At 42.1% G+C, this 63,201-nt stretch overlaps 1 protein-coding gene across 1 annotated transcript; it reads right to left on the bottom strand.

The window, feature by feature from the left end:
• Positions 1–560: 560 nt before the first annotated feature.
• Positions 561–57,110, bottom strand: LOC100728285 (liprin-alpha-3-like). Its single transcript, XM_063235138.1, has 21 exons — positions 56,824–57,110; positions 55,650–55,907; positions 43,531–43,632; positions 42,979–43,143; positions 42,499–42,573; positions 42,081–42,176; positions 34,518–34,669; positions 33,311–33,483; positions 32,856–32,931; positions 31,695–31,959; positions 23,736–23,854; positions 13,698–13,779; positions 13,397–13,597; positions 11,029–11,091; positions 10,508–10,530; positions 6,225–6,404; positions 6,044–6,141; positions 3,386–3,561; positions 3,023–3,091; positions 2,159–2,324; positions 561–1,730 (listed from the first exon to the last, which is right to left on the bottom strand). The coding sequence occupies exons 1-21, from the start codon at positions 56,869–56,871 to the stop codon at positions 1,627–1,629; spliced, it is 2,691 nt and encodes an 896-aa protein (XP_063091208.1). The 5' UTR covers positions 56,872–57,110; the 3' UTR covers positions 561–1,626.
• Between the last annotated feature and the right edge of the window lie 6,091 nt (positions 57,111–63,201).

Here is a 63,201-nt window from a genome sequence, read left to right on the forward strand (position 1 = left end):
AACTGGGTAAAGAGCTTGCAACATCTTCTGCAGATATTTACACTCCCAGTTGTACAGTGTTTTGTTTTCCTGCAAGTATACCAGGAATACTTCTTAGCAACATCTTGCCATAGCTCTAGAAAAGACAGATAGCTGGCCGTGTTGGTAAGACTGGGCAGTCATTGTAAACCTTCATTCTAAAGTCTAGGAGACATGCTGTAATTTATCTTATACTCTCCACCTCGCAAGTCATTTGTAACAGTCCACCTTCTTACCAATGTGGCATAGACATCTTCTATGTAATTTACCCTGACAACTTTTTCTATTCAATCCATTTAAATTTAGTGTTACACAGTTTGCCTGCACATGCCTGTAATCCTAGCACTCTGGGAGGTTGAGGCAGGAAAACTCCAAGTTCAAACCAGGCCTGGACAATTTAACAAGACCCTTTCTGGATAATAAAAGAAGGGGTGATGTGTAGTACAGGTAGAAGGCTCCCTCCCCAGTACCACCCCAAACCCCAAAACAACAACCACAACCACAAAAATGCCTCCAAAAAAACAAATCAACAACAAACAGACTCATTAATACTACCCTTTATTTTTGTTTTGTTTTGTTGAAACAAGGTCTCCCTGTGTAGTTCACACTGGCCCTACAATCCCTGTGAATTCGAGGCTGGTACTGAGCTCTCAGCAACCTTCCTGCCTTAGCTTCCCCAGTGCCGGGATTACAGGTGATCTCCACACCCAGCTATGTTAATATTGCTTGCAATGTTCAGAGAGAAAATGTGATTCTTATAGTGAAACAGAAATTGAAGGTACAGGGAAAACAACAGAGTACTCATTTAGACTATTTAGTAAGCCAATGGAAATTAAGCTCAAGGCCCGTCACAGCTTACTTACTTATCTATTTTATTTATGATACAAGGTCTTCCTATGAAGCTCAGTATAGCCTTAACCTGGATTTATGATTCACATACATCTCAGATTCATGATTTTCCTGCCTGAGCCTCCCAAGTACTGGAATTACAGGCATGCACTTCCATGCCTTGCCAACATTTGTAAGACACCTTGAGGGAGAAAGTGTTAATTCTTAAGAACTTACTAGTTAAAAGACACACTGGAAAGTGTTCAGCTTTAAAAAGTTTATATAAATGTATTTTTCTCTGATTTTCATACAGGCAAGAAAGAGAAAAAAGGAAAACTACCTACACAGGGGGCTAACAACAGGAAACTTGTAACAACCCCACTGGTACAGTTTATACAGCACAACCATGTACATCAGGAATGAGAAGGAATGAAGTCTCCACCTAACACTGAGATTGTCAGCAATGCACGAGGCTCAGGACTCCATCAGCTTCACCCACATGACACATTGAAGCATCAAAATCACATTACTATGATGCCCAAGTTACAGATATGGAAACTGAGGCACAGCACAGCTGCATGACTTGCTCAAGGTCATGTCCCTGCTACCACAAGAGCTGGATGTGGATGTGGGCTCTCTCAGGACCCTATCAGTGCCTTTTACTAGGTGGGCAGGACTGTCAGGGACTCAAGGTCTCCTCTCAGCCAACTGCACTCTTCAGTCAGCAGTTACATAAGGGCCATCCCGACTGCACTGGAAAGGTCAATGCCTTGCCATCTCTCACTGAGAAGGCAGCAGGGCTGCCCTAGCGGTCTCCACAAGGCTTCTGCCTTCTTCCCTGTCCCTCTTCAGGTGGCACAAGGTAAGTATATGGAAAGATAACACTGGAGGGAAGGGAAAAGGAAAGACAGAGTTGGCAGAAGCTGGAAGTTGTGAGCTAAAGTTTACTCTGCCATCTCTTCTAGTGTGGAGAGAAGTCCCAAGTGTCACACTGCAATTTTCCTGGCAAGCCAGTGCTGCCTGCCACACACTGCACCCCACAGGTGCATCAGCCTCAGCCCTGAGAGCACAGATGGGTGCTCCACTTTATTAGTTGGGCAAGGATGCTAAGGTTCAACCAGACAGATTTTTTAAAAATTCTATTATTGTTGTTAACCATTTTCCAACAAATGTTAGGGCTAATCCTGAACCATTGACACCTGGGCATGCAACCAAACTCAGATGCTTTGTAACACATACAATGGCCACTCTAGGTAATTATTAGCGCGCACATGCTCCCAGCCAGTGTTGCATTACATGGCCCACCACATACCATCCATCTGGATCTCATTGGGCTGCACAGAGTGGGAAGACTTGGAAGAAGAGACTCGGAAGTTTGCAGGGAGTGTCTCTGATGACCCAGTTGCCACGCCATGAATGGCCTTTTCTCTAACCTTCTCTCTCCATGAAGGTGCTCTCCTAAAGTGTTTGTCATGCTCCTGGCAAATGAAAACACAGAACAGGCACACTCTAATAAAGATAACTGTCCTTCAGAAGGACTCCTAAGCCCCTGACTGTTTTGCTTTACTTAGCCTTTCCTGGTGACCTTCCAATGTGCTGCACACACTGGAACTTCAGTGTGAGAGGAAACATGATTACATTCCTGCTGGGCCCCAACTGGAGAAACGAGGGCAGTCCTGGGCACCAGGGATGTGATTTTCTCACCCATCAGAATATTTTATTTCTTACTGTGGACAAGCTCTTGCCTGCTATATAATGTACTTTTATTTATTTTCAAAATATTCTGGCTACAAATAATCCAACAAATGCTTTGCTTCCAGATTCAGCTTCCATCTTCTTTGTGAAAATCAAGTACTCTTGGAGCTCACTGAAGACAATCGTAATGTATGGCAACAGGTTAGTTATGATTTAGCATGAGGGGAAATTTAATATACTTTTGAAAGAAACCTTCCAAACAGAAGAACTGGGGCAGGACAGTCAGCTGTCACCAAAACACAACTTAAGACTTTGATCGCAGGCTGCAATCTGTTTGACAATATAGAAATAATTTTTGAAGGTTGCCAAAAATTAAGTAGTGGACCAAGAGCAAGGATCAGTAGTAGAGCACTCAACTGGCATATGTGAAGCCCTGAGGTTGATTCCTAGCAGTGAGAGGAGAAAAAAGCTGAAAACTTACAACATCAAAACGTCTGACAGTCCCAAGGACCAAAAGGTCGGCAAATTCTTTGTCCAAGACATTTCGAGCCTGAAGTAACAAAACAACAACTAAATATATCTGAAGGATGTTACACATTACAATTTTTTAAAACAAAGACTTCAAAGACTCACATGCTTGCAACACAAACTGGAAAGAAAAGATAGTGAAAAATCAAGCATTTGCTTATTTTGAACTACCATATTATAGATTAGTTATGGAAAGTGATTACTAGTTGTCTAGAGTTAAATTTTCTCTCCATTCAAATGAAAAATAAGTATTCTAGAACCACAGAAAAACCGAACACTGTGGCTAAGCAGACAGAGGCACAGACTCCGTTGTCACCTTTCTGTTCTCTGTCGGGATCTGTAACAACAGGGCCAATGTGTTGTAATCGAAGGCTTCATCTAAGGCCAGCTGTGCGCCATGAACCCCACTCTCTATGAGGTTGTTTGCATATTCTTTAAGGCCAATGGATATGACCCAGCGAATCACTCGATCATTGCTCCAAACAAGCACATCTGTGAAAGAACAAAACAACTGTAAATGTGGCTTCAGAAAACCTCTTCATCATACATGTCCTGCAATGCAGGGGAAAGATTCCTAGCATGGATCTTGATCCCTCAGCTCCTGAAAATGGACTCCACACTCACAAATACTGACAGACACACACCTAGACACAGCTGTTTTGGTTCTGCCTCATTCTAATAAAAACTTTCCCTTTAGAAGCCTCCCCTAGTGCACTCAGGTGTCACAGTAAGATTGTGGATAGGATATATTCAGGGAACAATACAGCATGATTGGCTGAGGATGTAGCTTGGTGGCAGATCACTTGCCTAGTATGTACAAGGCCTGGGGTTCAATCCTAAGACTGCAAAAACATCAGGCTGAGGGTCAGAGTCAGACCTAGCACGTATAAGCATGTTTCCTACACAGACCCCAGAGTCTCCTGAAATGCTTCTCCATCATGAAAGGGGCAGATACCATGACAGTTCAGATACCTTGCTGAGTTCAACACAAACTCTTTGCTTCTGACCTTCTGACCTTCGTTTTCTTTTACTTTTTCTTGTTGTTGTACTGGGAATCAAACTCAGAGCCTTGTGCTTACCAGGTAGGTGCTAAGCCACTGAGCCATACCCCAGCCCCTGTGCTTCTGAAGCTTTGGTCATATCAACATCTTAATATATTACAAAGAAAGAATTTTAAAGACATTCCAGCATATTAGATTTTGGCAATCGTATATCATACAAAGATAATTATTAAATGTATTCTATTACAGATCAAAAAATTGCCACTCTGTAAAAATATATCTGACCACCAATCTTTTCAAAGACTGCTTTTGCCAACTGACAAAATATGGAGAGGGGATATAGAAAACAAATTAAATGGATTAATACATTTCATGTCTGATTTTTTTTCTCAACTTTGTTTTGGTACCAGGGATCAAACTCATGACCTTGCACTTGCCAGGCAGCCGCTCTGTTGTTGAGCTATATCCCCGGCCATGACTTTCTTTTCTAAATAGACCTCAACGTATTCTTTGTTTTAAAAGAATTAAAACCCAGGCCTTGCACAGACTAGGCAAGTGTCCTACCACAGGGCTACATCCCTGGCCAATAGATAATCCTTTATTTTATTTAGAAAAAGACATCAGAATGAGGATGAAAATAACAGAACCACGATGCAGCCTGAATGAATCAACTATGGAAGACTTGACACAGTGCTTGATCATTATTCAGTAAGTCTCATTTCTTCTCATCACTGCAGTGCTATTAGTAACTACCGAGAATTCTGAGAGACTCTCGTGAGCATGACATTCAGTGTTGTCTTCAGAGAAAATGCCTGTCCCTGTCATACTGAGGGGGCTGCCATGCCCTCTCCTACCTCCTGGCCTGTTTCTGACATGTCTTTCCTTTGCCCACAGGACACTCTGTGGTTTCTGTAAGGACTGCAATCCCAGTTAGTATGGGTGCTGTGGCAGGAGGGTCACAGGTGTAATCCCAGACCAGGGTACTTAGTGAAATTCTGTCTCAAAATAAATAAATAAATTACAAAATTATGGGTGCTAGGCTATTGGTTGCCTTGACCTCTCCCTCCCTCTGGGAGCAGAACTGTGTGCCCTGCATGCTGCCACAGGCCTTAGAAAAAGCTCCCAAAGCTGTAGTTTTAACCTCTATCCAGTAAGCAAAAGGCAGTGGCTTGTTTGCCTTGCTCTGATCTAATAGCATAAGGCAGCATCTCTGAGAGAGCGTATACAGTGTACAACAACAAAAGGAAAACTACATGAAAGAATGCCAGCACCAAGAGGGTAGCCTACAGACTGAGATAAGCACACACTGTCTCAGGGCACCCCTTTTCATCCCTCCTCTTGTTATCATGCCAAGCCAGTTGTTTCCACTTAAAAGTCTTCCCTGATTTATTTTTTTGTGGTACTAGAGACAGAAGCCAGAGCCCTGAGCATGCTAGGCAAGTCTTTTTTCACTGAACTACATTCTTAGCACCCCTAATTTTCAAATCTAGTTTTAGTGTTCTGAGACAGGGTCTCACTAAATTGCCAGGTCGGCCCTGAATCTGTGATCTTCCTGCCTTAGTATTCTTAGTAGCTGGAACTGTAATTTGTGTAATTCCCAGATAAATGTATGATTATTTTGTGCTTTTTTTTTTTTTCAGTCCTAGGGATCAAACCCAGGGCAATGCAAGTGGTAAGCAAGTGCCTTATCACTAAGCCCTTGATTTCTTTTTGAGGTACTCAGGAATAAACACAGGGATTTGCACTGAGCTGCATCTCTAGCCCTGTTATACTTTTCATTTTGAGAGAAGGTTTCACGGAGTCCAAGCTGCCTGGGCTAGGCTTGTGACTCTGCTGCTATATCCTCCCAGAGTGCTAGGATTGCAGGTATGTGCCAGCTCAGCTGGCTGCTATACTTTTTCAAACAGGCAATCACCCAGGCTGCCTGGGAGGCAGCAGGCATGTGCTGCATCCATCCGGCATAATGTACTTGCCTTTAACTACATGCTGACTTTCTTCTCTTCTTCTTTCCAGTTCTTTCCGATCATAATTTAACCTTTTCAGGCACATAAGTCCACACTGGAAGCTGTTCCTATTTACAAAATAAGGGGTTATTTTACGGTGGCAATGTGAAGTCTCTTGATCCGTTAGGAAGAACCACTTGCACTGCCTCACCTGTGAAAACTGTCAACCATTTTCAGCCGCCCCCGCAGGTCTTTCCTGGTCAGGTGGTCCAGCATCCGAGCATCCACAAGGCACTCCATGAAATAGCTTCGGTACTGAGGTAGGCCCAGGCTGGGCAGCCACTCATTGCCAATCCACTCGTGGTCCATGTCCCCATATGCAAGTGTCTGATTTCAACAAATGAGTGACATCAGTTCAGATTTTTAATCTAGACACCATTCTTAAAGGCTAAATGAATGACAACATTGCTTTTCATAATTTCTAAATATTTGATCTCCCATTCCTACCTTTTCAAATTCCTAAAGTTTTATCCAACAGAAATCATATTGGCAAAATTTTATGACTCATTTAGGACAATTTACCAAGCTATAGAAAAATCATACCTGTCTATAAATTCCTTTTCTGAATTAGTTTTCAATATAATAATATAGGAATAAAGAATGATCATGACTCATGAACAAGTTTGAAGAATCAATTCAAATCATTCAAATGAGCTCTAGCTGGTTTTGATTTTATTTTTAATACTTTGTCTTCCTAAATGACAAGTGTATTTGAAAATCAGGAAAAGTAAATTTAAAATGATAAATGAACAACTAATGAGACTAAGAACAAAAACAGAAAAATACAATTAAATTTAGAAGACTTCAACACTCCTCTCTTAACAACTGGTTCAATGTGCCAATCAAAAAACCAAAAAGGACTAAGAAAAGGAAAACAATCAGGAAGGCTACGGACAAAAACAATACTGTCAATCAATCTGACCCAGATATAACTTACACTTTTTCCTTTCTTTTTTTTTGGGGGGGGGGTACTGGGAATTGAACTCAGGACCTCATGCTTGCAAGGCAGGTGCTGCACCACTGAGCTAAATCCCCAGCCCCTCCCCACAACCTTTAAAGACAGAGATTCCCATTATATTACCAGGATTGAGTGCAGTGGCTATGCACAAGCACTCCCTATGCAAAGAGATATTGATGCCACTCTTAGTATGATGTCCATCTTAGTTTAATGCCCAATTGTCATAGGACATTATAACAGCCAACTTCTGGGCTCAGTCTCTTGAGTTTTGGCAACTACAGGGGTGCATCATCACATCTGGCTTCAGGACGTACTTTTTTGTGGTGTGGTATGGTGGTGCATGCCTGTAAACCCAGCACTCAGGAGGCTGAGACAAAAGTATTTCGAGTTTGGGACTAGTCTGCACTACACCAAAAATAAGGAATCATGGTAAGTAGGTTTACTGACTCAGGAATAGGTTGGTTCACCAACTGAGGAGGAAAAAAAAAAAATCAATGAAATTTGCCCAATTACGAGATCAGCAAAGAAAGCCATGTCTCATAATACCTTATGTGGCACAAGATCCATCATTCAGTTATGAAACTCAGCATTCTAGGACGAAAGACCCACCGCCTCAATCTATTAAGGGTCATCTACCAAAAGCCTGCAGCTAAAAACCTCACAATGAGGGACCAAATGTCTCCCTGAACGGAAAGAAGCACAAGGGGTGTCCACTGTCACCGTTTATGTTTGGCTGTGCTGGAGACCTGGCCACTGTAATGGCAGGAAAAACATAAAAATGGCATGAGTTGAGAAAGACATAAACCTCTCTTTATTAGTAAATGACACAATTATCATTGTTGAAAAAGTCTATGAAATAGCTATTAGGATTTATACATGAATTTAGCAAAGCTGCTGAATATACAATGAATACACAAAAATTAACATTTCTAAATATACAAAATGAACTGGAAATTGAGATTTTAGAAGTATCTTATATAATGGCACTAAACTGCATAAAACCCTTAGCAACCAATTCAACAGAATATGTCCAAGGTCTGTACAATGAAAAATAGACATGATATACAACCACTTCACAGAGAATGGTTCGTTATGCTCTCCAGCTAAGGAAGATTAAATTACATTCACAGGAATCCTAAGGTACATTGAGGAATCCTTTAAAATAAAAACTATCCATTCCCATCCATCCTCTCCTGGCTTGAACTCAGGGTTTCATACCTGCTAGGCAAGCACTCTAACCTGAGCTACATCCCCAACCCCTTACAACAGGGTCTCACTAGGCCCAGGCTGGTCTCTAAGTTGATATCTTCCAGCCTCAGCCTCCTGAGTTCTGGGATTACAGTCATAAACCACCATGCATGGCCTCCATGTTTGGTTTAGAACAATGGATTCCACTCTAGTATTTTATTTGTTCCAGTCAAGATACAAGGGATGGCTCAGCTAAGAGGAATGTTCCAATTCTAACAGAAAAGATTTCATAACTTTCTTTAAATGATGAGTGACAAATATACCACTATGGTAACCATTAAGATACCTAACAATGTTACCATGATGCAGTCCTTTGAGTCATACTTTCATGGGCCTGGGATTCACAGCCTGAATATTTGATGTTTTCTGGCCTGCTGACTATGCTCTCTTCTAATGAGTAGAAGAAATCTTCCAAATAAAAAGCTGTGCGGAAGCAAACCCTCCATATCTCTGTTTACTACTTTTGCAGTTGCTGATAATGCAGATTCTGACAGCTCAGACTCAGTTTGAGGGAGAGCCTCCTCCTCTCCCTGGCTGCCACCACAGCCTTCTGAAGAAGTGTGCAAAGGGACCTCATGCTCCAAGCATGGACAAGTCACGCTCAGTCTCAAGGTCAGTAAAATGCGAGCTCCATGAGAGTGGGACTGCAGCTGTCCTGCTCATTAATGGCTCCTGGCAGCTGGCACAGCCTTCTTACACAGCCAGTCATATCTTACATCTGATATGCGAACAGTTCTGACCACACTTGAGTGTTCCTTCCAAAGCTCAGTCAGGAGTGAGGCCACCCAGTGCCAGCACAGGCAAAGCACAATGCTTTGTGCTAGCATAGCTCTGTCCTAGCAGCTCTGTCTGGGAAAGGATGGTGGCAAAGTGCACCAAGCTTCTGCAGAACATTGCATGTGGGGTAAATCTGGAATCTTCTGCATGGGCCCCTTTTATATGGTCACTGCAAAAAGCAAATGTTAAGCTTATTCAACTACACTTTATGTCTCTGATGCTATTTCATATTGAAGTGGTGACCATATTCTACTTTGTCTTTTGGAATATATTGAAACTTACGTAATTATGAAATGCACTGCTTAATTCACTGATGGTCATTGTTGGTCCTGTAGAGAGACCTCTAACTAGGTGAATTTAAGTGATTCTAGAGGCAGGGAGTATCTAAACCCAGGGAGGGAAACCCAGTTAGTAGCTATTCTCTTTCTTCTTAGTTTTTGTTTCTAAACTTTTTGTAATTTTGAGACAGGATTTTACTATGTAGTTTAGGCTGACCTTGAACTCACTATGTAGCCTATGCTGGTCTCAAATTTGCAACAAACATGCTTGATCAACCTCCCAAGTCCTGGGATGACCCATATGTGTCACCAAGTTCCACCTCTCTTTTTTTCAAATGAACAAACAAAACAAACAACCAAGTGCTATAACTGAACAACCTTTAGAAATGCAAACAGAAGCAACTGTTTCAAGCATCATCTTGGAATCAGCAAATTCTAATCTTAACTCATTTATACTTGCTTTCAGACATATGCTAACTCTTCTGAGCCCCCGAATACCGTGCCCCTGGGAAAAGCTGAAGAACTACAAGTCCCCTGGTACTGCACTGTGCCCACCAAAGACCCAAGAGGGCAGAGGGATGCTGGGAATTTAACCAAGTCATCTGACTCAGACACTGTAAAACATGGGGCAGAGCTTTCTGTGTAGTGAAGAGTTAGGCAGCTGAAATTCAATCTCTGTGAAGTGATAAGCCTTAATTTCTGAGAACTCCATTACTAAGATCTTTAACTCAACACAGTAGGGCAGTACTTAGTCAAATAACAATATAAAGACATAGAGGGAAAGGCCCCGTGCCAACTTTCAGGTTTAGAAGTGTATTTCATGATTTTTTTCAGCAGTACATTTTAGAACAAAACTAACCCAGCAACGAACTACATGTACATAAACTCAGGAGTTGCCTAAACCAGGGGACTTTGTATAAAAGATTCTATTCATAAATAAAACAACCTTCGTTCAAAGTAATTTCCATGATCCCATATGGGAAATGTTCAAAATTATCCATGAGATGTAATCTTTAATCCTGTGATTTATTTGATTACATTCAAGTCATTAATGATACTATGAATAAATTAAGGTGTGAAAAACACCTACTAAAGCAGGTCACACAAGTTTACATCCTCAATTGCTTTTTGTTGCTACAGAGTGAAGAAATATTATAGAAAGACTCCAACCTTATCCAGCTTCCCTCCTCATCTTCCTGATGTTAGGTTGTTAGGAATGTAAAAGAACATAACTATTAGTATTAGTGAACTTTAGTAGTGTAAGCAAATTAATTCTGCAGGGAACATGCACCTTGACTGAGTGAAAAACATTCAAAATATCAATGCCTCATGCAAAAACTCATGAAAATCCAAGAATTTCAATTTTCCATGCAAGGAGCAGACTTTTTCCATGCCAACTAACCTCATACAGTAGACTGTTGGCGTTAGACAACCACAACGCAGTGCTCAATGGAGGTCTCTCCAAAAGGAGAAGCAAATTACATCTTCTCTAAATGGGGCAAATCTATAAACTAAATTCTTGTAAAAATCTAAAAAATGCAAATACGACTATACGCTATGAGCTAATAACCTAAAAAGAACACATTATATTTGAAACAAATGCAAATTAACTTTTGTTTTCAACAAAAGACAAAGGGCCCTTTGGTCTGGAGTAGGAAACCCACTTTGGAACATGAGCTGCAGGGCTGACTGACCATCTGAGATGTGGCTGCGAGTGTTTCCATCTCTTCATGTGTTAACCAGACATTTCCTGTGGTCTAAGGTGACCCCAGTGCACCAGCCACATCCAGGGCAAGGGAAGCGTGACAGAAAGGAGAAGGACGCACATATGAGCCACAGGCACAGTAAGGAGCCACGAGGCAAAGGTCACTCTTTGCACATTTTCATTTCAGGCACCCACAGAGAAAGCCAGAGATCATTAACACAGGCTCATCCTCTTTTAAACAATAACAGTGTGGTCGGAATATAAGGAGAACAGCACACAATTTCCAGATCACATGCTTAAAAGTATGGATGAGAACATACTTTATATTTCTGAAAAGTTACTTTCCCCAGTAACTGATGATTCAATAGACAGTATTTTCAATAGTCTCACCATGTTGGAGGTATAGCTCATGATAGGGTTTTTGCCTGGCTCTCCCAAAGCACTAGGTTTAAGCCTCAGTACAGCAAAACAAAAGAATAAAACAAAACACACAGAAAGCAGTCTCACCCCAACACAGGCTAACAACAGGATGCTCTGGCCTTGGCTTCCTGTGGCTGCTTTCAGCAGATGATCCAAAGCCAGAGGAAGCCCAGGAGGCCAGGGCACAAGATAGTGAGCACAGGAGAGCCAAACAATGCAAACACCAAAAACAAAGCACTTGTCACCATCTGAGTCAAACCTGAGACTGATGGCCACTCTGCTAGCCCACTGTAAGCTCCCCAAGAACAGCAATTTCTGTGTTTGTAACTGGTGATATGGAGAGTCTTTCTGATGTGAGGTCTAGTCCTTGCCAATAGTTCAACTGAATCGCAGAAGCTCCCTTTTGAAAGAGGGTTCTTAAAAGCTTTGAAAAAGCCATGCAGCATCTTCATTTCTACAAAGCCCACATTAATGTGGAAATAGCTGCAGAACAGACTGATACTGGTTACAAAACATTCCACCAAGGGAAAGTGTTCTTTGGCCATACGTTAAAAAAAAAAAAAAAGGCTTATTGTTCATTTTCATAATTCTCTAACAACAAAATCTTCACACTTTTTTGTGTATAAAGTTACTGTAGGCAGACCTTGCTCTGCTGCTCAGAAGGATGTCTACACAGCTCTAAGAGTTTGTTGAACATCTAAATGAAAAACCCCTGAACTTTGCAACTTAAGAGCTGGCCTGCTCTTCCCTTCTAATAACCACCAATGTTTCATCAGAAGAGTCACCAGGAAGCTCTTTGAGGGCTCTTCACTACTCCCCAAGTGGACAGCATCTTTGTGAGCACAGGCATGGTTGGACAGACACATGCAGCTCCCAAGACCCAGAGCACCTGCTGGTGCCGTGACACACAACCACAGTGCATCTAGGAAACTTGGCATTTTTCCTCCTTTAGTTCTTGTAGGGAAAAAAAGACATCCACAAAGAAGAGAAGCTTAGAACTGTCCAGGAACCAGTGGATTTCTGGGAGGTGACCACCCCTTGTTAGCATGTCAACTGTATGTCAGTGGCACCTCTGGACTGCCACAAATTACAGTTACTCTGTAAGTCCCGCCTATATGTGCAGTGATGCAGATGCACTCACACGCACAAGACTGAAGGAAAGAAGCCACACACAACAAAGTAAGGGCAGCCCAACCTAGTTTATAGCCAAGGGGCCATAGCCAGGTGCTTATTTATGCCCGGGGATTGTATGCAAGGGTTTATACATTCCTGGGCTTATCTGTATATTTTGCTACCTGTATACTTGAAGAAAAACAATATTTTCCGCATATAATTTGCTTAGCAAGTACCTTTATATACCGTACAAGTACTAATTATTGTTTGAACTATGAAATAGAAATCAAAGTTCAAGGATGAAATGCTACTTAAAATGTTAACTTTTCCTTCCTCAAGAGGTCCTTACACTTACTCAGTTTTGATAAATTCATACGTACATTTGTGACAATCAATTTTCTACCTTTCAAAAAGCCTTCTTTCTTAAAGAAGGCCTTTCTAACCAAGTTTTATTCATTTATTTAATTATTTATTTTTTGGTCTTTTCTGAAACGGGATCTCATTACTCAGTTCAAGCTGCTCACACTGTAACCCACTGGCCTAGAACTCACAGTGATCCTCTCACCTCAGCCTTCTGAGTGCTGGAACTACAGGCATGTGCCACCACGCCTGGCTTTAACCACACTTTTACACAAGCAGTTCACACATTTTCTTTGGATCACTCAACCCCTCCAAGTTAGGGGTTGTACTATGCTTTCCTGAAATTTTAAGTTGAAACCACCCTGTATGATTAGGAAGCAGCACGGAAACATTAGCAGGCTACTGCTTTTGTGGGCTCTGCCTTCCTCCTCCACAGAGGGCACACAGAGCCTCTGTGAACATACCTTTTTCAATGTGGGTGGAGCCGAAGGGCTGGTGAGCCACAGGGTTTCCTGGATGGCCAGCCGCAGCTTCAGTCTGTGCAGAGGGTGGCTGATGCCAATCTCTTGCTGGATCTGTCTGTCTGACAGAGCTGACATGATGGCCCCACTTTTCACATTTGCTCTGCAGGCAGCCACATAGCAAGCAGGCATCCCAACCCAGAGCTAGAAAGAAGAATGAAAAGACCAGAACATCAGGTAGAGACAGGAGATGCATGACAAGCTTGTGTCATGTAGCATAGGTCTCTGTAGTAAAGGGATGTACCTCCAGCCATTCAACCACGGTTGGCCCGTCCCACTGTGAAAATGGTAAGCCTTGCCTCTGGGCTTCCTCCAGCAACTCAGGCCTGTGAAAAAGAAGACATTCAAATTAAAGAAGCACTGTTACACATCCAACAAGTTAATGGAACAGTCTCTGAGCATTTTCAAAAGTATAACACATATTCTCAGTTCCTTTTATCTTCTACAGTTTTAATGTTATTAACATCATCCTTGTAATGACAGTCACACACATACTATGGAGAACGCCTGAGTAAATAAAAAATGCTACAGAGTTCTCTTGATTCCCAGTCAAATCACCATTACTTCAGAGAATTGAAGAATTACTACCAACTTATAAAACTCAAGCAGAATTTTCATATCCAAGGTAGTAAGACAATTAGGGGAAAACATGAAACCCTACTTCAACAATGAAGAAACAGTATCTAGGAAGAGGAAACCACACCTCAGTTGAGACATCAGTGCCTAATTTTGTGAGAGACTTTAAAAAACAGTGTTTTGGGGGGGTGGTTGTGGTTTGGGGAATGTTGAGACAAAGTCTTGCTATGTATGTAGTCCAGGTTGGCCTCAAACTCTGTGTAACCAGTCTCCCCCAGTGCTTGGATTATAGATGTGTTTCATACTCCCAGCTGTAATGCAGACTTTTAACCACAAAAAGATTATCGTCTAATACAGCAAACAAGTAACAGAGGACAGTTTCTATTGTACACTGCTCTTTAAGTAAACGGGTACTTGATAAGTCACTGGGTCATTCTGTGGTTTTAACCCATTGATCTCTTCTTTAGCCAGCCATTCAACACCTCCTTCAATGCCGAATGTATCACCAGCACAGAAACTCATGCAATACCAAGGCAGTACTGCAGGGAAGTGGGTAGGTGAGTCTTGCATGCACTCCGTAATGTGATTTGAGGTTTCATATATGCTTTATTTCTAAAGACTCAAGTTACACTTTTACTATACTAACATCTCTAAAAGTGATTTGTGTAACACAGTTATGTGAAACAGTAACATTGTAAGCATGGTAAGTCTGACATTAGAACACAAAGGACAAGTATGTTTCAGATACACAAAAACCCTAGTCAGTCTCAGTCAATCAGTCTCTCTTCCCCTTTTCTTTCTTTTGGAAACTTATGTTCCTAAGTAAAATGTTTCATATACAATTTCAACTAAGAGTTCCTTAAGTTACCGCTAAGCTTACAGGAACAATCACCAGGGAGTAACTGTACCAGAGAAGGCAGCAAATGTGTTATCTCAGATGAAACAAGAAAACAACAAAAAGAAGAAGAAGAACAACAACAACAACAACAATTTTCTAGTTGAAACAAGCAAAGCTATTCACAGAGAAACAGATCAGCAGAAGTGTGCTCCTAAGTACAAGAAGTAGTAGGCTACTGTCATGGTTTATGTCTGTGGCCCCCAGGCCTCATGCATTTTCATTGTGCATTTGTGATGGTTCATTGTCTAGTGCTTGGATTCATGGTGTCAGTGTTACACCCACATAAGAGTGGAGCCAGGATATGATGTAATGGTAGGAAGAAAGTGTATCTTGCTCTTTGCCTGTTCCTACTTGCTGTTTGCAGCCACCATGAACTGTGACCCAGCCATGCCCACCTGCCTTGGAGCCAACTGAGTGTGGACTGAAACCTCCAAAAACTGTAAGAAATAAACTTTTCCTTTCCAAACTTGGGCTTCAGGTATTTTGTCTCAGCAATGAGTAAAAAGTAACTAAGACAGAATTTGGTACCGAAGAATGGGGTTGTTTGCTGTGACTATACCTTACCATGTTTTTCAAGAAATGGCTTTGGAAATGGCTTGTGGGCAGAGTTTGGAAAGGTTTGGATGTGTTGCCTGGATGCATAGAGCTAGAGCAGCTTAGGCAGTTCTGTAGAGGAGATAGTGGTCACAGCTCAGGAGACCAGAAGGCTGATAGGAAGCCTGATGGTAAAGACCAGGCCTGGGAGATTTCTGCTGGGAAGAAGGACTGCAGTGGTTGTTGGACTCCCCATGATGTGAGTTATGGGTTGGCAGAAAGTTGTCTACATTTTGCTCATGTCCAGAGACTTTGCCTGAGACTGAAACAAAGGGCAATGGACTGATTAATCTTGAAAAAGAAATTAAAAAGCAATCAAATGTTGAGTCTGTGGCATGGCTACTGTAGAGGGCTTTTAGCCAGCTTTATGTTGCAAATCAAGAGGAAAGAGCCCAGCGGGATAATTTGCAATACTGTGAGTTTGGCCAGAAAGAATATTTCAGGAAGGCTGTGGATTGTAAAGACAGTGGAGATTCTGATGGCTGAGGGAAAACAGAGAAATAAGAAAGATGGGCCGGGGGCATCCCAGGAAGCAGGTCCCCACCCTGTGCAGCCTCACTGCAAAGGTAAAAGAATTTTTTCAGAGGAGAAAGCTGCAGAGCACCAGGTTCCAGAATGGCGACAGAGACCACATGAGTTTCCAGAATGGTGACAGGCCACATGAGGTTCCAGAATGGTGGCAACATAGAGAAGCTTTTCCTCACAATCAGTTAAACAGAGCCCTGTGATCCAGGCAACTGACCCCTACAGCCAAGAGAGAGAAAAGCCTGAGTACTGCTCTAGCTAGCAGCAAACCTTGGCAACATCCACATGGTGCTGATCTTAGGTGCTAGGAAAATGCACAAATTCTGAGGGTAAGATGGCTTCTACCTCTATTGCAAAGGGCCTGGGAGGCCAAGCTGTGTGCCCCTGAGAGGGCAATTTGTGAAGACATAAAGGTGAAGCTAAAGGTGCAGTGGAGACCCCAAAAGTTTGGAAAAGCCAGAAACATGGATGATCCAAGGAAAGCTCCAAAAAGCAAGCAGAGAGGATTTAAGAGAAAAGCTGCAGGAGGTGAAATCCCTGGAAGTGCCTTGGGGGTGGAATCACACAAGCCTTTTGGAGCTTGTAACCATATTGCTTCAGATGCAGAGCAAGGAACTCTAGGACTTAATGTTCATCCTGCTGGATGTTGGATTTGCTTTGTTTCCAATGCTTTATATTCCCCTGCTTGTAACTTTTGGAATAGTAATGTTTATTTTGTGCCTTTGCATTTGAGAAATGTTTAAACTTGTTTCATTTGTACAAGGGTTACAGTTAAGAGTTTGCCATAGATCATGGAGGAGACATGGGACTTGGACTGTTCAGCAATGCTGAAACTTAAGACTTTGGAAACTCTTGGTGGTGGACTAAATGTCTTTTGTATAAAGGATGTACAAGAGTCCTGGGGGCCAGGGGAGGAATGTCATGGTTTATGTCTGTGGGCCCCCAGGCTTCATGTATTTGTATTGTGCATTTGTGATGGTTTATTGTTAGTGCTTGGATTGATGGTGTCAGTGCTATACCCACAGAGGGGTGGAGCCAGGATGTAATGTAATGGCAGGGAGAAGGTGTGTCTTGCTCTTTGCCTGTTCCTGCTTGCTATTTGCAGCCACCATGAACTGTGGCCCAGCCATGCCCTGGAGCCAACTGAGTGTGTGAAACCTCCAAAAACTGTAAGAAATAAACCTTTCCTTTCCCAACTTGGCCTTTAGGTATTTTGTCTCAGCAATGAGTAAAAAGTAACTAAGACAGCTACCAAACCTGGCTACAGAGCTGCTATGACTCATTTAAGGAAACAAGAAACACACACACACACACACACACACACACACACACACACACACACACAGAAAGAGAGAGTGTGTGACAAACATACAGAGAGACAGACAGACAGACAGACAGACAGACAGACTGACTGACCCCAAGAAGCAGTGTAAATCCATTTCTGGGTAAAGATCTGAAATTCTGTAATATTAAGTGAGGGTCTGTCCTGGATGCTCTGGCCAGGCCAGGGAAGAGGAAGACTACTGCTGTAGGTCAGAAGCACTTCTAGATTATGTGCCTATTCAAATAGACTAAGTAAGAACTATGTCCTCAGTAGTCTAAAAATGATTTTGTTGGTGTTTTCATTATTTTTGATGGTACTGGGGATGGAACCAAGCACTCATTGAACTAAACCGCCAGCCATTTGTACTATACTTTTTATCTTGAGACAGTTTCTTAAGTTGCCTAGAACAATGGTATTGTCATCATAAATGACCCTCCTGCCTGGACCTCCCAGGTAGCTCGGATGATTAAAGGTACATACCACTGCACAGCTGTAATTTGTGAAAGTACATACCAGACATGTACTGCAAACAAGAACAAGGCCCACTACCTGAAGCTTGGTATAAACTGCTGTTGCCTTTACATCCTTCCTCCTCCTTACACCTGCATCCAGATGCAGCAGTGGGAGTGGTGTGAAGGTAGCAGAAGTAGGATGATGCATTCAAAAGTCATGGGACGTTAGGAAATAACACAGAAGACCCTGGCTGGGGAGTTGGCCCAAGTTCCACCTACAGGTAGCTACACCTCCCCTACCAGGTAGTTTGTGGACTACGAGATTGGGCACCTAACCTTGGTTAACACGATAGGTGGGCACATTAGAGTCCAGTTTTCTTGAGAGTTGTTCCCAAAAGTGTACAGAAGGATCCTGTGTTAAGATGCAGAATCTGGAGCCTGCAGACACTTCTGCGCACCTCTACTCTGGCTCTTTGCAATGTTTGGTGATATGCACAACTACCTTCCTTTTACACTGGGTATTGAAACTGGATCTCTTTTGCTTGCTACTGCACATACTTAGTACAGACACCCATTTGTCCAAATCTGTGACCTCCAAGAACTAAATGGCTTCACAGTGTTTACTCACCTACCTGACTATCCACTTAGGTAAGGTTATCCGTCTACCCATATGATTAGTTTGGAATAGGAGAACCACCTATTTCCTCCCCCTCTATTAAAGCTGCAAACATTTAAGCTTTAGCAACATTCATTCTTTTCTTGCTCAACTTCCCAAATAATAACTCTTCCAGCTCTGAGCCCCAAAGCTTCAAGCAAGGTAATCAAGCTGGGTATGGTGGCATCATCTATAATCCAGCATGTGGGAGATGAAGGCAAGAGGATTACCATGAATTCAAGGCTAGTCTGGACTACATAAGGAGCCCCCAGGGGAAAAAAAGGAAAAATTTAAAAAGAGCAAATAAAAACATAGTAACCAGTGGGGGGGGGCATACTCTGCAGAATGTCCATCATCTGTCCACACTGAATAGCCACCAAGGGCATCTGAATAATATGTCAGTAATCCTAGATGTTGATGTGTCATATCCATCAACTCCAGAAGAAAACCCCTTTGGTTTCTTCTGATATTTGCTTGCTCCTGGGCTGTGAGATATCATATCCCAATAGATGTGACAGGCAGGCCAAGCTGGGGCCCTTTGCAGAAGGTGGCTGGGCACTAGATTGCTCTGTTCCTGACATTGTCAGAGCTTCTTTTCTTCAGCTTATAGCTTCTCCCATAGAACCAAACACTAGACACCAGGGTTGATTTTTATAATATCTGCTCTAATGCCAGGATGATGGTACACACCTGTAATCCCAGTACTTTGGAAGCTGAGGCAGGAGAATTGCTATGAGCTGAAAGTCAGCCTGGGTTACATAATGATTTCAAGTCCAACCTGAACAACACAGTGAGACCCTTTTTTAAAAAAAGAAAAGGAGGCCAGGAATTTAGCTCAGCAGCATAGCACCTGCCTGGCAAGTGCAAGGGCATGAGTTTGATCCCCAGTACCAAAAAAGGAAAAGAAACAAAACACACACACACACACACACACACACAAACACAGAGTATCTGCTCTAATGCAAACTGATATGGGAACCTTCCTGCCTTTAAATTAGAGACTGGGGGCTGAGTGTAGCTCATTAGTAAAGCACTTGCCCAGCCTTCACAAGGTGCTATGTTTGATCTGCAGCACCAACATGTATATACATGCATACATACATACATACATACATACATACATACATACATACTGTTGGAGGAGGCAGCTATTTTAGATTCTGTCATACTAATGATGGAGCTCAGGGCTTTAGCATACTAGGAAAGTGTTCTACAGCTATGCTGTATTCTCTTGGACCAAAATACACTAAATTCTCTGGGGAACAAATGCGTAAAATAAAAGTTACGTGAAGGCCAGGGATTTAGCTCAGCAGCTTAAGGGCCTGCCTGGCAAGTGTGAGGTTGTGAGTTTGATCCCTGGTACAAAAAATGTCATGTAATCTATGAATTATGATATATTTTATAATGTAGGCAAAAGCACAATGGTAAAGCTGCCCTTCATTTCAAGAAGCTTGTGCGAGTTTCTGCAGAATAAACATTATCTAAGTGACATATAGCAAGAACTTTAACTCTCCATAGTAAATACATGACTGTATTTCCAAGAGATGGGACACTTTTCAAATTCAGGGGTCTTGCACAAGGGCTAAGGAGACCCTTTCTCATGGCTGCAGCTCAGGCTCACATTTCACATGCTAGTCACACTGTGAGGAAGAGTACTGGGGACCAGTGTGTTGTTTTGACAAGTGAGGAATGGAAGCAACTTTTCTCACCAAACAGAAATATACTCTTGGGAAGTTTAGCAGAGAACCCAAAGCTGGTAACACCAGCACTCCACACTATATGATTCAGAGTACCACTGAGTATGGCTCCATGTGTAACCAACTTCCCACAGCAAATGCACCACAATGCCACACAACCGGAAGGAGAGCACTACAAAGACAAAGGTGAGTTGGAGATCCATGTTTTGAAACTTCACACAGCATTCTATGAGCTGATGAACGGACTCCAGTCTGAGTCATGCTGATAGTTGCATTGACTACTGAGCACCTCAAGTGTCAGCAGAGCATCAAATTCTTCCAGTAATTCTCAGAGAGCATGAGTTCAGCTGGTCAACATGTGCACTGAGTCCTGGGAACCCTCCTTCAGTCAATGTGATAGGCTAGTGGTTCAGCGGCAAGGAGCATGGCCTACAGCCAAGTTAGGGCTCATCACAAGAAGTACTGTATTTCTGAGAAAGTACCAAAGTGTTGAACTGTACTCTGTATTCACAGAACAGTTTTTTATTACATCAAGAATGCTCAAAGTAGCTGGATGTGGTTGTGCATGCCTGTAATTCCAGCACTTGAGAGGCTGAGGCAGGAGGATCATTGTGAGTTTGAGGTCAGCCTGAGCTACAAAGTGAGCTCAAAGCCAGCCTGAACTGCATAGTGAGACCTGTCTCAGAAAAACAAAAACAAACAAACAAAAAAAAAACAAAACAAAAAAACAAAACAAAACAAAACAATAATGCTCAAAGTATTAAACTGTACCCTGTATTCACAAAATACTTTTTTTCTTCAAATCAATTACAATTCAGGTTATCTGACAGATATCACAAAACTGCCCACCATAGTCAGATGACTACTTTAGAATTTTCCCTATGAACTTTCTACTATGGTTGAGAAATCACATATGCATCCCACATAGAACTATAAAGTACAGAGCAAAGACCCATTCTTAGACACCTTGAAACAGCCACAACAGATGTTTGGAGTAAGCAGCATAAACTTGAATCTCCTTGCTACCGAGAAATCTCCCTCCCTACCACCACACACACACACACACACACACACACACACACACACACAAACCTGTAAACATGCATGCCTGGTGTGCAATTTAATCATGTGTTTGGGCAAATAATTCAAAGCCTGTCCTGAGGGTGCACACACACTTCTTGAGAGTTAGAAAGTCAATTTTTACAACAGGGAAACATTTTGGTTTTCTGTTTTTTGCTTTTATTGTGGTACTGGGGATTGAACCTAAGGCCTTAATGCATGCTAAGAGTACTACACTACCGAGCCACATCCCCAGCAAAATAGCCAAACATATTAGGAAAATTATTTCTTCTCTTCCATGAAACATAAACTTCAGAAGGCAATGGGGTGAATGATCAAGCTGTGCTGCTGTTGTTTTTATTACATTGAAATGAGCACGTGAAATAAAAGACACTGGCAAAATCTAGGCAACACTATTTCTTTAGCATGGTTTCGAGAGGGAAAATGACTAGCTTTAATATTAAGCTCCACAAAGCCAACTGCTCATTGCTTAAATTATTATAAAAGACTTTTACACAGTTCAGATTTTGTGGTTAAATGGTACTATAAAATTCTATTTACAGAGCACCAAAGATTGAGTATTTGTATAGAATGTTTCCATAACAGAATTTCACCTGCAATGGCATGTCATCACTGTTGAGCTGCTTAAAACAGTTACTATGGCCAAGTGTGGTAGCACATGCCTGTAATCCCACCACTTGGGCAACTAAATCAGGAGGACTGCTGTGAGTTCAGTCCAGCCTGAATTACAAAGTATGATTCTTGTCTCAAAAAATAAATGAATAAAATAAAAAACAAAAGACTCATTATAATATGAAAAACTTCATATATAAGTTAGCTATGAAATAAAAGACAGACAATAGAAGAAAAAAGTTATTGTAACTCAGCATGGAAAATATATCTAAAGGAATACTTCAACTTAGTACAATTGTGTTCCATCTTTTATATGTGTTTTGGCTTATAGTCTGGTATGTTTGATATATATATATATATATAATATATATTGATATTGATATATATATCTTATATATATATATATATTTCTTTTTAATAGTCTTATTTTTAATCTGTATACATGACAAGGGTTTATAAGAGAAATGCATGAATGGGATTCTGGCAAAATACAAGGATGGTGGAAAATAAAGAATAGAAATGTGTCATGGACATGTATCAACTCCCAAGAACCAACATGATTATTATGTACTGCAAACACATACCAATAGAAGTTTAAAAAAAAAAGGCAGTCATGAATTCAGAGAAGACAACTAAAATGAGTGAGATTTCATAACTTTCCAGCAGAAAGGGTTCCTAGGGATTCGAGTGCAACGCTAGTGTCAGGGCCTTTGCACTCTGAGTTCCACACAGTACTGGCTTCACTGAGAAGTGGACACCTGATGTTTCCCATATACAAATTTATCCAAGAACCCACCAACTTTCACCTTTTCTCAAGACCAGTGTGCCCATCTTACCTTAGGCTTTCAAACTTTCCCTACTGTCAAGTTCAAATTGTACCTCTTAGACATTACATACTGTCTGATTTTGTTGCAGAAAGCTTTTTGATTGATATTTTATTAATCATCTCACTAGGAAAATGTCTCAACCTATCTAGTTCACTTATAACTCTAGTTTTGGGTGTGATCAGCTTACACAACCAATCCTACATCAGAGAAGTGTACATACTTCCCTGATATGTTGGTGCCTGTGCTCCCCTATGCAAAATCATTCGGAACAGTATATATTATTTTCAGAATCTATCTTTATGTGGGCCTAGGGATGGTATGTCAAGCCAGTACGCTCTCACTTATACTCCACTCCTCAGCCCCTTAAGATTTAGTAGAGGATTATAGTTCAATAATACACTGTAAAGTAGAGATCCAATCTCAGATAAAATGTAAAATTATATCACGGTAAATGCTTCTGGAGGACCACTTGTGTAAACAATAGAAGTCACCACAGTGACCTTAATTATAGCTTATTTAGGACTTGTGTCCAAGTTTTAAAACATATACATGCACATATATAATTCTATCAAACTGAGAAAAAGCCACACGATGCATGAACAACTGTAACAGTCATTTGACAGTTGAGAAAACTGAAGCCTAAGCTAAATAACTTTGTCAGACAGCTAACTAGAGAATTAACCAGGATTCAGCAGCCAAAGCTCAAATGGCCAAGCCTAACTATTACCCATTCTATCATCTAGAGAGACAACTCTGCAAAGGAAGACTGAGAATACACATGTGAGTTCAGTCAAAGTTTCCAAATGTCCTCTGTTCTCCAGACATGATGGCTTAAAACAGGCTTTAGGTCAATGGAGGCAAACCTATGGCATGCATGTTGCAGCAAGCTCTTTGTACCACTGAAAGCTCTATCACTGCTTTAGGTTCATCTTTCAAAAGACAATGTATTTACAATAGCTAGAAATTACACTTAAAATCAGCTAAGAATGATAGATAACTCAGAAAACTGTTTCATGAGATGGAGAAATAACAAAAAGCTTACTTTTTTTGAAGTTGATGATTTTTTTCATCCTTTCCTCCCAATTTGCTAAGTTGGAAGGCATCCTGAGATGAGTTTTCCGTTTCAGAAACAACGGCTACAAAAGAGAAGAAAAGCCCCCAAATTTAGAGTAAATTAACAGGGCAAAGTTTCATGTTTCACAAATAGGAAGAAGATTCTGCAGGTAGAGAGCTGAATCATTTCTGAAGTGTAAGCTTCCGAGCAAACACATATAAATGTTCAAGCGTATAAATTAGCATATAAGAGGGTTATTCATTCACGCCAAATGAATGTCCACTGCTCGGCTCTGGTTCACATGTGGGCAGACTGGGCTGTCTGGAGAATGCTCAGCCATGATTCCTTGTGGGCACTGGACACCTGTGACAGGTACATAGGAAAAAGCTCATGCTCTCCCAATCCCAGCAGTTAGGAGAGCTGCCTAAAACCGGCCCACCTTGTCTTGGTGATTCTTTGCCAGTTTGTCCAGGCAGACCCTTTTTCTTTTTGCCAAACAAACGACCAGTGGAGGACTTGATGCTCTTCTTCTTTGGGGCTTTGTGGAGCGCGTCCTGCCTGCTGTCACTGGTACTGGGATTGTTCACAGGACCTTCCTGGGAGCCTGTTGAGCTTCAAAGAAATAAAATGGATTTTTACCACCCTCTTCCCAGCTCCACAGTCCATTCACACGTACAAGAACAGTCTGCATTTTTAATATTCCTACCTTCAACTTCCTAAAAAACGTTTTGAGTCTCTTACACACAGTACAATATGCATTGTGATGCAGGGTCCCAGTAATGCTTCCACAGACCTGTGTCTGGAAAGCCAAGATTCTGATGTGCTCCCTGCTCAGAGCAGGCCTGTACTCTGGCCTGCCTTGTTTGGACACATAAGGGAACACCCTCTGCAGGGGCCTTGCTCAGGCACTGAGGGATGCACTCAGTCAACAGGAAAGAAAACAAGGTTTCAGAAGCCTGACTGTAATTATAACTTATTTAGGAATTGTGTCCATGTTATAAAACATATACATGCACATATATAATTCTATTGAACTGAAAAACAGCCACATGATGTATGAACAACTGTAACTGCCATTTGACAGTTGAGAAAACTGAAGCACAGGATAAGTAACTTTGTCAGAGACACACAGCTAACTAGAGAATTAACCAGGATTCAGCAGCCAGAGCTCAAATGGCCAAGCCTAACTATTACCCATTCTATCATCCTGGGAGAACACTCTGAAAAGGTAGACTGAGAATACGTGTGTGAATTCAGTCAAGATTTCCAAATGTCCTCTGTTCACCAGACATGATGGCTTAAAACAGGCTTTAGGTCAATGGAGGCAAACCTATGGTGTGCATGCTGCAGCAAGCTCTTTGTATCACTGGAAGCTCTATCACTGCTTTAGATTCATCTTTCAAAAGACAATGTATTTACATAGCTAGAAATTACACTTACAATCAGCTAAGAATGACTGTTAACTCAGAAAACTGTTTCATGAGATGGAGAAATAACAAAAAGCTTACTGTTTTTGAAGTTGATGATTTTTTTCATCCTTTCCTCCCAATTTGCTAAGTTGGAAGGCATCCTGAGATGAGTTTTCGGCTTCAGAAACAACAGCTACAAAAAAGAAGAAAATTCCCCAAAGTTAGAGTAAATTAACATGGCAAAGTTATATGTTTCACAAATAGGAAGAAGATTCTGCAGGTAGAGAGCTGAATAATTTCCGAAGGGTAAGCTTCCGAGCAAACACATATAAATGTCCAAGCGTATAAATTAGCATATAAGAGGGTTATTCATTCACGCCAAATGAATGTCCACTGCTCGGCTCTGGTTCACAGGTGGGCAGACTGCGCTGTCTGGAGAATGCTCAGCCATGATTCCTTGTGGGCACTGGACACCTGTGGCAGGTACATAGGAAAAAGCGCATGCTCTCCCAATCCCAGCAGTTAGGACAGCTGCCTAAAACCGGCCCACCTTGTCTTGGTGATTCTTTGCCAGTTTGTCCAGGCGGACCCTTTTCCTTTTTGGCAAACAAACGACCAGTGGAGGACTTGATGCTCTTCTTCTTTAGAGCTTTGTGGAGTGGGTCCTCCCTGCTGTCACTGCTGCTGGGAACGCTCACAGGACCATCCTGGGAGCCTATTGAGCTTGAAGGAAAGAAAATGGACTTTTACCACCCTCTTCACAGCTCCACAGTCCATTCACATGTACAAGAAAGGTGTGCATTTTTAATATTCCTACCTTCAACTTCCTAAAGAATTTTTCAACTCTCTTACACACAATACAATATTCATTGTGATTCAGGGTCCCAGTAATGCTTCCACAGACCAGTGTCTGGAAAGCCAAGATTCTGATGTGCTCCCTGCTCAGAGCAGGCCTGTACTCTAGCCTGCTTGGTTTGGACACATAAGGGAACACCCTCTGCAGGGGCCTTGCTCAGCCAGTGAGGGTTCCACTCAGTCAACAGGAAAGAGAACAAGGTCTCAGAAGCCTGACTATAATTGTAACATATTTAGGACCTGTGTCCATGTTTTAAAACATATACGTGCACATATATAATTCTATTGAACTGAAAAAAAAACACATGATGTATGAACAACTGTAACTGCCATTTGACAGTTTAGAGAACTGAAGCACAAGCTAAGTAACTTTGTCAGAGACACACAGCTAACTAGAGAATTAACCAGGATTCAGCGGCCAGAGCTCAAATGTCTAAGCCTAACTCTTAACCACTCTGTCCACTAGGGAGACAACTCTGCAAAGGGAGACTGAGAATAAATGTGTGAGTTAAGTCAAAATTTCCAAATGTCCTTGGTTCTCCAGACATGATGGCTTAAAACAGCCTTTAGGTCAATGGAGGCAAACCTATGGCGTGCATGCTGCAGCAAGCTCTTTGTATCACTGAAAGCTCTATCACTGCTTTAGATTCATCTTTCAAAAGACAATGTATTTACATAGCTAGAAATTACACTTACAATCAGCTAAGAATGACTGTTAACTCAGAAAAATGTTTCATGAGATGGAGAAATAACAAAAAGCTTACTGTTTTTGAAGTTGATGATTTTTTTCATCCTTTCCTCCCAGTTTGCTAAGTTGGAAGGCATCCTGAGATGAGTTTTCTGTTTCAGAAACAACAGCTACAAAAAAGAAGAAAAGCCCCCAAATTTAGAGTAAATTAACAGGGCAAAGTTATATGTTTCACAAATAGGAAGAAGATTCTGCAGGTAGAGAGCTGAATCATTTCTGAAGGGTAAGCTTCCGAGCAAACACATATAAATCTTCAAGAGTATAAATTAGCACATAAGAGGGTTATTCATTCAAGCCAAATGAATTTCCACTGCTCTGCTTTGTTTCACATGTGGGCAAACTGGGCTGTCAGAAGAACGCTCAGCCATGACTCCTCATGGGCACTGGACACCTGCAGCAGGCACATAGGAAAAATCTCAGGCTCTCCCAATCCCAGCAGTTAGGACAGCTGCCTAAAACCGGCCCACCTTGTCTTGGTGATTCTTTGCCAGTTTGTCCAGGCAGAACCTTGTTCTTTTTGCCAAACAAACGACCAGTGGAGGACTTGATGCTCTTCTTCTTTGGGGCTTTGTGGAGCGCGTCCTGCCTGCTGTCACTGGTACTGGGATTGTTCACAGGACCTTCCTGGGAGCCTGTTGAGCTTTAAAGAAATAAAATGGATTTTTACCACCCTCTTCCCAGCTCCACAGTCCATTCACACGTACAAGAACAGTCTGCATTTTTAATATTCCTACCTTCAACTTCCTAAAAAACGTTTCGAGTCTCTTACACACAGTACAATATGCATTGTGATGCAGGGTCCCAATAATGCTTCCACAGACCTGTGTCTGGAAAGCCAAGATTCTGATGTGCTCCCTGCTCAGAGCAGGCCTGTACTCTAGCCTGCCTTGTTTGGACACATAAGGGAACACCCTCTGCAGGGGCCTTGCTCAGGCACTGAGGGATGCACTCAGTCAACAGGAAAGAAAACAAGGTTTCAGAAGCCTGACTGTAATTGTAACTTATTTAGGAATTGTGTCCATGTTTTAAAACATATACATGCACATATATAATTCTATTGAACTGAAAAACAGCCACATGATGTATGAACAACTGTAACTGCCATTTGACAGTTGAGAAAACTGAAGCACAGGATAAGTAACTTTGTCAGAGACACACAGCTAACTAGAGAATTAACCAGGATTCAGTGGCCAGAGCTCAAATGGCCAAGCCTAACTATTACCCATTCTATTATCCTGGGAGAACACTCTGAAAAGGTAGACTGAGAATACATGTGTGAATTCAGTCAAGACTTCCAAATGTCCTCTGTTCTCCAGACATGATGGCTTAAAACAGGCTTTAGGTCAATGGAGGCAAACCTATGGCATGCATGCTGCAGCAAGCTCTTTGTATCACTGAAAGCTCTATCACTGCTTTAGGTTCATCTTTCAAAAGACAATGTATTTACATAGCTAGAAATTACACTTAAAATCAGCTAAGAATGACTGTTAACTCAGAAAAATGTTTCATGAGATGGAGAAATAACAAAAAGCTTACTGTTTTTGAAGTTGACGATTTTTTTCATCCTTTCCTCCCAATTTGCTAAGTTGGAAGGCATCCTGAGATGAGTTTTCTGTTTCAGAAACAACAGCTACAAAAAAGAAGAAAATTCACCAAATTTAGAGTAAATTAACATGGCAAAGTTATATGTTTCACAAATAGGAAGAAGATTCTGCAGGTAGAGAGCTGAATCATTTCTGAAGTGTAAGCTTCTGAGCAAACACATATAAATGTTCAAGCATATAAATTAGCATATGAGAGGGTTATTCATTCAAGCCAAATGAATGTCCACTGCTCCGCTTTGTTTTACATGTGGGCAAACTGGGCTGTCAGAAGAACGCTCAGCCATGACTCCTCGTGGGCACTGGACACCTGCAGCAGGCACTTAGGAAAAATCTCAGGCTCTCCCAATCCCAGCAGTTAGGACAGCTGCCTAAAACCGGCCCACCTTGTCTTGGTGATTCTTTGCCAGTTTGTCCAGGCAGAACCTTGTTCTTTTTGCCAAACAAACGACCAGTGGAGGACTTGATGCTCTTCTTCTTTCGGGCTTTGTGGAGCGCGTCCTGCCTGCTGTCACTGGTACTGGGATTGTTCACAGGACCTTCCTGGGAGCCTGTTGAGCTTCAAAGAAATAAAATGGATTTTTACCACCCTCTTCCCAGCTCCACAGTCCATTCACACGTACAAGAACAGTCTGCATTTTTAATATTCCTACCTTCAACTTCCTAAAAAACGTTTCGAGTCTCTTACACACAGTACAATATGCATTGTGATGCAGGGTCCCAATAATGCTTCCACAGACCTGTGTCTGGAAAGCCAAGATTCTGATGTGCTCCCTGCTCAGAGCAGGCCTATACTCTAGCCTGCCTGGTTTGGACACATAAGGGAACACCCTCTGCAGGGGCCTTGCTCAGGCACTGAGGGATGCACTCAGTCAACAGGAAAGAAAACAAGGTTTCAGAAGCCTGACTGTAATTGTAACTTATTTAGGAATTGTGTCCATGTTATAAAACATATACATGCACATATATAATTCTATTGAACTGAAAAACAGCCACATGATGTATGAACAACTGTAACTGCCATTTGACAGTTGAGAAAACTGAAGCATAGGATAAGTAACTTTGTCAGAGACACACAGCTAACTAGAGAATTAACCAGGATTCAGCGGCCAGAGCTCAAATGGCCAAGCCTAACTATTACCCATTCTATTATCCTGGGAGAACACTCTGAAAAGGTAGACTGAGAATACATGTGTGAATTCAGTCAAGACTTCCAAATGTCCTCTGTTCTCCAGACATGATGGCTTAAAACAGGCTTTAGGTCAGTGGAGGCAAACCTATGGCGTGCATGCTGCAGCAAGCTCTTTGTATCACTGAAAGCTCTATCACTGCTTTAGGTTCATCTTTCAAAAGACAATGTATTTACATAGCTAGAAATTACACTTAAAATCAGCTAAGAATGACTGTTAACTCAGAAAAATGTTTCATGAGATGGAGAAATAACAAAAAGCTTACTGTTTTTGAAGTTGATGATTTTTTTCATCCTTTCCTCCCAATTTGCTAAGTTGGAAGGCATCCTGAGATGAGTTTTCTGTTTCAGAAACAACAGCTACAAAAAAGAAGAAAATTCACCAAATTTAGAGTAAATTAACATGGCAAAGTTATATGTTTCACAAATAGGAAGAAGATTCTGCAGGTAGAGAGCTGAATCATTTCTGAAGTGTAAGCTTCTGAGCAAACACATATAAATGTTCAAGCATATAAATTAGCATATGAGAGGGTTATTCATTCAAGCCAAATGAATGTCCACTGCTCTGCTTTGTTTCACATGTGGGCAAACTGGGCTGTCAGAAGAACGCTCAGCCATGACTCCTCGTGGGCACTGGACACCTGCAGCAGGCACATAGGAAAAATCTCAGGCTCTCCCAATTCCAGCAGTTAGGACAGCTGCCTAAAACCGGCCCACCTTGTCTTGGTGATTCTTTGCCAGTTTGTCCAGGCAGACCCTTTTTCTTTTTGCCAAACAAACGACCAGTGGAGGACTTGATGCTCTTCTTCTTTGGGGCTTTGTGGAGCGCGTCCTGCCTGCCGTCACTGGTACTGGGATTGTTCACAGGACCTTCCTGGGAGCCTGTTGAGCTTCAAAGAAATAAAATGGATTTTTACCACCCTCTTCCCAGCTCCACAGTCCATTCACACGTACAAGATCAGTCTGCATTTTTAATATTCCTACCTTCAACTTCCTAAAAAACGTTTCGAGTCTCTTACACACAGTACAATATGCATTGTGATTCAGGGTCCCAGTAATGCTTCCACAGACCTGTGTCTGGAAAGCCAAGATTCTGATGTGCTCCCTGCTCAGAGCAGGCCTATACTCTAGCCTGCCTGGTTTGGACACATAAGGGAACACCCTCTGCAGGGGCCTTGCTCAGGCACTGAGGGATGCACTCGGTCAACAGGAAAGAAAACAAGGTCTCAGAAGCCTGACTGTAATTGTAACTTATTTAGGAATTGTGTCCATGTTATAAAACATATACATGCACATATATAATTCTATTGAACTGAAAAACAGCCACATGATGTATGAACAACTGTAACTGCCATTTGACAGTTGAGAAAACTGAAGCACAGGATAAGTAACTTTGTCAGAGACACACAGCTAACTAGAGAATTAACCAGGATTCAGCGGCCAGAGCTCAAATGGCCAAGCCTAACTATTACCCATTCTATCATCCTGGGAGACAACTCTGAAAAGGTAGACTGAGAATACATGTGTGAATTCAGTCAAGATTTCCAAATGTCCTCTGTTCACCAGACATGATGGCTTAAAACAGGCTTTAGGTCAATGGAGGCAAACCTATGGTGTGCATGCTGCAGCAAGCTCTTTGTATCACTGGAAGCTCTATCACTGCTTTAGATTCATCTTTCAAAAGACAATGTATTTACATAGCTAGAAATTACACTTAAAATCAGCTAAGAATGACTGTTAACTCAGAAAAATGTTTCATGAGATGGAGAAATAACAAAAAGCTTACTGTTTTTGAAGTTGATGATTTTTTTCATCCTTTCCTCCCAATTTGCTAAGTTGGAAGGCATCCTGAGATGAGTTTTCTGTTTCAGAAACAACAGCTACAAAAAAGAAGAAAATTCACCAAATTTAGAGTAAATTAACATGGCAAAGTTATATGTTTCACAAATAGGAAGAAGATTCTGCAGGTAGAGAGCTGAATCATTTCTGAAGTGTAAGCTTCCGAGCAAACACATATAAATGTTCAAGCGTATAAATTAGCATATAAGAGGGTTATTCATTCACGCCAAATGAATGTCCACTGCTCTGCTCTGGTTCACATGTGGGCAGACTGGGCTGTCTGGAGAATGCTCAGCCATGATTCCTCATGGGCACTGGACACCTGTGACAGGTACATAGGAAAAAGCTCATCCTCTCCCAATCCCAGCAGTTAGGACAGCTGCCTAAAACCGGCCCACCTTGTCTTGGTGATTCTTTGCCAGTTTGTCCAGGCGGACCCTTTTTCTTTTTGCCAAACAAACGACCAGTGGAGGACTTGATGCTCTTCTTCTTTGGGGCTTTGTGGAGCGCGTCCTGCCTGCTGTCACTGGTACTGGGATTGTTCACAGGACCTTCCTGGGAGCCTGTTGAGCTTCAAAGAAATAAAATGGATTTTTACCACCCTCTTCCCAGCTCCACAGTCCATTCACACGTACAAGAACAGTCTGCATTTTTAATATTCCTACCTTCAACTTCCTAAAAAACGTTTCGAGTCTCTTACACACAGTACAATATTCATTGTGATTCAGGGTCCCAGTAATGCTTCCACAGACCAGTGTCTGGAAAGCCAAGATTCTGATGTGCTCCCTGCTCAGAGCAGGCCTGTACTCTAGCCTGCCTGGTTTGGACACATAAGGGAACACCCTCTGCAGGGGCCTTGCTCAGCCAGTGAGGGTTCCACTCAGTCAACAGGAAAGAGAACAAGATCTCAGAATCCTCACTGTAATTGTAACATATTTAGGACCTGTGTCCATGTTTTAAAACATATACATGCATATATATAATTCTATTGAACTGAAAAAAAACCACATGATGTATGAACAACTGTAACAGTCATTTGACAGTTGAGAAAACTGAAGCACAAGCTAAGTAACTTTGTCAGAGACACACAGCTAACTAGAGAATTAACCAGGATTCAGCGGCCAGAGCTCAAATGGCCAAGCCTAACTATTACCCATTCAATCATCCTGGGAGACAACTCTGAAAAGGTAGACTGAGAATACATGTGTGAGTTCAGTCAAAATTTCCAAATGTCCTCTGTTCTCCAGACATGATGGCTTAAAACAGGCTTTAGGTCAATGGAGGCAAACCTATGGCGTGCATGCTGCAGCAAGCTCTTTGTATCACTGAAAGCTCTATCACTGCTTTAGGTTCATCTTTCAAAAGACCATGTATTTACATAGCTAGAAATTACACTTAAAATCAGCTAAGAATGACTGTTAACTCAGAAACCTGTTTCATGAGATGGAGAAATAACAAAAAGCTTACTTTTTTTGAAATTTTTGATTTTTTTCAGCCTTTCCTCCCAATTTGCTAAGTCGGAACGCATCCTGAGATGAGGTTTCTGTTTCAGAAAGAACAGCTATTAAAAAATCAGAAAAGCCCCCAAATTAACATGGCAAAATTATATGTTTCACAAATAGGTTGAAGGTTCTGCAGGTAGAGAGCTGAATAATTTCTGAAGGGTAAGCTTCCAAGCAAACACATACAAATGTTCAAGAGTGTAAAGTAGCACTTATGAGGGTTATTCATTCACGCCAAATGAATGTCCACTGCTCTGCTTTGGTTCACACATGGGCAGACTGAGAAAGCAGACTGGGCTTTTCTGGAGAACCCTCTGCCATGACTCCACGTGGGCACTGCGCACCTGCGGCAGGCACACAGGACAAAGTTCACGTTCTCCCATTCCCAGCAGTTAGGACAGCTGCCGAAACCCCACCCACCTTGTCCTGGTGATTCTTTGCCAGTTTGTCCAGGCCGACCCTTTTCCTTTTTGCCAAACAAACGACCAATGGAGGACTTGATGCCCTTCTTCTTTGGGGCTTTGTGGGGCGAGTCCTGCCTGCTGTCACTGCTACTGGGATTGCTCACAGGACCATCCTGGGCACTTTTTGATCTTGAAGGAAAGAAAATGGACTTTTACCACATGCCCTCTTTAGAACTCCACAGTCCACTCACATGTACCAAAACAGTCTGCATTTTTAATATTCCTACTTCAACTCCCTGAAGATCCTTTCCAGTCTCTTACCCACAGCACACTATGCATAGCAATGCAGGGTCCCAGTAATGCTTCCACAGACCTATGTCTGGAAAGCCAAGATTCTGATGTTGCTCCCTGCTCAGAGGAGGCCTGTACTCTAGCCTGCCTGGTTTGGACATCTAAGGGAACACCCTCTGCAGGGGCCTTGCTCAGCCAGTGAGGTTTACACTCAGCCCTCAGGAAAGAGAACAAGGTCTCAGAAGCCAGAACTGGAATTCCACCTTCCCTCTCAGCAGCTCCTGCAGGCTGGTTCCTTGGATCCTGCTCTCCTGCAAAGTGAGAGCTGTACTATCTCTCAGGACACTGTGGAGACCAATGTGCCTGCTTGATCATACTGCCTGGTATGGAACAAAAGCTTCTAAGAGGAAGTGTGGAAAACAACAGTCTATAAGTAACCAAGCCTTCATGGCCTCCTGATGGAACATGCTTCCTAAAGGGATAGGGACAATGTGGGACTCTCAAGAGCTTAGAAGACCCAGAGTGTGGGAGGGTACCTGAGAGGCACCGATTGTCCACAGAATAGCACGATCCAGAACCTGCCACATCCGTGTGGCAAATTCTTCACCAGGAATAGAAAGAAAGTTCTTAAAAGAAGTGAGTGTGTGGGATCTGAAGAAATGGAGCTTTTCTCTCAAGTGCTAATTTCAAATAATTCCTATTCTTTCTAAACTTTGCCCAAACAGATGGCCTTTTCCACTGGATGTCACTACAGCCGCAGAACAGGAGAACACATTCTAGGTCTAACGTTTAAATAATCACAACCAAATGAGCTTGCTGAGAATTCTTTAAAAACTTGGTTTTTCTCACAGGAAAAGATTAATAGATGTTCTTAAAAACTAAGACAAGCAGGTTTCTCAGGGGTCTGGTGGCCTACGAGACCTGCTCCTTACTTTTGCATGTCCCTGATGTCCTCGTGGCTGACTATTTGCAACGCCCCTGTGTGCAGCCTGTCTAGCTGAAGGGACTTCGGAGAGGAGAGAGGGGAAGTTCCACATTTTATCGTTGTCTTGTCATCTCGTTCTTCTTCTCTGCAAGCTAGCAACTGAGGAGTGAAAAAACAACATCAGCTAACAGTACATTATAAGAAAACACATCACATAGGCTTTAAATAACATAAACTGACTCAAAACCTATTAGCTAAACTTTCTACCTGTCCTGAGAAGTCTCATTTTAATTGAATGCCAACCTGAAGGCCTGTTTGTCTGGGGGAAATGGACCACATAGCAGAGAGAGAGCAGGGCAGGTTGACCTATAGCCTTCCTTCATGGAAGCCCCGGGAAGCCCAGGGACAGCATCACCCCCCCTTCAAGATTCTGTTCTCCGTACAACCTCAGGTACCTCTGAGGATAGTTACTGAGGGACAGTGAAGTCCTAAACGAAGCCTGTTCACTGCACTTTATCACTTCAGGTTAACAAAGTTACTCTCATTACTGAAGAGCCTGTGACACATATCTTCAGTTACTGATGTCACTCAAAGGAACACTAGTGGGGGCCGAAGCCTCAGGGAAACTGTCAATACTTTTACCTCTAGCAAGAAACAAGACAAGGACAGCATGAGCGAAGACCCAAATATGCATGTGTGTGGCTTCTGTTTCTCACTATGTGGACCAAATGTTATGAGCAGAAGCATTTGCATGCAGCCTAAAACCCTACTTCCATGTGGCTTCATAAAATAATCCTGGGTTTTGGGTTTGCATATTATCTTTTTTTGAAGTCCTGCAATGTCTCCAATGTTTTGCTTTTATTGGTTTTGTTCTTTAATGTTTTCAGTTTTATTATAACTGATGATATAGGCAATTCTTTTTAAGATAGCAAGAGGCATTATGGTACCCAATGATCATCACTTTGTCTTCCATTTTTATATTATGTACTATATCCATTCTTTTGATTTGACTGACTCTGTTTTGTTATGTCACATTGGATTTTATTCTCTTCAAATAGAAAGTAATAAGAACTGTGGGAGTAATAAAACCCAAAATGTATAATTGTCATAGTAAAAAAGAGAGGAAAAGAAAGTGCTCTAAAGGATATAATTGCATGTATATTTAAGTGTATAAGATAGATAACCATATTGCTAAGTTTTTGTGGGATCATTGAACAGAATTGTTTGTAGTCTCACAGTTTGAATGTCTACTTTATATGCTTTAATTTTGTAATCTGAACAACCATTTCTAAGATGACAGTATGTAATCTATTAACTAGTGACTTCCTACTGTTTATTTATTTTTTTTTTGAAATTCTGTATCACTTGTATCCTTTTTCTGTTTTTTTTTTTCTTTTTCTCCTTAAATAAAAAAATAATAATAATCCTGGGTATATTATTAAAAGAGGGTCACGCAGACCCTGGGATTTCTTTTAGGGGATGGCCCATGAGTATGCCTATGTGTTGAAGAAGGCAGGACTGTGGAAATAGTGCATATGTGAACTCTTTCAGGGTCTGGTTAGGCCCTGTTTAGAAGGTTGTTATTTTCGGGTTTTGAAGCAGGACTAGATTTCATGAAACATTCATGGTGAACAACAAGTGGTGAATAGTTAATTTATTTATCTGTACAATGGTATAAAGGATACAGATTCCATTATAGTCCTGTAGCAGCTCACTGAAGACCACCTAGACTAGTGTGAGCTGAGAGCATTTAGGATATAATTTTTTTTTTTTGTCTTTTTCCTTTTTATTGGTGCTGGGGATCGAACTCACGACTGCCTGCTTACAAGGCAGGCGTTTATGCTGCTGAGCTAAACTTCCAGCCCGCTAGGATATAATCTTAACAGATAAACAGATAAATTCTGTATCTTTCTCTCTTTTTTTTGAGATAAGGTTTCATTATACAGTTCTGGCTGGCCATGAACTCACATGATAGCCCAGGCTGGCTTCAAACTCCAGCAGTCCTCCCTTATCAGCCTCCTGAGTGCTGGGATTACAGGCATATATCACCTTGTCTGGCTCTCATTTCTAATTGTAGTAACAAAACAAAAGACTGTCGGGGGCTGGGGTAACCAGAGCTCACTTACTTAGCTTGTTTGAGGCCCTGTGTTTAACCGCCAGCAATCTCATCTCTAAAAAAGTCCATCAAGCTTGAAATCAACAACATGAATCATAAAAGTTCAAAAAAACTTTTTGGGAGGGAAAAAGAAATCAAACTTAGGACATTGTTTGCCAGGCATCATTTAAATTTCACGTTAAAATAATCATTTGTTAAAATAGAAAAGAAAAAAGAAGAGGTAAGGCACTATACGTATGCTCCACCCACAAAAAGAGATTCTTGCACCAAGACTCCCCTACACTAGCCCCTGCTCTGCCCAGAGCCTTCCAGGCTCACTGAACCAGGTCTTCATTCTGCCTCTGTTCTCTTGTGGGAGGAAAGCACAAGGCTAGGGCCCACTGCCTTGTCTCAGACATGTCTATAAGTGCCAAGAAGTCACCTTAGTCTGCCCAGTAAAACTGAAATGAAGAAGTAACCATCCCATATCGCTCTTTGTCTGGCCCATATTTGCTGTCCTTAGACTCACTGCTAGGCTAATCTTCACAGCCAGCCCAGAGCAAGTCTTCTCAAAGTCACCAGGCTGCATGCTGAGGAGAGATGACTAGTGAACAAGAGGAGGCCACAGTGTCTGAGTCTAAGTCAACAGACTGCTTCCTTTGCTGAGAAATTCTTACTGCCAAAACCAAAATATCCAAACCACACTGAAGTCCACTGAACAGAGGTAAGCTCTGAGGCCGGCTGCTGGTGAAAGCGCGGCATCTCACTTTGGGCAGGCACAGATCAGGGCCATTCCAAGCAGCACTACTGTGTGGATCACTACCTCACTTACAAGAGAGCAAGCCATGGTTCCACTGGGCCAAGGAACAGCTCCCAGGCCAGGAACTAATCAGCAACAGAGTGAGGATCTGTACCCGTGTCCTTAGTAAATTTCCCTTCTGCTCAGCCACATAGAGAAGCTCACACACAGCTGCTGAGGACAATCACTACTTGGCACCTGCAGCAGCACTGCCCCACAAGTGTACCACCAGGAAGGCAGGAAGCATGAAGCGGGCATGGCACAGGGCCAGAGGCAGCAGGCATTAGGGGGAGCTTCTAGATGGACAGAAAGAAAACCCCACAATCCCCACTGCTCCCAGGGTACTGCTTTTACTTTCGAGTTTTACTCTGAGAGGGAGACTCCCAGCAGATCAGAGCATCTTGACAAATCTAGGCCCAAGGGAGAAATGGTCCTGGTTTTGAAATCAAAACACACTTAACTCCTACCTGCTCTGCACATCATGTGATCTAAATTTCAGTTTCCACATCTGTAATTGGGGGCAAGCACAGCAACTGGTTTCTCACAGGGATGTGTTTGTGGACTAAATATAGCAAAAAAATGCCCAAGCACTGAGTTTGGCACCTGGCAGAGAGCAGTGCTTACTAAGTTCTAGCCTTCCATATCAGAAAAAACTAGTTTTCCTCAATCTAAAGCCTATGGCTCTGCTTCAATCATTCCGTCCTTTCAAATCCTAAATTCTATGTCTATTATACACATGCATGCAATGGTTAGAGGCAAAAGCACTGAGTGAAGCAAACACTGACATCTGTCCCCATGTTCCATGGATGGCTGATTGCCAAGAGAACAGTAACTTGTGATGTGGCAGGTCAGTTTAAACATTTCCAATGAAACATCACTTATTCATTGCAATATATTGACAACATTACACTTATGTGTGACATACTATACTCTTCCATGCATTAGGAAGATACAAAGGTATGCTCAGTTACTGGAAAATTTACCTTTCTATGATGTTTCCTTAAGTTGCTAGGCTAACAAGACGCATGCAAAGAAATAGACACCAGATTTATGACACGATTTAAAGCTAAAAATTCAAGGATCTACTCAGGCAAATATATTACAATATGAAGGACAAGACAGAAATAAGAGAGACAGGATTTAGAGAAAATATAACTGGAAATCAAATAATCTTTTATCACAAATTTAAATCTAAGTTATCCAAGATTTATTAGAAAACACTATAAATTACTACTCAAAGAGCACATTCTATTTGAACACATGCGATTTAAAGCAAGACACTGTATAGAACAAAGGGCCCTGATAACCACCTACTCTCTAATATTCCCATGATGACAAGGATGTTACAGCAACATCTATTATATAACTGAAGAGCCAGGCATGGTGGTGCAGACTTGTAATCCCCGCATTTGTGAAGCTAAGCCTGGAGAACTGCCAACCTGCACTACATGAGTTCAAAGCCAGCCTGAACTGCATGGTGTCATCCTGTCTCAGAAAAACACAAAAAACTGAACAAACTTATTTTTAGTTAATCATTTTTTGTGCAATGCAGTAAAATCTTCACCTAGAATATGATTTACAACTTCCTAAAATATATCATTTATCCCTCGTGCAGTGGCATACACATGAAATCACAGCACTCTGGTAGGCTGAGGCAGGAAGGCTGCCAAGTTTGAGCTCATCTTGGTGATTTAGCACGATCCTGTCTCACAATAAAAAATAATACTGAAAAAAAAAAAGGGTCATGTGTGTATCTCAGTGCACAGGCCTAGATTCCATCTGAGATACTGTGGAATACAAAGGAGTGGAATGGAATGGAAAAAAAAAAAAGGAAAGAAAGCTAGGCATCCTAAAATACGTAACAATAAAAGCTAGCACAGTACTAGATAGGAGGCATTTTAATTAAAAAGTAGTCCATTAAAGACTATAGCATATGCCCTATAAGTTGATGAGATTTAGAATTCTGATTATAATCAATAAAATCTGATTCGTATTGTCTGTATAAAGTTCCCATAAATTTTACACTCAGCAGTGGCCCCTCCCCTTGCTCCTGCAGTATGCAGGGTTGAATCCAGCTGGGCCACTCAACAAACTACACTGCCAGCCACGTTTATATTTTTATTTTGACATAGCACATTGCTAAACTTCTCATGCTGGCCTCAGACTTAAAATCCTCCTTCTTAGCTTCCCCAGTAGCTGGCATTACAGGCATGTGCCACTGCAGTGAGCCCAGATTATTTTTTAACCTAGGAAATACTTCACTCATGAATCATGCAGATCCTGTACAATCTAAGGAAAAACATTCAACCAATTATATCTTGCTTGTAACCACATTGACAAATTATATATTAAATATAATTGATCACTACTGAGCAAAATACATTTTTAATGACAAAAACCCCAAGCCCCACTAATCAGTCATAATCCAGCTCAGACTCACACGTGCTTGCCTGGTTAGCTGTGCAGAGCCATCACAGAATGGGGAGGGGCTGAGAGGGGAGCTTCATGGACAAACTACAAATTGATAGGGACCTGAGGCCTGGATTAGAATTGAATCTGGAGATGGTTAAAATAAAACAAACACAAGGGTGGCATAAGAAATCAAAACCAACAATGGAAGCACACAGACCGTCAGCCAGCATGCTGAATTAGAGAACCAGGAAGAAAGAGTTTTCCTCCGTGGTTGTGTGTGGTACTGGGAATAGAAGGCAGGGGTACTCTAACACTGAGCTATGGTCCCATATTTTTTTCCTTTTAATTTCAAAACAAGGTCTTGCTAAATTGGGCAGCCTACCCTTGAACTTATGATTGTCTGCCTCAGTCTCCTGGGTAGCTAGAAAGATAGGGTTCACCCACTATGCTTGGGATACTCAGCTCTTTTTGAGTCAGTGTCTTCCTAAATTGCCCAGGCTGACCTTAAACTGGCAAACCTCCCACTTCAGTCCACAAGTAGCTGGGATTACAGATGTGTTGCTGCACTTCTTTTACAAATACTGGAAAGAAGGACACAACTGATAAATGAGATTGTCAAAAAGATGAAAATACAATGCCAGGCTTGGTGCCACATGTCTGTAATCCCAGCATGTGAGAGGCTGAGGCAGGAGAACTGCCATGAGTTCAAGGCCAGCTTGAATTACACCACAAGATCCTTTTTTCAAAAAACCAAACACTAATAAATAAAATAAGTTTGAAAAGAAGAAAAAGGGTCAGGGATATAGCTCCATGGCATAGCACTTGCCTGTCAAGCAGAACATCATGAGTTCAATTCATAGTACCAAAAGAAAAGAAAAAAGAAAAGAAAATGGTTTGGTGAGTGGTTTGGTGCTTGCCTAGTATGTGAAAAACCCTAGGTTCAAACCCAATATGTCCAAAAAAAAAAAAAAAAAAAAAAAAAACAGGAAAAGAAAAGAAAAATATTGCTCAGTTAGTTAACAGTATAAATTATAAATACATCCAAATGTCACAAAACAGACTGCTGACACTGAACATTCCACTAAAATGACTTGCTTAATTTGATTATATTCTGGCTAAGAATGCCACTAAAAAGTAAAATGTATAGCAAGAGAAATAAAACCAAAGATACAAGTACAGGTGCAAAGCAGAATGTTGTAAATACAATTTCACATGAAATGAGATCTCATAGGCAAGATAAGCACAAAGCCTAAACTACCCAAAAACTATTCACACATTAGAGCTGATGTAACATCCAAAATTCAATACCATACCTCTGTGCCTGAGGAAAAATATGAAAAAATTAGAAGACACCTGATAATGCTCCCTTTGCCACAGTCCCAGAGAATACTCACATCTCTTTAGCGAACTCAAAGCACAACTAGTACTGAAAATCCTTGTTTAAGGAGTGCATGTACTTGAGAAGCTGAACATAAAGAAGAACACATGATGACAGCCAAGAAGCTGCAAAGATGAAGAATCCACATGAGGGTGGAGGACAAACTCCCATAAACTAAGTGGGAAAAGCTGGGCAAGTTCTCCTCTACCTTTTTAAAAGACCACAGAAAAGGAGAAATTTCTCAACCAGGGGGAGGCGGTATGTCACGATCTGACAGCAATACTGTGTTGTATTATTCATATTTATACTCATTCAACAGTGCAAATGCTGAAAATAACCGACCAAGGAAAGGACAAAAAAAAAAAAGGAATCATTATCCTTAACACTCCAAGCACTCAACATTATGACAACCCTGTAATTTTTATCACTTATTTCATGAACATCTCGTTCCAATTTCTTGTTCATCTCTTCAGACTTGATGAGATCCTTTCTTGCTGTGTCAAGATTTTCTTGCAGTTCTGACACATGGCTGGAAAGTGCAGCCAGGAGCTCCTTCATCTGACTCTGCTCTTTTGAATGTTTGTGTATGACTTCTTGGAGCACAATTATTTTGGCAAGGTCTTCCTCATGGCTTAAGGAGCCAGCAGAAGATCTCTGATGGGTAAAATGGACACTCTTAAATAACCTTAGTGTACTACCAAATAAAATACTTTTGAACATAGGGACTATCAAAATGGATTTATGCCATCTGTTGGATGATAGGACTCTCAACAATCACTTTAGCTGGAAGCAGGCCATTCCAGCAACAGCATCCAAACAGCATCACACACGAACCACAAAATATAAGAAATCAGCAACAGAACAAAGAGAGATCTCAAGGACTTACCTTTCCATTAGTGCTTGGTGTTTCTTCTTGTTCATGGTCAAGCACTCCATCTCTTGGTGATTTTTTCTCATTATTCTGTTTTTTAAGAGTCATTAGCTACAATCGAAAACTGAGTATGAGACTACAATAACTTATGGAAGAGTAATGAGTAAAGACAGCAAAATTCCATTTGGAAAAACATAATTCTACAGTGCTGAACATAGTATAAAAAAGACAGTACATGCCAAAGCTGACCATCCATAGCAGAACCAGATTACTAGAAACAGAATGTACTGACTGCTTGACAACAAATTTAGAGATTCTTGCAATCTGAAATAAAAATCTAATCCAATAGTATTACAGGCTTCACACTGTTTTTTAAGAGATTAAAATAAAATAATTTTCCCTTTTCAGGGCTAGGATGATGTCCCACAATTACCTCCTTGTGCGTAGCGCCCAGTTCCTCTTCCAGCAAGCTGCACCTTTGCAGTGCTACACGTAATTGCTCTCGCACCTGAAAAGAGTTGAGTTTTTATATGCATACGCACACTTTCCATATAGTTATCCTGATATTGATGAAAGGCATATAATAAAGTACTTTCAATGTCTTTCATTGCTAGTACTGTCAAGAAAATGTCCTTGTTAATGGCTTTAAATATTAAGGCCGGGAAACTCTTGTTCCTAAATAAATGAACACTATCCAGTTCTTAATGGGCAGTCAATATTCAGAAATAATCAATTGAAGACTCACATTCCAGTTAGTGTTTGTTGATTATGCAGAACATTGCCTTTTAATACAGAAAGTCTGTTTACAAGAACTCAAAAACTTAGCAAACCTTAAAGGTAAACAAACACATGCAAAGTCTGCCATGAACCCAGCAAGTGTAAGAACCCAGAACCACTAGTGTAGCTCATGTACCTCTTCGTCCAGGGTCTTGTGGTGGTCAAATAAGAATGTCAGTGCTTTTAGCACTTCCATCTCTGTGGACACTCCTGCAGGACACCGCGCCTGCCGCTTCATCACAGTCGTTTCAAGAGAGCGTTCATGCCTGGAGACAAGGAACTCCAGATGTTCCAGGAACAGCTGAAACCAGGCCAAAGGGGGCGTGTAAAGAGCACCTTCAATTTCACATTCAAATCCTTCATAATCTCATGGTCAAACAAGTTCAAATTCCTACAATTCAGTAGAGTTAGGTAAATTTCCCTCAATTGTATTCGAATGTCATGAATTTCCATCACTAATTTCTTTTATTAACAAGAAGGTCTCATTTTGTAGTCTAGGCTGGCTTGAGGACTTACTAGCTAGCCCAGGCTGACCTCTAACTCAAGACATTCCTGGCTCAGAATGTTGGGATTGAAGGCATATGCCACCATGCTTTGCCTTCTATCACAAATTTTAAGCAACATTTAATACTGAACACACTCTACAGAAGGAAAAAGCACAAAACACTTAAACCAGAGCTCCACTGACCCTCATGTTGTTCCTTTCTGCTTTCAGTTCAGCAATTTCTTTTTCCTTCTCAAGCAGCTGTTCCCTGCAAATGTTGAGCTCTTTTGCAAGCGTTGAAAACTCCTGCAAAGCAGCAAAGTAAAGGAATAAATCAACACATACATGAATAAATTTAAAAAAAAAAAAACCTCTTAGGCAAGACTTCCATTGGCCTCATAGTCCACACACACAGGCAACCCAATCTCAAGATACATGGCAAAGGATTCCCATTCTCCTCCAGAGAAATGGAGATCAACCATTTGCCGTAAGGTGACATAGGTATTCCCAATGGAATGAGAGTCTAACCCAGGCCATCTGACTTCCCTCCACCCTGGCACTGCTGAAAGCACAGCAGGGGATAATGAGTGTCCAGGTCCACCTCTTTAGACTTCAGGAAATAAAAGCATTTTCCTCAATTGGCATCCCAAAATGAAGCATCTGAAGACATTTGTAAGTCAGTCACAGATCTGAGACCTACAGCCCTTAGAGAGATCAAGGAAAAAAGGCCTAGAAGGTCACTATCCAATTCTAGTCCCCTCTCTATTCTGATTTTCCCTTAGTCCCTATAGTCTCCCTGAATCATTGGAGCAAAGTCAACTATGAAGAATGGGCTTACTGCTAGGACTAGGAAGCCTTTTGTACTCTCTGTAAAGGCATTCTCAAAACACTATGCATGCAGCAGTGTAGGAGATCTTGCAAAAGGCAGAGAGAAGCTGCAGGAGTCCTGCAGCACTGTTCTGTGCTAAACCTTGTGTTATGACACCGGTTCACAGATACCACAAATGAACTGAATTGAGCAATGTGAATTTGGAGCAAAGCAACTCTGAAATAAGTAAAATCATCTGCCAGTGTTTCTGGCTTTAGGTGCTTTTCCTTTAAAAGACAAGAATAAAGATCTACCGGATAAATAATCAGTCCTTCAAAAGAACATGTGCTTGAGCTAGATAATTCTAGAAAGCTAGTTTAACACAGGCGGTGCTCTTACAGGGCACTGGTAGCAATTGTTTGCAGCTCACAGTCAATCTCATCACAGAAAGCACAGGCCCATGAAGTCTGCTTTAACCAGACCACGACTCATGTGCCTATGTGAGCCACAGTGAGATTGGGCAAGTAAAGTGAGAGAGAAATAGAGATGACACTGCCACAGAAAGCACTGGAAAAGAGCAAAATTTCTTTTAAACTAGCTTTTCTTCTCCAAAAACTCATGACTGTGGGTGAGCCGAACTTAGCCTGGCAGGAACTTTGCAGCCTGCTCCCCAGGGAGACCTGAAATGATGAAAACCACTCTTCAAAGCTTCTGGAAATGGCTCAAAGGATAACAGTAAATGAGGAAATTATCTATTCAAGAAATATCAGGAATAAGGCCAGGAGTCCATGGTATTTGAATTAGGACTTCTATTTGCCTCCCCCACCCAGCTCAGCATAGCGGACTCCTCCAGCCAAAAACACAGGGCCCTTCACCAGGCCAAAACCATGGTGGCTCCCCAGATAACAACATAGAGATTCTTCTCCCCAGGCCAGCAGAGCCTTCTCTTTCCCAGCTAGCAACACATGATTCTCATATCCAGACCAACTGAAGGCCCCTTCTTCCCCCAGGCCAGCAAGGTAAGGTCCTTTCCCCAGGCCAACAACACAGGCTCTGCTCCCTGGACCTGCCATGCAGGATTGTCTCCTCACACTCAAATGCCCCCTCACCAAGGCCACTAACATAGGGTCTGCTTGCTCCTGCCTGCCAACCAGGTAAAAATCATCCAAATGTGTCTTAAAACCTGACAGAGTTCCAGCCAGTGTTGAGACATCTTCATAGGCCCAAAGCCAACCTTCAGGAATGGGACTTGTGGATGCGAAGCAGTAGGGGAAAGGGTATTGGCCAGCCGGCCATCTAGACTTCTGTCATGTTCTCTACTAAGTGTGAGCTCTTCCCTGTGGTACAGATTTCTCCTGTAGATGCCAACACGGCCCTGATCGAGGTACTAACTGGCATTGGCCATGGTGATAAGCAAGAGCTCACTGTCAGGTCACCTAATAAGTACCATTCCTGACAGAGTGTGCCCTCTCTCTAATGGAATCTTTTATCAGAAAGATTCTGGGGCAGGTAGAAGAAAAGTAGACTCTAGTTACTCTAAGTCAAAAATCAAATCAATTCTATTCACACACCTATCACATCAATAGGTGGGCCTGGCTCTAGGCCTGCCTGAATTGAGGGCCTTGAATTTTTCTCATTTTGTCTCTCTTGCTGCAATCTGGCTCACCTTTGGTGACTTACTGCCAATGCTCCGTCTTTGACCATGTCCACAACAGACTGTATCATTCTAGCTAAGGTCTGTTTCATTTACTAGATTCCAAGTTGTTTTTTTGTCATACCTGCTTCGTTTTACCGCCAGTCCCTGTTACTATGGATGTTAATCTGTCTCTAAGTATCATGCTCACTTATTTTGGCAGTTTTGGCAGATTCTCCACCCATTTGTGATCGAGTGAAATAGGCACCTGTTTGTGAGTAGTCATCTCTGTAAGCGTGTCTTAGTATTATCTATTTTTAAGCACTGTGGAATCTAGTTTCATGCTCATCTAGATGAGGAGGCTTTATGTTGTTAGCAGTCTCCCTCTCCTAGTCACTTCCAGCTACTATAAAAAAAAAAAAACTACCATAGTCATAGGCTGGGTATTAATAAACAACAGATAATTATTTCTGACAGTTCTAGAGGCTGCAAGTCTAAAATCACATAGGATACAATGTTAACTTAGGATACAATCTTAAATTAGGATATATAACATATGATATAATCTTAACAGATAAACAGACAAATTCTGTATCTTTCTCTCTCTTTTTTGAGATAAGGTTTCATTATACAGTTCTGGCTGGCCATGAACTCACACTGTAGTCCAGGCTGGCTTCAAACTCCAGCAGTCCTCCTGTATCAGCCTCCTGAGTGCTGGGATTACAGGCATATACCACCTTGTCTGACTCTCATTTCTAATTGTAGTAACAAAACAAGACTGCTGTGGGCTGGGGTAATCAGAGCATGCTTACTTAGTATGTTCAAGGCCCCGTGTTTAACGTCCAGCAATCTCATCTCTAAAGAAGGCCATCATGCTTGAAATTACTAACAAGAATCATAAAAGTTCAAAACTATTTTTGGGAGGGACCCAAAAATCAAACTTAAGACCATGTTGTTTACCAGGCATCATTTAAAATTTCAGGTTAAAACAATCATTTGTTAAAATAGAAAAGAAAAAAGAAGAGGTAAGGCACTATACGTATGCTCCACCCACAAAAAGAGATTCTTGCACCAAGACTCCCCTACATTGGCCCCGCTCTGCCCAGAGCGTTCTAGGCTCATTGAACCAGGCCTTCATTCTGCCTCTGTTCTCTTGTGAGAGGAAACCCAAGGCTAGGACCCACTGCCTTGTCTCAGACCTTTCTACAAGTGCCAAGAAGTCACCTCGCTCTGCCAGGTAAAACTAAAGTGTAAAAGTAACCATCCCATACCAGTCTTTGTCTGGTCCATATTTGCTGTCCTTAGACTCAATGCTAGGCTAATTTTCATAGCCAGCCCAGAGCAAGTCTCCTCTAAGTCACCAGGCTGCATGCTGAGGAGAGATGACTAGTGAACAAGAGGAGGCCACAGTGTCTGAGTCTAAGTCAACAGACTGCTTCCTTTGCTGAGAAATTCTTACTGCCAAAACCAAAATATCCAAACCACACTGAAGTCCACTGAACAGAGGTAAGCTCTGAGGCCGGCTGCTGGTGAAAGCGCGGCATCTCACTTTGGGCAGGCACAGATCAGGGCCATTCCAAGCAGCACTACTGTGTGGATCACTACCTCACTTACAAGAGAGCAAGCCATGGTTCCACTGGGCCAAGGAACAGCTCCCAGGCCAGGAACTAATCAGCAACAGAGTGAGGATCTGTACCTGTGTCCTTACTAAATTACACTTCTGCTAAGCCACATAGAGAAGCTCACACACAGCTGCTGAGGACAATCACCACTTGGCACCTGCAGCAGCACTGCCCCACAAGTGTACCACCAGGAAGGCAGGAAGCATGAAGTGGGCATGGCACAGGGCCAGAGGCAGCAGGCATTAGGGGGAGCTTCTAGACTGACAGAAAGAAAACTCCGCAATCCCCACTGCTTCCAGGGCACCGCTTTTACTTCCAAGGTTTCCTCTGAGAGGGAGACTGTCAGCAGATCAGAACATCTTGAAAAATCTAGGCTCAAGGGAGAAATGGTCCTGGTTTTGGAATCAAAACAGACTTAACTTATACCTGCTCTGCACATCATGTGATCTAAATTTCAGTTTCCACATCTGTAATTGGGGGCAAGCACAGCAACTGGTTTCTCACGGGGATGTGCTTGTGGACTAAATATAGCAAAAAAATGGCCAAGTACTGAGTTTGGCACCCGGCAGAGAGCAGTGCTTACTAAGTTCTAGCCTTCCATATCAGAGAAAACTGTTTTTCCTCAATCTAAAGCCTATGGCTCTGCTTCAATCATTCCGTCCTTTCAAATCCTAAATTTTCCATCTATTATACACACGCATGCAATGGTTAGAGGCAAAAGCTCTGAGTATAGCAAGCACTGACATCTGTCCCCATGTTCCATGGATGGCTGATTGCCAAGAGAACAGTAACTTGTGATGTGGCAGGTCAGTTTAAACATTTCCAATGAAACATCGGTTATTCATTACAATATATTGACAACATTACACTTATGTGTGACATACTATACTCTTCCATGCATTAGGAAGATACAAAGCTATGCTCACTTACTGGAAAATTTACCTTTCTATGATGTTTCCTTAAGTTGCTAGGCTAACAAGACGCATGCAAAGAAATAGACACCAGATTTATGACACGATTTAAAGCTAAAAATTCAAGGATCTACTCAGGCAAATATATTACAATACAAAGGACAAGACAGAAATAAGGGAGACAGGATTTAGAGGAAATATAACTGGAAATCAAATAATCTTTTATCACAAATTTAAATCTAAGTTATCCAAGATTTACTAGAAAACACTATAAATTACTACTCAAAGAGCACATTCTGTTTGAACACATGCGATTTAAAGCATGACACTATAGAACAAAGGGCCCTGATAACCACCTACTCTCTAATATTCCCATGATGACAAGGATGTTACAGCAACATCTATTATAAAACTGAACAGCCAGGCATGGTGGTGCAGAGTGTAATCCCAGCATTTGGGAATCTGAGCCTGGAGAACTGCCAACATGTACTACACGAGTTCAAAGCCAGCCTGAACTGCATGGCGAGATCCTGTAATAAGCAGATGAACAAAGCTCTATAAAAATAAAAACAGAAATAATTTCTTAGATAACTACAGAGATGGTGAGTGACTCTAGAACTATATGGATAAAAAGATAAATAAAGAGCTTAGGGAAATAATGGAGACCATGAATGCCTAGCACAGGAAAGAAATATTGTGCTCTGAGTGAATGATTTGGGGATGATAATGAATAATGTATGTGCCATTGTTGCCCTGATTGCTGTTTTGAAATTTTTGTTTTAGTTTTTTTTTTTTTCTCAAAATAAAATGGGTTTGGGGGGAGAGGAACCAAGAAGAAATAGATTCAAACAGATATCCAGGAGATTATAGAAGATGAATTACAGTTAGCAATCATGGAAAGAAAGATTTCTTAAAAGAAGCAAAGGACCAAAAAAAAAAAAAAGTCAATCCAGTGGCCACTAAATGATGCAAAGGGGAATAATGTAAGATTGACTGGAGTCAATGAAAAAGCAGGAGATACCACAAATTGCTTAAACTTGTTCACAAAAGTAATGGGAGAAAAATTCCCAAGCAGGGTAAAAAATTCAACACAGAGATAAGTGAAGAAATTAGCCATTATAAAAACTCCAATTCACCACTACAAAAACAATCTATACCAAGGCATATAATACTCAAAATTCCACAAATTCACCACAAGAACAGATTATTAAAAGTTGTTAGAGAAAAGAAACAAATCACTTATAAAGAAAAGCCCATCAGAATCAGCAGACTTCTCAACATAAATGCTCAAGTTAAGGAGAGCTTGGAGTGAAGCCTTTCAAGCCCTAGAAAACAACCTCCAAACTAGATTGATTTACACTGGAAAACTAACTTTCAAAATTAATGAATAAAACTTTCCATGATAAAGAACACCTGAGGAAACCCACGAACACCAAACCAGCACACCAAAATGTTCTGATGGACATTCCTGAAAGAGATATTAAGGACTACAACTCCATGAAGAACAACAGAATCAATCAACCAGGCAAGGCAAGCAATTCACAGAGGAGGGAAAAAGAGAACCAATGATAAGAGAATAAACATGAAAAGATAAGTCAATACATATCAGTTATAATCAATGTTAATGGCCTCAGTTCCCCAACGAAAGAAACAGACTGGCAGAATGGATCAAAAAGCAGGATCGAACAATATGCTGCATACAAGAAACACATTTTATTCAAAAAGAAATTCACAGACTGAAAGGTCAAAGGATGGAAAACAATACTCATGTAACAGGAACCTGGAAAAAAGCAGGGGTAGTTATTCTATCTGCAGACAAAGGGATTTCAAGCCAAGACTGATTAAGAGACAAAGGTCACTGTATCCTTGTAAAGGGAACAATCCAAGAGGAAATGATAACAGTCATAAATATATATGCACCAAATGCCAACCATGGAAAACCCAACTATACAAACAAATATTAATAGACATGATAAGCAAAATATGCGCTAATACATTTATAACAGGGAATTCACTATCCCACTGTCACAAATGGGTGGATCAACTAAACAAGAAAATCAACAATGTAATGTCAGAACTGAACCAAATTGTTAAACAAACGGATTTAGCAGATTTCTACAGTGTATTCCACACCAGAACATCAGAGGACACATTCTTTTTGCTGCATATGCAACCTTCTCCACAATAGGACACATTGTAGCTCACAGAACATGCTTAAAGAAATGGAAAGAAGTTGAAATTATTCCAGACATATTATCAACCCACAGTGCAGTGAAACTGGAAATCAATGGCCAACTACAAGATTCATAAACATATAGATATTCAATAATACCTTCCTGGATAACCAATGGGTTATAGATGAAATTAAATAGTATCTATAATTAAATGATAATGCCAATACATTGTAACAGAACATAAGGAACACAATGAAAGCAGTCCTAGGAGGGAAATTTACAGCACTGAATACCCATAGCTGAAAAACAGAGCAAGCTCAAATAACCTACTGTTGAACCTCAAGCTTTTAGATCAAGGGCAGGTCATGCCTAAAGCTTGTAAAAAGGAGGATGTTATAGAGAACAGAGCAGAAGTTAAAGCAATGGAGACTAACAAAATAATACAAAGAATCAATGAAACAAAGAGTTCTGTGTTACATTAAATGAACTTGACAAACTCTCAGCCAACCTTATTAAAAACAAAAAAGACCCAAACACATACAATTGGGAATCAAAAGGTGGAAATCACAAGAAGCCCTACAGATATTCAGAAGATCCTCAAAACCAAACCTTGCTTTGAGAATGTGTATTGTAAGATAGAAAACAAAGAAGAAATAGACAGATTCCTAGTTACATATGAATTACCACAGCTGAATCAAGAAGGTATAAAAATTCTAAATAAATCAGTATCTGTCAGTGAAAGTGAAGATGTAATTAAAAACCCATCAATAAAGAAAACCCTAGGCCCTGACAGATTCACTGCTGAACACCACAAGAAATTTAGAGAAAACCTAATACTACTACTTCAGTCTCTTTTAAGAAATTGAAAGAGAAGCCATACTCCCAAATTCATTCCTGGAAGCATGTATTATCCTGATACCAAAACCAGAAAGGAATCCAATCAATCCTTGACTGCAAATTATACTACAAAGTTATTGTGATAAAAACTGGCAAAACAAAACAAAACAAAACAACCAGACTCAAGGATCAATGGAACAGATTTTAAGATGTAGAAACAACTCCAGCATACTCAATCATCTTATCTTTGACAAAGGAGCCAAACATACTCACTGGAAGAAAGATAGCTTCTTTAAGAAATGGTGCTGGAAAAAACTGGCTTTCCACATGCCAAAGATTACAACTAGACCCATATCCCTTCCCAGGCATTAAGCTAAAATCCAAATAGCTCAAAGACTTCAATATGAAAATAGAAACAACTCCAATCTGCTGGAAGACAGGTAGAACTGAAGACTTTGGTATAGGCAAAGATCTCATGGAAAAAAACCCCAATTGCAAAGCTTCTATCAGAAATAATCAACAACTTGGACTGCATCTTATTCAAAATCTTTTGAAAAGCAAGAGAAACTACCAAGAGAGTGAAGAGACAACCCACGCGATGGTAAAACATTTTTGCCAGCTGTTCCTCAGACAAAGGATTAATGCCTAAAATATATAAGGAGCTCAAAAATACAGAACCACCCCCAAATTCAAAAAATGGGCATCAAAAATGAACAGACCCTTCTCAGATGAAGAAGTAGCAATGCTAAAGAAATACATGAAATACACGATAAGGGGCTGGGAGTTTAGCTCAGTGGCAAAAGCACCTGCCTTGCAAGCAGGTAGTCGTGAGTTCGATCTCTGGTACCTCTCTCACTAAGTCACCTCTCCCATTAAATAGGCACCAGAAAAGCTAACATAAAAGAATAAACAATGGGGGCTGGGGATTTAGCTCAGCAGCATAAGTGCCTGCCTTGAAGCAGGTGGTCATGAGTTCGAGCCCTGGTACCAGTTTAAAAAAAAAAAAAAAAAGAATGAACAGTGTCAGGGGTAAAGATGATATGCACACTGACTTCTCACATGCTGTTGGTGTCAGTACAATGCCACTTTTAGCAATATCTCTTAAGGCTGAACAAATGCATGGTATATCTATCACTCCACAGTTCTCTGCTTTTTTTTTTTTTTTTTAAAGGATCCGAGGGCCAGGGATATAGCTTAGTGGCACAACTCCTGTTTGGCAACACAACGTCCTGAGTTCAAGTCCCATTACCTCGCCCCCCAAAAAAGACAGGTTCTCAGTATAAAGCCCAAGAGGGGCGCAAACTCGCAGTCTTCTTGCCTCAACATTCTGCCCTGCTGAGTTTATAGGCATATGCCGCCATGCTCAGCCATAGCTTCACTCTCATACACAAAAGAAATAATACACAAGAATACTCAGGATAGAATTGATAAAAACTGGAATCAACCTGAATGTTCATGAATAGAAAAGAACAAATTTTGATATATTGGTATGCTGGATTACCAGACAACAGATGAGAATAGGCAAAAAATATAGGACACAGGTAAATCTCATGAACAATGAAACAACCAAGAAACACAATATAGGTACTATTTTACTTCATTTAGTCAAGAAGAAGCAAAAATAATCAATGGTGAGAGATCAAGACCATTGTTAGAATTGGAGGAAAGGTACAAGGATTCCTCATTTAACCACCAAGTCCTATTCCTGTCAGTACAGCGTTAAAAGAATTAGTTGCTAAATGAGGAGCTGTATATAGTACATACATTACAACACTCAGCACAAAGAAATGGTCAAAGGAAACTCCAACTTGATGACTTTGCCTTTATTTGCACAACTTCTATGCAGTATATAATGTACAACAGAACATGAAACTACAGTACCATAGAGTACCATCAGAAAAAGTATAGTACTGTATAAACATTACAAACTAAAAAAAAAAACAAACCATTGAGAGTCTCTGAACCAGATGTGCAGAACTTTACAAAAAACAAAAAAAGAGGAGGCATAAGTCTGAGCAGCAGGGAAGTCCAAACAGTTGTTAAGCAGGTAATTAAATGAGAAACACCTGTACTGGAAACTAGGCAGGGGCTTCCAGTGTTTCATTTTGATGTAGGAACTGTTTCTCAAGTGTGTTGGCTCTATGGAAAATTCGCTGAGAAGATTTCTGATATTTGCTATAGTTGGGGGCCTTCATTCTGAGGAGCATTCTCTGCTCTCTTTTTATTTTTTATTTAAGACAACTGCTAAGTTTCTCAGGCTGGGCTCAAATTTTTGATCCTCCTGCCTTGGCCTCCCTAAGGGTTGAAGATTCCAGGAATGCACTACCATGCCCAGCCTTTTACTTCCATTTTTAGAAGTAGGGCACATTCTGACCTGCCTACCTAATGTGCCAAAAGTACACCGGGCACTTACTTGACAGGCCTCTCTAGTCAAACAACTACCAAAGATGAGCCTGATTCCAGGAAAGGAAAAGGACCAAAACAAGTTTGTTTCATGGTTTCTGTGTTTCTGAAATGCTGCATCAGGTGCTCAGATGGTGACGGGACCTGGTGGCATCATCACATTATGCACTAAACTAAGCATTTCCAGGCTGCTACACTGAGAACCCCCCAGAAACAAATCACCAGGCAACCACCTCATCAGCAGGTGTGACAACACCCACTGCCTGAAACCAACTCTACAAAACTCCTGTCACTTCCCTCTCAGGTCCTGCCTGCCTGTTTTTTCCAAAAACTGAATAGATTAACTATGTATTAGATAAACTGTAGATATATCTCAAATTATAGTCAATATATTACAAAAACAAAACTAAACCATCACAAATTTACAAATACCTGTATATACTATAAAATCCTTCACATAAACTGCTCCCCATTACCTCCCTACACAAATACAAGTTGGCCAGTTCTTATAATCTTCTATAGTAAAATCTGACCTAAATAAACTCTGACATTTATAAGATTCCAATGAGAAAAATCTTAATGTGACTAGGAGGGATGGAGCTCAGTGACAGAGCACTTAGGCAAACACAAATGAAGCCCTCCTTCAACCCTATGCTCCACAAAAGCAAACAATTTACTGATTTTCTAACCAACAAAAGAAACATATAGCACTAACATCAAATTATTGTTTCTAAAAAGGAAATTCAAATGCTTGGCTTATTAATCTTTCAGGAGAATTGACTATAGCCAACAAATACATTAGGGCTAGTGTTCATTTGCCGATTTATCACTGCAGACTCATCATGACAGCATAGATGTATGCTTATTCAGGTCTACCTGAATGGACCAGAAAGGCAACTATTATGAACAAGTAAAATGGTACTCGATGGCTTATAAACACCTAAATAATAAGCTACTTATCTCCCACTATGCTGTGTACCATTTACCTTACATTTTTCTAGTTTTACTATGTTCTCCCTTCGCATGCCATTCAGTCTCCATTTAATTCCACAAGAGGCAGTTTTGAGATACTGAGCTGAATGTAATATAATTAAAGAAAGAACTACAGTTGTTTCCAACTTTGAGGTGGTTTTTACTTTTATATATTTGTTTTTGGTACTGGGGATCAAACTCATGACTTTATGCTTGCCAGGCAGAAGCTTATGCTGCTGAACTAAATCCCCAGCCCAGTTGTTTTAAACTTAGAAGTCTAGTCTAAAAGGAGAAAGTTCCTAAAGAATAAATTTCCAGTTTTCTATCCCTTATTACAAATGTGATTTACAAACACCGGTATTCTGTAAAGATCGTCTGTAAAAATTTTTCTCTGTGAAATCAATCCTTGTCTACCAAATTTCAAGGGCTAGAGATAATATCTCAGCAGCAACAAGCATCTGCTTGGCAAGAGCAAGGTCCTCAGTTCGATTCCTGATACCAAAAACAAAAAAAAAATTATTATCTACTAAATTTCATTAGAAAACTGCAAATCCTTGAGATACAATCCTAAACACACATACAATTCCTGAGATACAAGCCATGGGAAGCCTACATTAAGCAAGAGATCTCACAAAACAGAATCAAAGAAACCAAGGACCATGCCGCTTGGTTGTTGTTTCAAGTCTTTTTAAAAAACCTTCAAAGTGCATTCCCAAATCTTTAGCAGTTCCTCAGCGAAGAGTGAAAGTAGTAAGATATTTTCACATGACTTTACAGAACACTAGTTTATTTGCCCTAAGTAGCTGAATCCCCAGGAACTCTGCATGCGCTTACAAACACTAGGAACTATCATTTGACAAGTGGTTGGTTACACAAAATATACAGGTACAAAAACAAAAGATGGTACCACAGAAAGACACGTAACAGAAAAAACCTGTAGTTTCAGGTGAAAACCACACATACCTGTGGAAGCGCAGTATTGAGTTGTCTCTGCAACGAATCTCTCTCATGACCAACCTCGAGTAATTTCCCCTGGGTCAACGCCAATGTTTCTTGAGTCTCTATCAGTGTGCTCTGAGCAATGTCTGTTTCTTCTAGCATGGACATCATGTGCTGTTCAAAATGGGAATCTGCATCTGGTTGTGAAGGGCAGCCAGATCCATGGTTTTCACTTCCTCCTGAAGGGCCTTCTTCACTGATGGTGGGCATCACCTCACACATCATTTTGGAACAAAAACACAGGACTAGTCATTATACGGAAAATACAGGTTCCCACAAATCTACAACTTTATGAGTATCTGTAGCTAATAAAGGAAAGCTGACAATCTCTTTATTCACAGATCTGTTATTCTTTGGATGCAAATACTCTGTGAAGATACACCCAGGCACCCATTAAATGCAGAAAGCCACCACATGAAGACACTAAAGAAGACAACAACGCTGGGAAGATGTAAGGCCCAAAGAGAGCTACTTATTTCTCCTATAAAGAATAGAGCAAACCATGTGAGGTTTTGTTTGCAAAAGCAAACTTTTTAGTTTTGAAAACAAGTGCGCTTCTGTTACCTAGTTTTTTTCTATTTCCTGGTAGGGGCCCATTCCACTCAATCCTTTTTCAGGAAAAGCACAGAAGCAGTATACAGCCAGGAAAACTGACAAGTACAAAATCCAACAGGCATCTTACATCTTACATCTTATTGACTGTGTGCAGTCAGCTCCTGGGAAGGCCTGCCTGAATTCTTGGGCTTAATTTAGTGAACACAGAAAGGAATTGGATTTGCTATGGCTCAAGAGAGATGTTTTTCAAGGACTGCAGTGGTTGTTCAGTCAACCTAACTTAAGTTTACAGCTAAAAAAAAAAAAAAAAAAAAAAAAAAAGAAGGCTTCACAATGGAAATACAGCAGTTCAGTACAGTGGAGAATGGTTAGGAAGGAAAGGTGAGAGGTACGATCATGAGAGGCTATTAAGTGTGTCACATAGACAGACGGGCCTAATGAGGGCGACAGGGATCGCTGAAGACTTCCAGGTAGTACCCCAGGCAGGTGCGACCCTCCAGCAAGAGATCCCCGCGACCGCACACCTGACCACGATGATTTCTAGCACCTCACCGGGTGCTGTACAAGTTCTGGCCCCACTTACCCTAGAGCTTTCCAGGACGCGGCCATACAGGCGAGTCCACAGTGCCATCACTGGGGTCTCCTGGGCAACGTGCAGTGGTTTAGAATCCGTCCCTCGAGACCTAGGGGGTCCTGCTAGCCGCGAGCAGGGCCAACCGCCAGCGCAGGACCAACCGCCAGCCAAGCGCTGAAGCTTTGCCCCCGCCCACGCGCACCCCCGGGTGACATTTGGCGGGTGGCCCCTGGCCAGCTCCAACCTTCCTGCCTCAGTCTCCCGCTCCTTACCTTGCGCGCAGTCTTTTTTTTTTTTTTTTTTTTGTCTTTTTCATTTTTATCGGTACCAGGGATTGAACTCACGACCGCCTGCTTGCAAGCAGGTACTTATGCCGCTGAGCTAAATCCCCAGCCCCCCGCGCGCAGTCTTTTTAAACATTGCGATATAAAACAAAAACCATTCTTAAAAAGCAAAAAGTGTTCAGTTGACTTAAGCGTTGTCATCACTCGGGGGCTGGGGGTTTAGCTCAGCGGCATAAGCGCCTGCTTTGCAAGCAGGCAGTCGTGAGTTCGATCCCCGGTACCGATAAAAAGGAAAAAGACAAAAAAAAAAAAAAAAAAAAAAAAAAAAAGAAGGCTTCACAATGGAAATACAGCAGTTCAGTACAGTGGAGAATGGTTAGGAAGGAAAGGTGAGAGGTACGATCATGAGAGGCTATTAAGTGTGTCACATAGACAGACGGGCCTAATGAGGGCGACAGGGATCGCTGAAGACTTCCAGGTAGTACCCCAGGCAGGTGCGACCCTCCAGCAAGAGATCCCCGCGACCGCACACCTGACCACGATGATTTCTAGCACCTCACCGGGTGCTGTACAAGTTCTGGCCCCACTTACCCTAGAGCTTTCCAGGACGCGGCCATACAGGCGAGTCCACAGTGCCATCACTGGGGTCTCCTGGGCAACGTGCAGTGGTTTAGAATCCGTCCCTCGAGACCTAGGGGGTCCTGCTAGCCGCGAGCAGGGCCAACCGCCAGCGCAGGACCAACCGCCAGCCAAGCGCTGAAGCTTTGCCCCCGCCCACGCGCACCCCCGGGTGACATTTGGCGGGTGGCCCCTGGCCAGCTCCAACCTTCCTGCCTCAGTCTCCCGCTCCTTACCTTGCGCGCAGTCTTTTTTTTTTTTTTTTTTTTGTCTTTTTCATTTTTATCGGTACCAGGGATCGAACTCACGACCGCCTGCTTGCAAGCAGGTACTTATGCCGCTGAGCTAAATCCCCAGCCCCCCGCGCGCAGTCTTTTTAAACATTGCGATATAAAACAAAAACCATTCTTAAAAAGCAAAAAGTGTTCAGTTGACTTAAGCGTTGTCATCACTCGGGGGCTGGGGGTTTAGCTCAGCGGCATAAGCGCCTGCTTTGCAAGCAGGCAGTCGTGAGTTCGATCCCCGGTACCGATAAAAAGGAAAAAGACAAAAAAAAAAAAAAAAAAAAAAAAAAAAAAGAAGGCTTCACAATGGAAATACAGCAGTTCAGTACAGTGGAGAATGGTTAGGAAGGAAAGGTGAGAGGTACGATCATGAGAGGCTATTAAGTGTGTCACATAGACAGACGGGCCTAATGAGGGCGACAGGGATCGCTGAAGACTTCCAGGTAGTACCCCAGGCAGGTGCGACCCTCCAGCAAGAGATCCCCGCGACCGCACACCTGACCACGATGATTTCTAGCACCTCACCGGGTGCTGTACAAGTTCTGGCCCCACTTACCCTAGAGCTTTCCAGGACGCGGCCATACAGGCGAGTCCACAGTGCCATCACTGGGGTCTCCTGGGCAACGTGCAGTGGTTTAGAATCCGTCCCTCGAGACCTAGGGGGTCCTGCTAGCCGCGAGCAGGGCCAACCGCCAGCGCAGGACCAACCGCCAGCCAAGCGCTGAAGCTTTGCCCCCGCCCACGCGCACCCCCGGGTGACATTTGGCGGGTGGCCCCTGGCCAGCTCCAACCTTCCTGCCTCAGTCTCCCGCTCCTTACCTTGCGCGCAGTCTTTTTTTTTTTTTTTTTTTGTCTTTTTCATTTTTATCGGTACCAGGGATTGAACTCACGACCGCCTGCTTGCAAGCAGGTACTTATGCCGCTGAGCTAAATCCCCAGCCCCCCGCGCGCAGTCTTTTTAAACATTGCGATATAAAACAAAAACCATTCTTAAAAAGCAAAAAGTGTTCAGTTGACTTAAGCGTTGTCATCACTCGGGGGCTGGGGGTTTAGCTCAGCGGCATAAGCGCCTGCTTTGCAAGCAGGCAGTCGTGAGTTCGATCCCCGGTACCGATAAAAAGGAAAAAGACAAAAAAAAAAAAAAAAAAAAAAAAAAAAAAGAAGGCTTCACAATGGAAATACAGCAGTTCAGTACAGTGGAGAATGGTTAGGAAGGAAAGGTGAGAGGTACGATCATGAGAGGCTATTAAGTGTGTCACATAGACAGACGGGCCTAATGAGGGCGACAGGGATCGCTGAAGACTTCCAGGTAGTACCCCAGGCAGGTGCGACCCTCCAGCAAGAGATCCCCGCGACCGCACACCTGACCACGATGATTTCTAGCACCTCACCGGGTGCTGTACAAGTTCTGGCCCCACTTACCCTAGAGCTTTCCAGGACGCGGCCATACAGGCGAGTCCACAGTGCCATCACTGGGGTCTCCTGGGCAACGTGCAGTGGTTTAGAATCCATCCCTCGAGACCTAGGGGGTCCTGCTAGCCGCGAGCAGGGCCAACCGCCAGCGCAGGACCAACCGCCAGCCAAGCGCTGAAGCTTTGCCCCCGCCCACGCGCACCCCCGGGTGACATTTGGCGGGTGGACCCTGGCCAGCTCCAACCTTCCTGCCTCAGTCTCCCGCTCCTTACCTTGCGCGCAGTCTTTTTTTTTTTTTTTTTTTTGTCTTTTTCATTTTTATCGGTACCAGGGATTGAACTCACGACCGCCTGCTTGCAAGCAGGTACTTATGCCGCTGAGCTAAATCCCCAGCCCCCCGCGCGCAGTCTTTTTAAACATTGCGATATAAAACAAAAACCATTCTTAAAAAGCAAAAAGTGTTCAGTTGACTTAAGCGTTGTCATCACTCGGGGGCTGGGGGTTTAGCTCAGCGGCATAAGCGCCTGCTTTGCAAGCAGGCAGTCGTGAGTTCGATCCCCGGTACCGATAAAAAGGAAAAAGACAAAAAAAAAAAAAAAAAAAAAAAAAAAAAAAAGAAGGCTTCACAATGGAAATACAGCAGTTCAGTACAGTGGAGAATGGTTAGGAAGGAAAGGTGAGAGGTACGATCATGAGAGGCTATTAAGTGTGTCACATAGACAGACGGGCCTAATGAGGGCGACAGGGATCGCTGAAGACTTCCAGGTAGTACCCCAGGCAGGTGCGACCCTCCAGCAAGAGATCCCCGCGACCGCACACCTGACCACGATGATTTCTAGCACCTCACCGGGTGCTGTACAAGTTCTGGCCCCACTTACCCTAGAGCTTTCCAGGACGCGGCCATACAGGCGAGTCCACAGTGCCATCACTGGGGTCTCCTGGGCAACGTGCAGTGGTTTAGAATCCGTCCCTCGAGACCTAGGGGGTCCAGCTAGCCGCGAGCAGGACCAACCGCCAGCGCAGGACCAACCGCCAGCCAAGCGCTGAAGCTTTGCCCCCGCCCACGCGCACCCCCGGGTGACATTTGGCGGGTGGCCCCTGGCCAGCTCCAACCTTCCTGCCTCAGTCTCCCGCTCCTTACCTTGCGCGGTCTTTTTTTTTTTTTTTTTTTTTTTTTTTGTCTTTTTCATTTTTATCGGTACCAGGGATTGAACTCACGACCGCCTGCTTGCAAGCAGGTACTTATGCCGCTGAGCTAAATCCCCAGGCCCCCGCGCGCAGTCTTTTTAAACATTGCGATATAAAACAAAAACCATTCTTAAAAAGCAAAAAGGGTTCAGTTGACTTAAGAGTTGTCATCACTCGGGGGCTGGGGGTTTAGCTCAGCGGCATAAGCGCCTGCTTTGCAAGCAGGCAGTCGTGAGTTCGATCCCCGGTACCGATAAAAAGGAAAAAGACAAAAAAAAAAAAAAAAAAAAAAAAGAGTTGTCATCACGAAGAAAAAATAACCCCAAGCGATAACACACGTGAATTAGCTCAGTTTAGCTGTTCTGCAGTGTGTACACATATCAAAATATGTGACAGACTGGGCGACGTGGCACACACCGCTGTTCCCAGCTCGTGGGAGGCTGAAGCAAGAATGCTGTGGGTTCAAGGACAGCCTGAACTACAGAGCAAAAGTGTCTCAAAAATCCAAGGAACAAAAACAAGTAGCATGTTACCAATCATAAATATAGACAAATTTTGATCCTGCCAATTAAAACTTGAGGAGGGGAGTCTGGGAGTGTGTCTCAGTGTCAGGGTGCCTGACTAGAGCGTGTGTGAGGGTCCTGGTTCTGTATCCTGCACCACAGAAAAGTGGGAGGAAACATCACATGGAGAAATCACCAAACGTGGGTCCCTTGATTCTTCATGCCATCAGGTTTGCATCATTTATCAAGCAAAGCACCTTCTGGGCACCCAGCAGTCACCTAGTGGAGAAAGGGACTCTGTGGTCAGACACAGACCATGCCAACCACCAAGTAATGAAGACTGGATGGTCTGTGGAGACTCTGGTGACACCACAAGCTTGATAACCTAAAGAAACAGTGTCCCTTCAGTTTTGTAGGTCTGGATCTGGCAAGGGTCTTCCTGAGCTAAAGACATGGTATGGCCAGGCTGCCTTCCTTTCTGCAGGTCCAGTGGAAAATCCACTTCCTCCTGCCTCCAGTTTCTGGAGGGACTTGTGGATTCTGTCCACTTTCCTCAACTTCAGAGCTGGCAGTAACAGTCAAGGTCCTCTCCCATCCCACCACGGTGACTCTGAGCTCTTAGCCTCCCTTTGCTTCTTTTTCATTTTTATCGGTACTGGGGATCGAACTCACGACTGCCTGCTTGCAAGGCAGGTGCTTATGCCGCTGAGCTAAATCCCCAGGCCCCTCCCTTTGCCTCTTGAAGACCCCTTTGATTATGCTGGGTCGACTCAGAAATTTCTAATCTCTGTTGGACAAGTTTGTTTTCAGCAGGGTGTGGCAGCATACATCTATAATTCTAGCTGAGGCAGGAGGATTGCTGCAAGGTGAAGGTCAGCCTGGGCTAGCTACATAGAAGTTCAAGGCCAGCCTGAGCTATGAAAAAGACCCTGTCTCAAAAAGCAAACAGACAACAAGATATATTTTCGTTATGGTAAAACACACACAAAACTTCCCATCTGAACCATGTTCAGGTGCACAGGTCGGGGGCATTAGGTATGCTCACACTACTGACCAGCTGTCCCCACGTCCACCTCCAGAATGTCCTCATCTTCCCACACTGAAGCTCTGCCCCCTTAACCACTGATTCCTCAGCGCCCTCTTCCTGCTTCCATCTGCAACCGAATTCTCCCGTGCCAGACAGGACATTCTCACAAATCCCGGGGATGACAAGGTGGGCTTCTGTGGGAAGTCACTGTTCTGCCTGGAAAAGCGCCCTGGGCCTACTGAGTCTCACAGTGCACCTGAGAGGTGGGATTTCCTTATTTACTAGGAGGAAGTTTCATTAACAGAGAAATTAACCACATTAAATCTAGATGGCTTGTTTATGGGAAATCTTACAGAGCAGAAATGACAACTGAGCTGTCTGGCTCATGGAATTTTTAAATGTTCATTGAATAAGCACTATTGTAACAATGATAATGTTGGGGGAAAAACAACCTCGCCACGCAGCCTGTGTTTACTGTACTTGAATGACTATATTCCTTACATGGCGTCACCTTCACAATCATAATCAAAAGCAAGGGGTCTGTTTCCGTGGCAGAAAATGTCAGAAGAAAGAAGAAAAAACAGAATTCACAACACTGGATGGAAGCAAGGACCTGAAGGCATCTTGGTGTCTCCAGAAAAGCCAGTTACTCAATGTATCACTGTATCACATTGCAATACATGCTCAAATCATTCCATGCAGTTGTTGCTTTGAGCTGGGTCTTGTTATGTTGCCTAGACTGGCCTGGATTGTCTGGGCTCAGGCAAGCCTCAAAGTGCTGAGACCAAAGGCATGTGACACTGTGCCTGGCCCATCCAGCTGGGAAGGTGTGTCCTGGCACTTGAGCATGTGAAATGCTTCTAGCAAGCACCTGACTAGAGAGAGAGAGCTGTCTTGTCTTTTGGTTTTTGGAAGACGAGGACTCATTATCTAGTTCAGGCTGGCCTCAAACTTTCAGCAATTCTCCTGTCTCAGCTTCAAGAGTGTGCCACTTCAGCTAGTTGAGGTGGCTGTTTTTAATCCTCCTCAGATAAAGAAGCTGAATATCTGCAAGCCAGTGTAGGAGGCAA

The sequence above is a fragment of the Cavia porcellus genome, unplaced genomic scaffold (genome assembly GCF_034190915.1).
Source record: "Cavia porcellus strain 051 isolate PalLab524CR breed Dunkin Hartley unplaced genomic scaffold, mCavPor4.1 scaffold_25, whole genome shotgun sequence".
NCBI lineage: Eukaryota > Metazoa > Chordata > Mammalia > Rodentia > Caviidae > Cavia > Cavia porcellus.

What these genes read in the sequence shown, in the direction of transcription:
- LOC100728285 (XM_063235138.1), bottom strand. Translation starts at nt 56,871, where the DNA reads ATGGCACTGTGGACTCGCCTGTATGGCCGCGTCCTGGAAAGCTCTAGG. An exon ending in GATGAGGAGGGAAGCTGGAT is followed by an intron (nt 6,405 to 10,507) that starts AAGGTTGGAGTC and finishes CATTTGTTGAAA; the next exon opens with TCAGACACTTGCATATGGGG. An exon ending in TCCCGACAGAGAACAGAAAG is followed by an intron (nt 3,092 to 3,385) that starts GTGACAACGGAG and finishes TTGTTACTTCAG; the next exon opens with GCTCGAAATGTCTTGGACAA.